Consider the following 72,089-nt stretch of genomic DNA (forward strand, 5'->3'; position numbering starts at 1 on the left):
CTATGATCACTCATAAAATCATCCAAGGCCAACTTTGAGAGAAAAATCGCTAATGACACAAAAGACAATCATAAAGCCTTCTTTAGCTATGTTAGAAACCTGGGTGGAAACTCCCAGATATGCTCAGAATTAGTCCAAAATGATAAAAAATCACTGAACCCACAGACATTGCCAACATACTGGCAGACAGGTTCAGTGCAAATTTCTCCCCTCCCTCTCCCCCAAAAGGAGAAATATCTATCCCACCAGAGTCTAGCCTCCCAAACATCTCAGATGCCCAGGTGAGAGCTGCTCTCTCTAAAGCAAAAAACACAGCATCAATGGGACCGGACGGTGTCCCCGGCTGTGTGCTACACTAACTCAATGAGGAACTAAACCCACACATAAGGTTGCTGTTTAATCTTAGCCTTACTACAGGATACATACCCAAAGAATGGCGTACGGCAACTGTGGTCCCACTCCACAAAGGTGGTGCTTCTACGGACCCTGGAAATTACCACCCCATAAGCTTGACGATCCTTGTCTGCAAAGCTATGGAGAGGATCATAATGGAACTCATAAATAAAGACATTGGGGACCTACAGACACCGGATCCTACCCAATTTGGCTTTGTCAAGGGCAGATCCTGCCTCTTGAACTTGGTCGACTTTTTCGAAACAGTCACTAAGGCCATTGATGAGGGTAAGGCAGTTCACACAGCCTACCTTGACCTAGCAAAAGCGTTCGACACAATACCCCACTCGGGCATCATAGTAAAGCTCACCAGCTTAGATGTAAACCCATATGTCACAAGATGGGTTGCAAACTGGCTCAAGGACAGAACACACAGGGTTAGAGTTGCTGGTGCCATGTCAGACTCTAAGCCAGTCACGAACGTTGTCCCACAGGGCTCAGTCCTGGGCCCCCTCTTGTTCGGCATTTATTTTTCTGAAGTGCAGGCAAACATAGGGGGATTGTGGCTGACAAAATTTGCAGATGACTGCAAACTGGGCACCATAATTGACACTCCATCAGACACAGACATCCTCCAGAGAGGTCTCATAGAAATGGATAACTGGTGCCAGAGCCATGGCCTTAAGCTAAATGCCAAAAAATTTATAGTCATACCCTTTGGGAAAAACAAGGTAACCCCTAATTACCACATAGGTGGTAATCCATTAAACACAGAAGAAGTTATCAGGGACCTGGGGACCCAAGTTGACAGTAACCTCTCTTTTGACACTCACATTGCCAAAGTGGTTAGGAAGACCTTCTACATTGCCCACCTGATCATGAAGGGATTCACATCCAGATCAGGAGAGGTCATTGTACCCCTGTACTCTTCACTTATCAGACCAATGATTGAGTACAATGCCCCATTCGGAATGTACCTTACCAGACACCTGCAGCAGTTGGAAAGACCCCAAAAGTTCCTCACCAAAAGGATAAAGGGGCTCAAACATATGTCATACGATGCCCGACTGAAGAAACTCCAGCTCTATTCAGTCGCATACCATCTGCTCAGAGGTGATCTGTGCCTGACATACAAGTCCATGTCCAACCCGGAATTAATGGACATGCTCCACCTCAAAAAATCCAAATCCACCAGAGCCACGAGAGCAAGAGACTTAAACCTCAACATGGATATAAATAGGACATGCTGGAGGGACAGATTCATCACCCAGAGACTCCCTACACTATGGAACAGAATCCCAGTCCATGTGAGGCAAAGCCCCTCACTGACTCTGTTCAAGAGAAATCTTGACGAGTGGATGGGAGATCGTAGGTTTACCCCGGGAATCATCTCTGTATCACTGCTGGACAGAGGCACAGCAAACTAATGGGTATAGTATTCTCATCCTAAGGGGTGGTGAAAGCCACACACACTCTGGCTAGGCTTATAAATGCCCTAGGGCAGATAGCCTAGTATGAACCTATGAACCTATGAACCTATGAACACACACACACACACACACACACACACACACACACACACACACACACACACACACACACACACACACACACACACGCACACTTGCCAAGTCTGGGATTAGCTCTACCTACATATTTTATCACACTACAGCAGTATGCAGTTATGGGATATGCTACAAAGATTGCTGGGCTACAACCTTGCCGGAGGTGTATTTCTAGGTGGATGACATCAGCAGCCTTACCAAAGTAGGGCATTTGAATTGTAGGGAGTGTGACTACCCTAAAAAACATTGCTCCCTACATAGACAGACAGACACACACACACACACACACACACACACACACACACACACACACACACACACACACACACACACACTCACACACACACATACACACACGCACACACGCACACACACACACACACACACACACACACACACACACACACACACACACACACACACACACACACAGTTGCCTTGTCAGGCATTGGAACTCCTACCTAACTAGCTTATCACACTACAGCAGTTATAGGTCGCACCCCAGAGATTACTGGGCTACACCTTTCCCAAAGGTGTATTTCACAGTGGATGACCTCAGCAGGTTTGTCATAGCAGGACTATGGGGAGGGCAGTGTGTGTGCATGGGCCATAACCCATTCATCTAGAGGTTGACACACCACATGCGGGCACATGCAGGGCCATATTCCACAGGTACATGTATGCAGCTGCTAGATGACTACTTCCTTGTACAGTCATGTTGCACAGCTAGCACTTGCACCACATAGTCTGTATTGCTGCCAGATACCGGTGGTTAGTATCTACAGTGAGTGACATCTATACCTCATGTGGTTGTGGCCCTTTGGCTGTGTGCTGGGTGGGACAGGCCTGGATCGCTCCTTGTCACAGTCACCCTCTTCCACACATCTATGTACGTCTACTTTTGGCTTATTATAGTGTGTTTTCCTTAGATGTATGTCTGTATTCCTATCCACTGTGTGTGCAAAGCATGAGTGGTGCATACTGAGGAGTGTCAGCACTAACATCTGCGACTGCCAGATATGTCTGGTCCACTGGTGTTTGCAGACATGGCCTTCATTTGTTTAAGGGTTTGAGCATGCCCAGTATGTTCATCTGTATTGAATGTGTGGATCGAGTCCAGGTAGTGTGTACTGCAGTGCAGACCTTTGTGTTGTACACCTACAGGTAGCATACTGTTTCTGCAGGGTATCCGTCGATCATTTGGCAATATGGGGACAAACTGTGCAGGGGATAGTGTGTACTGTAGATGATTGTGTCTGTGCTACTTCAGCTGCATGGTATTGCTGTTAGCAGAGATATTCAGATGTGTACTGTTATACACAGTGATGTTTTCTGCCCTCATGTACTGTCAGGTGAACATTCTTGCTCACAGTGATGTCTTGGGGGACAAGGGTGACTGCAGCTGTGTCCAGTATTATGGGCAGACACCTACGTATTCATGCTAAGTTATGCCATTCTGGAGGGTGAGCTGCAGACACTTGGTGCTGGGTCTGTGTATCCGGTTCAGCACCTTAGTACAGTGCTGGCAGGGGATCCCATACTTGTACGCCCATCAACATGACAGTATGGGCTTATCTGCTGTGGCAATGCCTCACAGATGTATAGATTCACATAGGTTAGCCAGGGGCAGGGGCCATGGGTCAGGACATTTACCCTATTGTGGTGTAGGGGCAGGTGTGTAGCCACCCATGTATGTGTTTGTAGCTAGGGATAGTGTGTGCACACAGCTCGGTGTCAGAAACTGCACATTCCATGCTGCCCATGCTTCCACCCCCCTTCTGTTATTCTAACCTCTTCCATACATTATGTATACATTCCCCTGATACTTTCCCTAAGGGTATCACCCCATCACAGGTGTGTGTTAGTGTTGGTCCACAGTTCATGCAGTGGGACATGGTGGACATGTTATTGTGATTTGTCCACATGGCCTTGCATATGGCTTATGTGGAGTGTGTCATGTTGTTATTTGGGTGTTCATGACATAACATGCATTGGCAGTACATGTGAGACACAGGCCTTTGGCAGATGCCTGTGGGGAATTAGGTGTTGCTGCATCCCAGATGTGGCAGGTCATTGCATTCTGTCAGTCCTACAGCCCCAGACCACCATACAGTATATTCCCCTGGGATGACAAGATAGGTGCAATAGGTGTTCATGCCAATACCTCCTAACAGTCTTGCTCAAGTGGTATGGATGCTGGCAGGGTGCTACCTACAGCTAGGGACACACCTGCATGGGACACCTGCACTGCATGCTGCAGTCTTCCACTATTGTCATATACAGGTGGGGTCTTACTGTACCCATTCCCCACAGCAGGGGTATGACCAGAGAGGTGCCTGTGGGTGGTGTTTGCATGAGCTGGGTGCATGTGTGCTATGGACACTACTTGCATCTGACACACAGCTATGCATTGGGCATTCCAGTTATGCTTGCATGTGCAGGTACATCAGCTATTTCCCAATACATCAGTCCTAACTCCTTTGTGATTTGCAAGTGTTTGGGCAAACAACACCAGTATCCCCTACTACAGGACCAGATAATGTGATGCATACCTGTATGTACTTTTCCAAGGGTGTGTCCATTTTACAGTGATACAATATATACTGTATGTCTGGGGTACTTTCCCCTGTGTACTGCTTGTATATCTAGCTCAACAGCCATGCCATGTCAGTCTTTCAGATAGTGACACATATTACCATCATACATTTTCAATGGCTTACTGCTAGCTTGTGTTATACTGATGGGTATTGTGTATGGCACTGCAGTTGTGAGGACTTGTCCCTGTCATCAGCGGTAGTGGGCAATGGCCACCAGGCTTACCTCAACATGCATACATACCAACCACTCTCACACGATATGAGACACACACCAACCTAACACACACATACCTGCATATTGTGCAGATGCTACAACCTATCCTGATAACTTGGCCACCTCTGTGCATATGTGCTCCACTGGTATTATACCTACACATACATGTTACTACATTTCTACATAGGGTTGTGGGGGGGCACACCTGACTGTTACGATGTGTGTACATCCAATTGGGGGGCACACCAGACCATTACTACATAATTAAGTAGGGTTGAGGGGAACACAGCTGACTCTTTCTGCATTCCTACACAGGTTGGGGGGGGGGCACACCTGACTATTTCTACATTTCTACACAGGATTAGGGGGAGCACACCTGACTATTTCTACATTTCTACACAGGAATCGGGGGGGGGGCACACTTGACTATTTCTACATTTCTACACAGGATTGTGGGGCACACCTGACTGTTTTTTACATTACTACGTAGGATGGGGGGTAGCACACCTGACACTTGTACACATTTGCTATGACTGTACTGGTATGTAAGGTACTCCATTTCATTCTGTATTATAACCTATCATGCTGACTAGAGGCATATCAGTGTACTACAGATCTTAGCTTTAATTGACCTACATATTAGTTTCTGATGTCCTACCCTTTAGAACTAACACCCCACTACCTGACCTGCTGTAGTCTGTCTGTGTAGGCCTAGGGGGAGGATACCCATAGGCATCATTCAGAGGCCATAGCACAGCCTTTGTTTGTGTTTGTCTACACCTGTCCTGCTGGCTGTGACTGTTGTTGGGTATGTGAACCCCCCTGACTGGCATGTGCGAGTCACTTACCTTGTGAGTGTCCCAGTGTTGAGGGTGGTGCTGCAGGGCTGCCTATGTCAGATGCACATAGTACACTCCCTACACATGGTTGAGCACAGGTAGTGTCATATTTGGCATCCCTTTTACTGTATGTGAGAGTCAGAGAGAGGTTTTATTCCCTGTGACTCTCCTGTGTCAATGTGTGTGCTATGCGTTGCCTCTTTGCCAAGGCCAAGGCATACTGGGCATGCCTCCTTCTGCCTACTGGGGCAGGCTCAGGTTGTTCCTTTTCTGAGTCACTCTGTGCCTGTGCAGGCCTTGGCAATGGTGGGGGGCTGTGTGGCCCTGCCCCGTGCTGTTCCTGCTGCAGCTGTTTCCGCATGATCATATTGTGTAGCATGGCACATACAATGACAATTTGGATACATGTAGCTGGTGAGTACTGCAAGGCTTCACTGGATGTATCCAGGTACCTGAACTGTGACTTAAGCATCCCAAATACATGCTCTATTATAATTCTGGTCTGTGCATGTGCCTCATTATGGCGTTCTTGTTTGGGTGTATGTGCATTTCTGATGGGTGTCATCAGCCACAGCTCCAGTGCGTATCCAGCATCCCCCACTAGGTGACCGTGAGGGATGTTCCCACTGGCAAATCTCTGGTATAGCTGCATCAGATGCCAGATGTGGGAATCGTGATAGCTTCCAGGGCAGCCAGCACACACATTCATTATTATGTCTTGGGTATCGCACACGACCTGGCAATTGATGGAGGGGAAGCTCTTGTGGTTGATGTAGACCCTACCCCGCTCACCAGGTGGTGCTTTGATGTGTATGTGCATGCACTCTATAGCACCCACTACCTCAGGGTATTCTGCTATTTTGTGGAACAGTTGCATATTGCTGGCCAATGCCTCACATGTGTTGGGCATATATACATGCTCACCAACATGTGCTGACATGGCATCCAGGAACAGGTGGATCACCCTGGATGCTGATGCCTGTGAGATCCCTATCATATCCCCAGTTGGCCTTTGGAAGGTACTTGTAGCTAGTATTCTGAGGCCTACCCATACCTTGGTATCCACTGCGATGGGTTCCCCTCTGTTAGTTCTGCGCCTCAGGCATGGCTGGCACAACTCAACAATTTTCTGTAGGAGGTCCATGTCCACTATCTCCAGCTCATGTAGCCCCTGGTAGGTTACCTTGGGTCTGTACACTCTTCTCCATCTCCTCACTGTGGGTTGGTCAACAGCATTCACATCCTCACCACCCTCAGCCTTTTACACATGTTGTTGTATGATAGCTATTGCAGCCCCTATAATGTTGTTGTTTTGTTTGTTAAAAGTTCCCTGCTTGTATACACCGGTGGTGTAGAGTGTGGGAAAAACTAGAAGGGAAGGTGTTTGCATAGTTTATAGTAGTGTTCTGGGCTTGGCTGGTCTGCTCCCTGTATAATTGTCTGATTCTGATACATTTCACCTGCCAGCTATGCTAGTTCTCCTAGATTTCCTTCCTACTGCTGTTTTCCCTTCCCATTGCCTTCCTGTTTAAGCCTGGGGGTGTGATGCACAGAGAGTTCATATGTGCACAGAGCTGCTATTTCCAGGTTTAACTTTTTTTCCTTTAAAACCCAGTGTGCAGCATGCACACCCACTTAGGCAATGTAAAGAGTGCTAGGCAGACTCAGACATAACCCCTTGCTTAGCTGTGCTTAGCTAGGAGCAAACCTGAGCCACAGGGCTCCAATCCACTTACAGTATGCCTGAAACACCCCCCTATGATGTCAGCTAACTCCTAGGTTTGCACCAAGCTATTCCTGCTTACACTGTTGGGACATGACTAGCATGCTGGGGGATACCGGGATTCACTATCATTCCCCTCATTTGCATAGGATTGCCTGCTAATGCATAGTTACATGTCTCACACTGAGCTTCCCCCCTTAGCAATCACTACTCACTGAACATGTTGTCTTCTGCCTGCCACTGACTTTTATGGTAGAATAGTGATTTTAGTTAGAATGCTTATTTTAGGTTTATTTTCTTATTTTCCCCCAGATCCCATTTGTGTGCCGCTGCCCTACACTTAAACAGCTGAGATATGCTAAAAAAAAAAATTAAGTTGATTTTTTTTATTTTTTAAGCTGTTTTTAATGCCAATGGCCTTATACTTGGCCATTGGCATGCTTCCTGACAGATAAGCACCCTTTATTTGGAGCTGTCACGGCTCCGTTTTGGAATTTGCAGAAATGTACTCGGTTACTAACCGAGTACATTTCTGCAGATTACACTAGTCCTGCACAGCTGGTTTCCAGCTTCCTGGATCGCAAATTCACCTAATTTACATGGATTTCACATGCAAATGGGGTAATTTGCATACAGGGGCTGAGTCCGTGCAGGACTAGTGCAGAAGTGCTCGTGCACGGCCCTACGGGTTATTTCTGGATTGCACGGCAGACATATTGCCTGCTAGAGCTCCTGCACTAATCCTGCACACTCTGCAAGGCTTGCAGAATCTGGGGGTATGTCTTTTACACTGGTTCCAAACAATGTATATGCAAGATTAGCTATCCATAGTATTTGGTGCATAGAGCTCCTGCACTAATCCTGCATGCTGTGCAAGGATTGCAGAATCTGGGGGTATGTCTTTAACACTGGTTCCAAACAATGTATATGCAAGATTAGCTATCCATAGTATTTTGTACATATATTATACCCTTTAGCAGTCTAATTTTATGCGCAAAGGTATAGACTACTTCAAATCCCTTGATTTACATTTCTGAATTTGTAAACTGCTGCTCAAAATGTGATACTGCTCTGATCCCTTTACTCTCTGTGGATAATCTGTGGTGCTTTATTGTTTTTTTTCCCCATTTATATTGTATTTTCTCTTGTCTTTGAGATTGTTTTTGGTTGCTACACTTGTTTCCTGTGAGCCTCCATAGGGTGCTAGACACACATACACACACACACACACACACACACACACACACACACACACACACACACACACACACACACACACACACACACAGACTATCATACATGTATACAACAGTTAAGGTTCCTCTGTGTTCCATTTTACAGATTTCAGAGCTCTGCACTATCCCTTGGTTGGATAGATTTAATCACTTGTTCCCCTGATGTTGCATTTCATATGCAAGGAAGCACTGTAATAGCCTATGGCAAAGATTACTATTCAGAACTTGTTTTTTATGAGTGAATGCATTTTTCCTTTTTAATTAGCCCTCAGTCACATCCTATCCTTCTCTCTTATTGCTAATAGGCGCTTCCCATAATAAGGAGTTGCCCACTTTAAAGGTGAAATTAAATTATTATTTTTATTATTATGATTATTATTCCATGAGAAAATGTGTACAAATGCTCTTTTTTTCCTGTAAAAGAAGGATTTTGAATTGGTAAGTAGATTTTCTGGCTGAGAAATATGATTTTAAACTGTTAAGCAAGTGCCTGTAGAAAGGCAATACATTGTTTTACTTCATCTGTCTAGTGTTTAGTTAACCAACCCAAATGCAATCTCTGAGCATAGTGGGTGAAATAGTGGTTATTCATATGATCCACTGTTTTCCTGATACCTCATTTTCACACCCTCATGCAGTAATAAAGCTGTCAGGACTGACAATTTTTAAAGGGACTAGTCTAAAACTAATATTTGTACTGAGTTTTGCTTCCTGTATAGAGGTGCCTGTACTGAGTTTCAAAAAGGTTTGACATGTTCACATGCAGTTTGATGGACAGATCATTAGGTTCATAGGTTGGTACTAGGCTATCAGCCCTAGGGCCTATACAAGCCTAGTCATAACAATTCCCTGGCTATTTCTTCCCACACTATTTACTTCCTTGGACCCCTGTCTAGCAGGGCGACTGATGTGATCCCCGGGGTGAATTTTCTTTCTCCCATCCAATCTTCAAGGTTCCTTTTGAAGAGGGCCAAAGAGGCGCTCTGCTTGACATGTATGGGCAGTCAATTCCAGAGTCTGGGGGGTCTCTGGGTCAGGAACCTATCCCTCCAGCATGTTTTGTTTATTGTGATGACAAGGTTTAGATCCCTGGAGCGTGTGGCTCTGAGGTATTGGGATTTCTTTAAGTGTAGCATGTCCAACAGCTCTGGGTTTGACATGGCCTTTTATGTTAAACAGAGATCGCCTCTGAGTAGACGATATACGACAGAGTATAGCTGGAGTTTTTTAAGTTGGTCAGCATAGGGCATCTGCTTTAGGCCTGTGATTCTTTTAGTGAGGTATTTCTGCGGCCTTTCCAGTTGTTGCAGATGTCTTGAGAGGTACATACCAAACGGGACATTGAATTCTATAATGGGTCTAATGAGGGGTGAGTACAGTGGGACAATGACCTCCTTTTTTCTGGATGAAAAGCCCTTAGTGATGAGGTGTGCCACATAGAAGGATTTTCTGACTGTTGTGGCAATCTGGTTATTGAAGGTGAGACCACTGTCCACCTGTGTCCCTAAGTCTCTTGTCAAACTTTCGGTGTTTAGTGTACTGCCACCTATGTGGTAATTCATGGGTACATGTTTTTTCCCAAAGGGGATAACTATACATTTCTTGGCATTGAGCTTGAGCCCATGTTTCTGGCATCAAGCATCTGATTCTGTAAGGCCTTTTTTAGAGTATCCAGATAATTTGGGGATTCAATAATGGCTCCCAGTTTGCAGTCGTCTGCAAACTTTCTTAGCCAGTGTCCCTTAGAGTTGGCCTGTACTTCAGAGAAGTAGATGCCAAACAAGAGCGGTCCCAGGACTGAACCCTGAAGTACTCCACTTGTCACTTGTCTGGAGCTGGATTTAAAGTCAGCTACTTTTACAGTGTGGGTTCTGTCAGTAAGCCAGTTGGCAACCCATCAAGTGATGTAGGGATTAATGCCCAGCTTATAGGTTCATAGATTCATAGATTAGTACTAAGCTAATTGTCCTTGTGAGCCATTTTAAGCCTAGCCAATTATCCCTTGTGAGACTCAAACCCTGTACATTGTGTTTCCAAGGCAAACACCTTAACCATTAGGCCACCTGCCTAGCAAGTCTATCTATGATTCCTGAGTAGGGGATGGTGTCAAAGGCCTTGGCGAGGTCCAAATAGGCTGTGTGGACTGCCTTACCCTCGTCCACGGCTCTGGAGACTGATTCAAAGAAGTCAATCAGGTGCAGGAGACAAGATCAGCCCTTCACAAACCCAAACTGGGTGAAATCCAGTGTTTAAAAGTTGCCAATGTCTTTGTTTATAAGTTCCATGATACTACATTCCATGGCCTAGCAGATCAGGCTCATCAGACTGATGGGGCGGTAGTTCCCAGGATCCAAGGTGGATCCCCCCTTGTGGAGTGGGATAACTGTAGCTGTGCACCACTCAGTGGGCACGAAGTCTGAGGTGAGGCTATGCTTAAACATGACACTTAGGTGAGGTGCCAGTTCATTTTGTAGTTCATGTAGCACACAGCCCGGGATGTCATCTGGTCCCAAGGATGCTGTATTCTTAGCTTTAGAGAGTTCATTTTTTACATGTGTGGCCGTTATTACCAGAATTTGGCAATCTTCTGGTATTAAGATGAGCCATTTAGGGGGTGAGAGGGGGTGAAGTTGGCACTGAATTGATCTGCCAGGATATTGGCAATATCCTTGGGATCAGTATAGCTCAGAGCAGATCTGAACATTGCCATTTAGATTCTTGACATAGTTATAGAATGCCTTGTGGTTGTCTTTGGAATCTTTGGCAATTTTATTTTTGTAACTAGCTTTGGAGGATTTTATGAGGGATCTCAGCTTCTTAATGAGGCTGGTAAGGGAGTTTTTTACATCCTGGAATTTTCTTCTTTTTTGCAACAGTTTCTTCCTTTTATTTATTTATTTTATTTATTTATTTTACATTTATTTTACATTTGTTGACCGGGCTAGTCTGGCTGGATACATGTCCATTTTCAGCAGAGGCCCGAGGAGAAAAGCTCCACTAAATACTAAGTACATTACAAAATATTACAAATGTTTATAAGTAACAAATTAGAAAATCATAACATCACACAGAATGCAAGATAGATTCAGGAGAAGCACATTTCGATGAGCAGTTAATACCATATTAGCAATTTTACATAGAATGTACCTAGGTCGATTAGTACTGTAAAAGGAGAAGAAATAAGACAGATACTAATAGGAAGAGTGAAGGAGAGATGTAGTATGAGAAAGAAAAGGTTAGCCTGGTGTACTGCAGGAACAAAGCCAATGATTTAGGTAGTACAGTTTAATTTTCTGTTTGAATTGAGGCAGGGATGTAGTCAAAGTTATGTCACAAGGTAAGAGATTCCAGCATTTACCTATAGTGTTAGTGAAAAGAGAACAACCTGCTGTGTTGTTTGCCTTTATTGATTTAGTCATAAGTTTACTAGAGGAGCGGCGAGTTCAGATTATTATACGGGATTAGGAGTTGAGAGAGTATAGGGTGTTGTCAGGTAGGTGTAATATGTTGTGAGCTATAGTGAGTTGAGGAATTTTTAGGTAGTTTTGAAATTGAGCCAGCCAAGTTGCTTTAGATTTATACAGTGGTGAGTCCTAAAGGGGTTACTAGTGGCTAAACGTGCTATGTTATTATAGCAAGTTTCAAGTTTGTTAAGATTGTTTTTCTTGAGGTTGGTATAAATGGGAGAAGCATATAGGAGAGTAGATAGGAGATGGGTTTGAGCACATTTGGTTCTTGTTGCTGGGGTTAGAAAAGGTTTAATACGATATAGGGTTCCAATTTGTTTGTTAACAACCTTGATGGTGTTGTTTATGTGCTGATCGAAGGAAAGATGATTGTCAATGGTTATTCCAAGAAGTTTAGTAGTTGGATCAGGCGAGATGAAAGTGCCATTATTAGAAGAAATGGTAAAGTTTAAAGGGGGGGGACCGAGAGGTGGGGGAGAAGAGGAGGAGTTTAGTTTTTTTTGCATTTAGTAGGAGAAACCGTTTAGAAAACCAAGTTTCTACTTTGTTAAAGGTATTTTGTGTTAAGGAGGTCAGTTCAGTAGAAGTTCCTTTTGTTGTAAAGTTTGTTTATGGCTGGGGACCACCAGATTGGCTTCCTTTTTTTGGAGGAGAACATCTTGGTTCAATTTGGGGTGGCACGATTCATGCATTAGTGAATGTGCTCGTACAGTGCCTTAGTGTAGGATTCAGCAGTCAAACTTTAAGTTCCCGTCTGCATGGGTGTCATGAAGTTTGTCACTTCTGACTTGAGTAGCATGAAGTTGGCTTTGGAGAAGTTTTTTATGGAGGTTTCCTTATTGGGGGGTGGATGTGGATGTTAAGGGTGATTAGCTTATGGTCAGACCTGACCAATGAGGGGGTGACCATAGGTGTGGAGCATCAATTTCCCATGTTGGTAATGACCAGGTCTAGGATATTGGGGCCCCTGGTGGGATTATGGATTAGTTGATCTAGGGCATTAGAATTTATGAATTCCAAGACCCGTTGGGCAAAGGTGTTGGTACATGAGTAGTTTTCCCAGTTAATGGCAGGGTAGTTGAAATCACCCAGTATTAGGGTATTTGGTTGTATCTTAATATTTTCCAGTATGTTTAGAAAGGTGTAGTGAGAATCTTGGGGCATGGTGCGGGATCTGTAGCAAGCTAAAATTTGGATTGCAGTCTTACCTAGTGTTAGTTGCACCTAGAGAATTTCAGACACATTGTGTTGGGCAACTAGCCTGGTGGTGTGAATATCCTTGGTAAATATGTACACTCCTCCAGCTTTATTATTTTGGTCCTGGTTTGGTGGCCGAAAAGTGTGGTAAGAGTTGCACCCTGGTATTGCAGGGGTGCTCTCTGGAGCCTTGAACCAGGTCTCAGTTACTGCACAGGTATCGATGTTCTCCATTTTTAGGAGTGCCTCGAGAAAGTGCATTTTGAGGTTTAGACTTATAGCATTGAGTAGCATTACCTTCAGAATTTGCATGCTTGTACCTATTACGGTGGTGGTTTTGTCCTTTGAACTTTGCCTAAAAAAGGCACCATAGGGGTGGCAAGAGCCTTAGCCAGTAACTTGAATCCCAGGGGCGACAGGTGCAGATCATCTCTGGCAAAGCATCATGGTCTGTCGATCGTGTTGACCCGGGCAGACAGATACTGGATCCCCTTTGAATGACACCAGAAGCTTAGCCAATTGTTGAAGTCAATCATTTTGTCCTTATATTGTGGTATCATTCTAGGTGATGGCAGGATGCTACTCAGTGCTAGGGTCATGCCTGGGCCACATGATCCGAGAGCTCTTCCATGTCTCTTTTCATGTAGTCCAGGGAGGTAAATCTCAAGTCATTTACTCCAACATGGACAATGACAGAGTCATATTTGTACTTGTTGTGGAGTGACTTGAGTGCTTGCATTATGTGGTGGATCCTGGCACCCAACAGACAGCTGACTGTAATTTTCTCCTTGTTCAGTCTGGTGAGTGGGACATCAATGTGCCTGACTATAGAGTCACCTATGACTAAAGTGTTAGGTATGTTGTCTTGCCTTAGGGACTGTTGCTGGGTGACACACTGGTGTTGTGAGCTATGTGACACATTGGTTGTGATTGGTGTTTGCGTTTCAGCTTCGGAGGTCCTTGCTGCTTGGTCAGGTTACAGTTAATGGCCTCTACATATGTGGATTTAATGTTGCTATGTGTGGGTGTTGGTGGTGTGGATTTAGAAGAGCTGTGTGCTGCTTGAGGTGTAGTGTGGGTGTTAACCTGCTCCTCCTGACTGTCTAAAACAATCTTGGGTGGAGAGAGTTTTGCTTCCAGTTTGGCTATGTAAGTGCATCTCTCACAGGTTGTAGTGTTGGGTGGTAGGAGGAGAGGGTTGCCTGTGTACATGAAGCAATTGCTGCATTACCCAAGTATGCCCTGATTCACCAGATGGACAGGAGAAATCATCAGAAGCTGACCCTTGGACATGCCTGGTTTGGTGCTTTTTTTGTAAAGTACAGGAGCTGTTTTCCCTTGCCTTAGCAAGGTACTTTGCAATTATAGGCCGTTTAGTGCCTGTAATTAATTTCTCCTTGTTAACAAGGAGAGTTGAGTGCTTGTATCAGTTTAAGGTGTCCTAGTGCTTTCCTGCAGGTATTAGAGCAAGTGATAGTCACAGGGATGCTTAAAGGTAAGATGAAAAAAATGGTTTATCCTAAACACTGCAGTGTGCACTAGATAAGTTAGATGTGAAAGTAGGTAACTTAAGTTTTGCCTGTCTAAAAAGTTAAGTTTTAGTGGAGAGTCACTATTTTTAAAACAGCAAGATAGATTGAAAGGGGGTGGTCACTTTTGTATTCTGGTACTATGGAATGCAGTAGGATGCACAATGCATTTAAATAGTTGAATGGGAGTGATTTCACAAGCTAGTGAAAGCAGAGAGGAAATGAGATATATGGTCAAATTAACATAAGAGGCAGGCAACTAGCAAAACAGTGGTATTTAAGAACATGACAGTAAATGAGTGGGAGGGTGGGGAAAATTTCTACCTGACTCACAAGAGACAGAGCTGTGGTCTCTTTTGAAGTTGTAATATGCAGTTAAAAGCAGAATACAAGTAAAACACAAGGTAAAGAAAACAAATCACAGTATTCAAAATGTAAAAAGGCAATAAAGTAATACAAAATACAACAAATAAAAAGCAAACTAACCTTTCCTTCACAGCAAAGTGTAGCAGAGTCTGTGTGAGCCTCTCTAGTAAAACTCTGAAATGTTTTATTTTACCCCTTAAATAGAAGGTTTAGTTCCTAGCTCCACCCCCTCAGTTCACAAATGATTAACCTTAAGTGACCTCCTCTATCTTATAAATGAGTCCTTAATTGATCAGTTCTAATTTCTGCCTGAATCACAAAAGACAGAGCTGTGGTCTCTTTTGAAGTTTTAATATGCAGTTAAAAGCAGAATACAAGTAAAACACAAGGTAAAGAAAACAAATCACAGTATTCAAAATATAAAAAGGCAATACAGTAATACAAAATACAATAAATTAAAAGCAAACTAACCTTTCCTTCACAGCAAAGTGTAGCATAGTCTGGGTGAGCCTCTCTAGTAAAGCTTTAATTTAACCTTCTGCAAACCTCTTTAGATTGTGTTCTTCCCTCAAAGGCAATGAAGCATCAAAATATTGATTTCTGTTGAAGAAATCATTTAATGTCATTTTATGCCATAATATATAAAATTAATTATAAGTTTTCTACAAAATACGCATTCTTTTTTATTCTGCCTAAAGTCACCAAAATGCTGCAGTTATGCTTTTGACTTTTTTTTAATATGTTAACTTGATAACTTAGAGCTATACATTTTCAGTTTCTGATTGCTTTTCTGACTTAACTTAACCCTGTGTATGAATACCAATATATTTGTATTTCTTCTTTACATTACAACATTCTCATGATAAGACACAAGAATACCCAACTTCATATAAAATATAAGAAAAGATCCTGAAAGCTGAAATTATAAACTTAGTCATGTTAACTTTGAAGCATGTTGCATATTGCAAATTATTAGATTCACTAAGACTACCTCAAATAACTCCTTGCATAAGTCAGAGCTGAAATCTGAGTGCTATATTGCTGAATCACATCTATTTTAATAGAAAGTAAAGTAAATGTTTCAATATGTTCGCACCTGGGAAGGGAGAATGGGATTTGAATTAAGCACATTGTAACATTTGGATGCAATAGAAAGAGCATGTTTTTTGACTCCATAGAAATAGCAAGACATTCTCTTTGACTTCAGTAATGCACATATTTTTATGAATTGCTTTATTAAGCTAAATGATTTTTAAATATTTTGATATCTGTCATATTAAGAGTGTTACACATTTTTAAGATATAGAGATGCGTATTTTTAAAATTAATAGAGTTTGTTAGAGCTATAAAATATGTATATATATCTTTTATCATGATAAACATATATGTGCATTGATTTGATTTTCTTTGTATAATAATTTAGTATTGCCTGTCATCTGTAAGTTTATATATATCTTTATAGCATCAGTCCCACTCTTTCCTAGTTATTTAGAGATTTAGTTATAATAATGTTGAATGAGTAAATAATTTATGAATATTTACTGAATAAATTTTACTACTATTACGTAAAAAGGTATATACTATACCATTTGTTGGAATATTTAATATTTGTGATTAATGGAAAAGGATTATTAAACTTTTGTGTAGCAATGGAGGAATAGTTTTAAATGGCAAATATATAACAATAGTTTCTTATTATTTTTAACTTATATATAATATTAGATTAATTATGTGTAAGTCATAGTAACCTTTAGATAGTTTTCTGATGAATGTTTAGGTATTGGTAGACAGAGATAGTATAGTACTTTTGGCTAGATCCACTAAAGCCTACACATTCCATTTATACCATGTGCAAGACATGGTAGCACACTGTTTTGATTTCCGTAAGCAGCTCTACATGCTGAGTAGAGCTGCTCACCACTGTGCAAACAATAAAACACAGTGGCATGCAAATTACAGCATAAGCAGCTGAATTGTATGATAATCAACCAATCCAAGATGGAGGAGCTATTCAACAAGCTTTAAAGGAACTGTGTAGAATCAGTGTTGGTTTTCCCTGCAAATTCCCAAACCTATTGGATTAGGATTTCTATTTGAATCACAGTTCTTTCCCTATTGTAAGGTCTATGTCTGGTACCTAAATTATATTTTTATTTTTTGGGATGGCCCTTTTGATTTAATTTCTGGGTTTGTGACTTATATTAATAAGTCCACCTCATTTTTGAGGTTTACACATACAATGCGGAACTTTCCAGAAAGGAGACTTACTCAAACAGCTTCCTGCACTTTGGTAGCTCACATCCTTTCAAACAGAAAAGGGCAGTCATAAAGGGGCAATTTGTGAGAACTGCATGGATGGTGTCCCTTTTTGAATCCTTTCTGAATGAATGTGATTTGTTGAAGGCTATGTTTCTAAGGAGGGGTTATCCCCCAACTTTAATTCAGGAAGTAATGTTAGAGGTAATTAATAAGAGGGAAAGGGGCCATTTCAAAACTATATTATCCAAAGTAGGGGACGGTGTCATCAATGACCGGTCTGAAACGGTGGACTTAATTACTGAGGTTGTGGCAACAATGTCTAATGGTAATGTGGGCAGAGTGCCTGAGGTGAGTAGTATCAATAAGTTCAGGTTGGCTTTTGTTACAACTTATAGTGCTGACTGTTGATGTATTACAGACATTCTGTTTAAGAACTGGGCTATTTTGTTATCCTGTGAAGAAGTGAGGAAATGTTCTACAACCACCCCGGTTATTTTTTATAGGAAGGGTAGATGCCTGAAAACTTTAATGGAGAATACCTTGCGTGACTCTAGAAAGGGGTCTATGAAGAAGTGTGGGGCATGTAACCAATGTGGATTTATTGAGGAGGGCTCATCAGTGGCAGGCTATTCAGTTTAAGTGAGATTTTCATATCAGTCGGAGAGGGTGGTATACTGTGCCATTTGTTTACAATGTCCCTGTTTTATATAGGAAAAACTGAGAGTAAGTACAGAAATTGGATTTATGAGCATGTGAGGGACATTAGGTTGAAAAATAAAACAAATGCCCTAGCAAGACATTGTATGGAATATGAGGGACACTCATTCATAGGTTCATAGGTTCATAGGTTCATAGGTTCATACTAGGCTATCTGCCCAAGGGCATTTATAAGCCTAGCCCATAGTTATGTGGCTTTCGCCACCCCTTTAGTTTGAATAAAAACTATGCCTATCATTTTTCTGTGCCTCTGTCAAGCAGTGACACTGAAGTAATCCCTGGGGTATATCTGCGATCTCCCATCCATTGGTCAAGATTCCTCTTGAACAAGGCCAGCGAGGTGCTCTGCCTCACATGTACCGGGATTTTGTTCCACAGCATATGGAGTCTCTGGGTGATGAATCTGTCCCTCCAGCACGTTCTATTTATAACCGTGTCAAGGTTTAAGTCTCCCGCCCTTGTGGTTCTGAGGGATCTAGATTTTTTGAGGTGAAGCATATTCATCAAATCTGGGTTTGACATGGCCTTATATGTCAGGCACAGGTCACCTCTGAGCAAGCGGTATGAGACTGAATAGAGCTGGAGTTCTTTCAGTCAGGCAGCATAACACATATTTTTGAGACCCTTTATCCTTTTGGTGAGGAACTTTTGGGGCCTTTCAAGCTGCAGCAGGTGTCTGGTCAGATACATTCTGAACGGGGCATTGTACTCAATCATAGGTCTAATGAGTGATGAGTACAGGGGGACGATGACCTCCCTTGATCTAGATGTGAATCCCTTCATGATCAGGTGGGCGATATAGAAGGTTTTCCTAACTACTTTAGCAACATGAGTGTCAAACGAAAGGCTACTGTCAACTTGGGTCCCCAGATCCCTGATGACTTTTTCTGTGCTCAGTGGATTGCCACCTATATGGTAGCTAGGGGTAACCTTGTTTTTCCCGAAGGGTATGACTATGCATTTTTGGCGTTTAACTTCAGGCCATGGCTCTGGCACCAGTTATCCGTTTCTGTGAGGCCCTTCTGGAGGATATCTGTGTCAGATGTGTTTTCGACTATGGCCCAGTTTGCAGTCATCTGCAAACTTTGTCAGCCATAACCCTCCTGTGTTTGCTTGTACTTCAGAAAAGTAGATGCCGAACAAGAGTGGACCCAGGACTGAGCCCTGTGGGACACCACTTGTGACAGGCTTTGAGTCTGACATGGCTCCAGCAACTCTGACCCTGTGGGTTCTGTCACTTAGCCAGTTTGCAACCCATCTTGTGATGTATGGGTTTACATTCAAGCTGATGAGTTTTTCGATGATACCTGAGTGGGGTATTGTGTCGAAGGCCTTTGCCAGGTCAAGGTAGGCTGTATGGACTGCCTTTCCCTCATCAATGGCCTTGGTGACTGTCTCGAAAAAGTCAACCAAGTTTAAGAGGCAGGATCTGCATTTGACAAAGCCAAACTGGGTTGGATCCAAAGTCTGCAAGTTCCCTATGTCTTTATTTATGAGTTCCATTATGATCCTCTCCATGGTTTTGCAGATAAGGCTTGTCAAGCTAATGGGGCGGTTATTTCCAGGGTCTGTGGAGGCACCGCCCTTATGAAGTGGGACCACAGTCGCCGTGCACCACTCCTTGGAGTGCATATCCTGAGGTGAGGCTAAGATTAAACAGCTGTCCTAACTGTGGGTTTAATTCCTCGTTGAGTTCATGAAGCACACAGCCGGGGACACCATCCGGTCCCATGGATGCTGTGTTTTTTGCCTTAGTGTGGGCAGTTCTCACCTGGGCATTGGAGATGTTTGGGGGGCTACAATCCTCTGGAATAGATATCTCTCCTTTTGGGGGGGGGGAGAAGTTTGCACTGAACCTGTCAGCCAGTATGTTAGCAATGTGTGTAGGTTCAGTAATTTTCACATAATTTTGAACTAATTCTGAGCATATCTGGGAGTTTCCTCCTAGGTTTCTAACATAGCTAAAGAAGGCCTTATGATTGTCTTTAGAGTCCTTGACGATTTTTCTCTCAAAATTTGCCTTGGATGATTTTATGAGAGCTCTTAGTTTTTTACTTATAATGATCAAAGGTGTCTTACCTTTCAAGGATTTTGCTCTATCTTGTAGTAGCTTCCTCCTTTTGTTGTAGAGCTTGTTTATGGCTGGGGTCCACCAGACTGAACGCTTGCCTTTGGTACAGAGAGTCTTAGTTTTGTTTGGGATTGCCTGATCCATGCAGTCCTGTAGGTGCTGGTAGAAGGCATTTGTAAGTGATTCAGCGGTTTGAGTAATGTTTATCACTGGCTCAGGGGCCTTAAAGGAGACCACACTAGTTTTAGAAGTGTGAAATCGGCTTTTGAGAAGTTTTTCACTGTGGTCTTTTTGTTTCAGGTGGGCGGGATGAGGACCTCCAGCGAGATTAGTTTATGATCTGATCTCACCAGTGAGGGGTATACTTCGGTGTTGAACATTTTGATCCCATGTTCGTGATGATGAGATCAAGTATGTTTTCTCCTCTTGTGGGGATGGTGACTAGTTGTTCCATGGCATTTGAGTTTATGAACTCCAGGAATCTTTGGGTTAGAGTGTTCGGCTTGAGTAATGTTCCCAGTCTATATTAGGGTAGTTAAAGTCACCTAGTATGATGGTGTTTGGAGATACATTTATCCCCTCCAATGTTTTCAGGAAGGCCATGTGAGGTTCCTGAGTTTGAGAGGGTGGCCTGTAACATGCTACAAATTGCAGAGCAGTCTTGCCTATGGTTAATTGCACCTGGATGGTCTCCGATGCATCGTGCGTTGCCACCAACCTTGAGGTGTGGGTGTCCTTTATGAATATGGACACCCCCCTCCTTTCTTGGTGTTGTCCGGATTTTGGGGCCGGAACGCATGATATGAGGTGAAACCTCTTAGTGCTGGGGTGCTCTCAGGAGCCTTGAACCAGGTTTCTGTCACAGCACAGACATCGATGTTCTCCATATTGAGAAGGGCCTCGAGTGTGTGCATCTTGAGATTGAGACTTCTGGCATTGAGCAGCATTACCCTTAGTTTTTTTCCTTTTTGGTGTTCTAGGGTGGTAGGTTTAGAATTTGAGCCTTGCCTAAAAAAAGCACTATGGGGGTGGCAAGAGCCTTTGCCAATATCCGGAAGCCCAGGGGTGACAGGTGCAAGCCGTCCCTTGCGAAGCAGCATGGCTTGTCCAGCATGTCATCCCAGGCAGACAGACAAATTTACTGTTATTGACATGTTGAGGAGGGATCTGGGGGGGAGGGGTCCATGGCCTCTTTTATTGGAAATACTGGAAGCACTTTAGCAGTTAAGAATTAATGCAACTAACTGGCCAGGATTAAATGATATGTTTTCCCTGGCTAGTTTTTTGAAACTAAGGGCATTAGAGAGGTGATTTTCCTTTTCTTTTTGTAGTATATATAGGCTGATACATCTTGTATCTTATTTGTTATATACAGGTTGACATAATTTCTATGTTTTTCTATGTACATGCTGGCAGGTATATAATTATATTTTTGTTCTTATATATACATTTTGTAACTATATATACATATAAATATATATATATATATATATATATATATATATATATATATATATATATTTATTATTTTTAGAGTAGGACTGTTTCTGATTATAGATTTTCGACTGTGTCTCATTGAATGTGATGATTTTTATATTTTATATTTATATTGATTTTATAGTGAGGGTGAGGAGCATCTTGCATACTCTGCTAAACTTTGGTAATTTATTTGAAGTGCTTTTTAAGTCAATTGAATAATGGTTGTAAATTGATTGTAATGGGGATGGGTATATATGTGTGCTTCCTGTTTCTGTTGTTATTACTACCTTTAAAAAAGTGTAGTGGGGTGGGTATATATATGTGTGCTTCTTGTTTCTGTTGTTATTACTACCATGAAAAAGTATCTGACGTGACAGGGATGAAAGTGCTTAGTTGTTGTATTAATTAAAGTGTTTCCGGACTTACTCAGTGTCTTTGGAGTTTTTTAAGTGACTGTGTACCTCCTGCTGGCTTCTGGATTCAGTGTCATTCTAATTTCCTACTTGGTTTATTGTCTGGTCTGTTTTGGTGTTACTGGTTTGTGATTTATGGCTGCCAAAGCCCAGAATATTGCCTCACAGGCTTCATTATTCTTTCAACAAGGGAATACTTCTGCACAGCACAATTGGACTGACAACGATGGTATTTATGAATTGTTTTCTCACCTCTCGGAGCGGCTTGATAGAATTGAGCAGCAGAATCATTTGCTTGTTTCATCAAGCAATCAACTTGCATCTCAGGAAGTGTGCCCAGCACAGGAAGCACCTTTGACCCAGGAGGGTTTGTATGAGAATGGATCTGGGAGTGGTGCCATTCAATGGCTGTTGGAGGACAAACCCCTGGGTTCAACTTTAAGGCCAGGTGACATTAATAACACTAATTCTCATTTAGATTTGGGTGAACAGGCAAGAGGACTTCGGTGTTCTAATGTTGCGGATATCAGGTTTAAGGGAACCCTTACTATACAGGCGAGCTGTCCCAATATGTCACACTTTTTGCGTGATGAACAGCTACATAATAATATGAACTCTCCCATGAACTAAATGGCGGTGAGTCAATTGGACTATAACACAACTCTTCAGAAGTTGGGCTATGTTTTGTTAAAAATAAAAAAATTGCAGCTTGATAACTGCTATTTTAAGGAGTGTATAAGGCTGGGGGTAATCCCCAAAGGGTTACGCATGTGGAGTTTCCCTACAGGCCTGGTGGCCAATTCTTTGCTACATAAGGAGTTGTTAGAGCTTTTTGATAAGCATGGGGCTGAGTATATGCAGCTTATCATCAAACATAATGATTTATTGCTAACTGACCTCATAAAAGAGGTCATGGTTCTTGACAGAATGATAATCGATGACCCTATGCACCTAAATAGTGCTTTTGAATATAATAGGGTGTTCAAGAGCATAGAGCACCAGGTTAATATTATCATGGAAAGAAAAATTTTTAAACAATTGACCATGATAGATTGAAATATAGGAATGCTACTGCCTTCCCTGAGCCTCCTATATCTCAAAACTGGGGGAGGGGGCTTAATAATACCAGATAATGTCAATTCCATTAATGTTAATAATGTCTTTGGTGAGAATGAGGTCAACCTCTCATTTTTTTTAGAGGAAGAGGATTTTCCTGCATTGATGAGATCCAAAAGATTGAAGGAATGATAGAACAGGGAGGGGTACCGTCATCCCAATATGACCACCTACAGAAGCCGGGGGGGTCACAGGCCTCAACAGAGGAGGGGACGGAAGGGGGCATTTTAGCCACAGATATCCCTGAGCAGTGTATGTATGTGGATACCTGTAGCATTTTGCAGAATTCCACCTGTGACTTTAATGTGTTCAATTTTTCATCATTATGTATTGATGTAACAGATTGTGATTTGCTGGCCAGGGGTACGACTTTTGTACCTAGAGCTAATTGTAGTATGGTCAACACAGCAATGCTCTCATAACCCAAGACTGGAACTGACCATCAAGAGGAGAAGGAAAATACTTGCAACACACCACCAGTCTCACATAGACCTACTAAACCAACACTGGCAAATAATACACATAAATACACACAAACATACTGGGAGGCTCTAAATAAAAATCTGCAAAAGCAACAGAGACCTCCAAAGCAGACACCCCAAGCAACCTCCACACCCCATCACAAACCATGAAACACATACTTCATATAATCAGTGTGCCATGCAATCATAGCCCTTAAGGCAAAATAACATACCCAACACACTAGTAATAGGCAACTCTATAGTCAGGCACACTGACGTCCCACTAACTAGGCTGGACAAGGAGAAGGTTACAGTTAGCTGCCTGTCAGATGCCTGGATCTGCCACTTAACACAAGCACTCAGATCGCTCCAGAACAAGTACAAATATGACTCTGTCATTGTCCATGTTGGTGTGAATGATCTGAGACATACCTCCCTGGACTACATGAAAAGAGACATGGAAGAGCTCTCTGATCACGTAGCCCAAGCCAGTATAACCCTGACCCTGAGTAGCGTCCTGCCCTCACCAAGAATGATGCCACAGTATAAAGAAAAAATTATCAATTTCAACAATTGGCTAAGTTTCTGGTGTCATTCAAAGGGGATCCAGTATCTGCCTGCCTGGGATGACATGCTTGACAAGTCACATTGCTTCACAAGAGATGGCTTGCACCTGTCACCCTTAAGCTTTCGAATACTGGCCAAGGCTATTGCCGCCCCCATAGTGCCTTTTTTAGGCAAGGCTCAAAAGACAAACCCACCACCGTAAATAGCACAAGTAACGAAAAACTAAGGGTAATCCTACTCAACGCCAGAAGTCTAAATCTCAACATGCTTGCTCTCGAGGCACTCCTCAGTATGGAGAACATCGATATCTGTGCAGTATCAGAAACCTGGTTTAAGGCTCCAGAGAGCACCCTAGCACTACCAGGCTATAACTCATACCATACTTTTTGGCCACAGAACCCAGACCAAAACACAAAAGGCAGGGGCGTATCCATATTCATTAAGGATACCCACACCTCCAGGTTAGTGGTGCAGCACAATGCCTCAGAGATCATCCATGTGCAACTAACAATGGGCAAAACTGCAATTCAAATTGTAGCTTGCTACAGATCACCCACCATGACTCAGGACCCCCATTCTGCATTTCTGGAGACACTGGAAAATATGAAGGTCCTACCAAATTCCCTAATATTGGGTGATTTCAATTACCCAGACATTAACTGGGAGAACTATTCAAGTACTAACTCCCTTGCCCAACGCTTCCTAGAATTTATAAACTTGAATGCCTTGGATCAACTGGTCAGCACCCCCACCAGAGGTGACAACAGATTGGACCTGGTCATCACCAACAGGGGCAACCAGTGTTCTACACCGGAGGTCAACCCCTCACTGGTTAGATCAGACCATAGATTAATTAGTCTGGATATCCACATTCCGCCCCCACCACCAATCAAGGAAACCACCATGAAAAACTTTTCAAAAGCAAACCACGTTACTTAAGACTGAGGTGGAAAGGTTCACAGCCCCCATGCTAAAGGACAACGCTGTCCAAGCTGCTGAATCCCTTACAAAGGCACTCTATGAGCACCTGCAAAAATGCATGGATCGTGCTATCCCAAGCAAAACCAAGACTCACTCCTCCAAGAAAAGGAAACCAGTCTGGTTGATCCCTGCCATAAACCAGCTATACAATAGAAGGAGGAAAGTAGTACAGGAAAGAGTAAAATCCCAAGAAGGGAAGAAATCCCTGATCAGTATCAGCAAGAAACTATGATCTCTCATAAAATCATCCAAGGCTAGTTTCAAAAGAAAAATTGCCAAGGACTCCAAAGATAACCACAAAGCATTCTTTAGCTATGTCAAGAACCTAAGTGGAAACTCTCAGATCTGCTCTGAGTTAGTGCAGAATGGCACAAAATACACTGAACCAACTGATATTGCCAACATTCTGGCAGACAGGTTTAGTGCAAACTTCACCCCCCTCTGACCCCCTAAATGGCCCATAACCATACCAGAAGAATTTAGAGCCCCGGCAATCACTGACACACAGGTTAAAACAGCCCTATCCAAAGCCAAAAACACAGCTTCAATGGGACCGGACGGAGTCCCAGGCTGTGTCTTACATGAACTCCAAAATGAACTAACCCCTCACCTAAACACGTTGTTCAAACTCAGCCTCTCTACAGACTATGTACCCATAGAGTGGCACACAGCAACAGTTATCCTGCTCCACAAAGGTGGAGCCACAATGGACCCTGGGAACTATCGCCCTATAAGCCTGACTAGCCTGGTCTGCAAGGCTATGGAGCACATCATCATGGAACTCATTAACAGAGACATTGGGAACCTCAAAACATTAGACCCTACCCAGTTTGGCTTTGTTAAGGGCAGATCATGCCTCCTAAACCTGGTGGACTTCTTTGAGACAGTTACCAAAGCTTTAGATGAGGAAAGGAGGGACACACAGCCTACCTAGACCTCGCAAAGGCTTTCAACACCATTCCCCATTCTGGTATTATAGACAAGCTCACCATCCTGAACATAAACCCCTATGTCACGTGATGGGTTGCCAATTGGCTCACAGATAGAACCCACATGGTGAGAGTTGCAGGCTCTAGGTCCGACTCTAAACCGGGTACAAGTGGCGTCCCCCAGGGCTCAGTCCTGGGACCCCTCCTGTTCAGCATATACTTGTCAGAGGTACAGGCAAGCATAGGAGGACTATGGCTGACCAAGTTCACAGATGACTGCAAACTGGGGGCCATAATTGACTCTCCGGTTGATACAGACATCCTCCAGAAGGGTCTCACTGAGACGGATACCTGAAACAATTAAGTGCAACAACACTAACAGCTAACTCCGGTATCACCAATAAGCGTAGTAGTCACCAGTCGTCACAAGGAATCAGTGTAAAAATGATTTATTATATCCACAATATGCCACGTACAGCAACACAAGGACATCCAACGAAGCAATTTACACAGCACAAGACAAATGACAGGACAAACGAAGCTCAAACAATGCCATCAAAATCCTGAACACCAAACCAACGCCAAATAGTTCAACAGTTAGTTAAGCGCTTTCAACCAGTGTATCTGGTCTTCATCAGAACTGAACAGTTCTGATGAAGACCAGATACACTGGTTGAAAGCGCTCAACTAACTGTTGAACTATTTGGCGTTGGTTTGGTGTTCAGGATTTTGATGGCATTGTTTGAGCTTCGTTTGTCCTGTCATTTGTCTTGTGCTGTGTAAATTGCTTCATTGGATGTCCTTGTGTTGCTGTACGTGGCGTATTGTGAATATAATAAATCATTTTTACACTGATTCCTTGTGACGACTGGTGACTACTACGCTTATTGGTGATACCGGAGTTAGCTGTTAGCTGTGAGACGGATACCTGGTGTCAAAATCATGCCTCAAGCTAAATGCCAAAAAGTGCATAGTCACCCCCTTTGGAAAAAACAAAGTTCCAGTGAACTACCACATACGTGGCAGTCCCCTAAATACAGAAAATGAAATAAGGGATCTGGGACCCAAGTAGATAGTAATCTCTGCTTTGATAATCATATTGCCAAGGTGGTTAGAAAATCCTTCTATGTGGCCCACCAAATCACAAAAGGGTTCGCATTTAGAACAAAAGAGGTTATTGTGCCCCTCTACTCATCACTCATCAGACCCATCATAGAGTACAATGCCTCATTTGGGATGTACCTTACAAGACACCTGCAACAGCTGGAAAGACCACAGAAGTACCTGAACAAGAGGATTACTGGCCTCAAACAGCTGCCCTATGCAGCCCGACTGAAGAAACTCCAGCTGTACTCAGTTGCATACCGCCTACTTAGAGGTGATCTCGGCCTGACATACAAGGCCATGTCCAACCCAGAATTGATGGACATGCTACACCTAAAAAAAAAAACAAATCCCCGAGAGCCACACGACCTAGGGATCTAAACCTCACCATAACGATAAATAGGACTTGCTGGAGGGATAGATTCCTATCCCAGAGACTCTCCATGCTTTGAAACAGGATTCCAATCTACATTAGGCAGAGCCCCTCACTAACACTCTTCAAGAAAAACCTTGATGAGTGGATGGGAAACAGAAAATTTACCTAGGGGATCATTGCAGTGGCTCTGCTGGACAGAGGAACAGGGAACTAATGGCTCTGCTGGACAGAGGCACAGGGAACTAATCTAAGGGGGCGATGAAAGCCAACACATTCTGGCTAGGCTTGCATACGCCCTCAGGCAGATAGCCTAGTACGTACTTATGAACCTATGAACCTATAACCTCATACATTTACTGTTGTAAAAGGGTTTGTTGCAACATATGTCCTATGAGGGATATGAAGTCAGTAACTCTCATGGCTGTCACCATCTACAGACTGCAATCCTCACACTACCTTTTGCAGTTCTCATATAGGTGCTCATAATAATAATATATTATCATAATAATGTGCTCACCCCCATAATAACCATACAACACACGAATCCCCTTTAGAACAGGAAGGGGTGAGGAGGAGCGAGAGGACAGCAGAAAAAATAAGGAAACATTCATACCAGAATCCCCTGCCACCCAGGGAAAGAGGGGGGAGATTTCAGGGGAGGACACATGTATATTGACAAATGAGTTAAGTGTTTTGTCCGATTCTGGTAGTAGTATTAATGATGCCCTTGAATCTAACACATCTTGTATATGTCAGAAGGATATTTTCACTATATATAATTTTACTGACAACACTATAAATGAAGTTTCTTTTAATTTATTTACAAAGGGTTTTCATTTTGTGCCCACCAAATTTGGGTCCAAGGTCAACACATTAATTGACATTAAACTATTTATAAGGCAGTTGAATTTGAATGTTTATTTCAAAGGAAAAAACAACATGAATGAGAGGTTACACAGAAAAAGTACATTCAACCCCCCCCCCCCGTTAACCCTGTGTTAAAAGTCTTTGAAGAAATGGTTGAAAGAGATGTGAGACAAATTTATTCTCACAATGACTACAACAATAAAAATAATAACTGGACAGAAGAGGAAGAATTATTATTAAGAAAATTCAGAGAAGAAAAAATTAGAGTGATGAAACCAGATAAAAGGGGAGGGGTAGTTTTGATGTACCAGGAATTGTATGAAAACTACATACACAATACTGTGCAGGACTCTGGTCATTATATGATAGTATCCCATAATGAAATAAACATTGCGTACTCTAAGATTAACTATTATTTAATGGATCATCTGCTTCACGGTAGCATAGATGAAAAATTGTATAATTTTTTACATGTAGAAAATCCACGGCTTCCTGTTATATTTGGGATACCCAAAGTGCATAAGGGGTTAGAACCACACAAATTCAGACCCATTGTAGCTGGAGGGGGGAGTATCATAGAACCCCTGGCTATTTTTGTGGATACAAAATTGAAACATTTTATTAACTCGGTTCCACACATCAGTAGGGATTTGTGGGAATTGTTGAGAAATATTCCAACAGAGAAAGTTGACACCGAATTATACTTTGTCACCATAGATGTGGTGGAATTATTTCCAAGTATCCCTCACAGGATCGGGCTGGAATGGTTTCGTGATATTCTAAGTATGGAATCTGGATTAAATGGTAATCTGGTTAATTTAATTATAGATTTCACAGAGACAGTACTGACGAACAATTTTGTGTATTTTAATGGTGACCATTTTCAACAAAAGAAAGGAGTTGCGATGGGGGCAGCATGTGCCCCCATTTATGCAAACTGTGTGTTATACTTTTGGGAGAAAAAATATATTTTTAATACACCATGGAAGCAATATATTTTATTCTACACCCATTTTTTGGACGACATTTGCATTTTTTGGAAAGGGTCTAAGTTAGCATTCCTTCAATTTTATGAATATATTAATTCTTGTACTGAATTTTTGAGATTTACCTATACCTTCATTGAAACAAGTATTAATTATTTAGATGTACTTTATACAAGGACTCACATAATTTTTTACATTCAAAATTATTTAGAAAATCCACCTTTTCTAACACATATTTACATTTTCAAAGTGGACACCCTTTTTTTCCAGAAAAAGGGTATAGTAAAGGGACAGTTGATAAGGGCATCAAGGATGACGAGTGAAGAGGGGATGTTTTTGGAGGAGGTCAAATTTATAAACAAACTTTTTCTGGAAAGGGACTACCCGGATTCATTAATACAGATTTTAATTGAGGAAGCGACAGTTGGGAGAAAAAACAAATATTTTCCATTATTAGGACAGAAAGTTGACACGATGGTTAATAAGAAGAAAAGAGAAAAGGAAAATTATAGCCAAGCTATGGTACACACATTTTCAGACATTTCCAATATTGTGGAAAAAATTATTAATAAATATTGGCCAATTTTGAAAATGAATAACGATATTAGTAATTATATCCCTAATCACCCCAGCGTCATTAGAAAAAGGGGAAAGAATTTAAAAGATTTATTAGAGAAGAATGAACTAAACAAGTTACGGAATTCTAACAGTAAGAAAGGTACATACAAATGTGGGTCCTGCGGACAATGTGAACACATTTTAGATAGACAGGAGATTAATATTACATCTAGGAAATACAAGTTGGTTCCATCCAGACACTACAATTGTGGTACAAAAGGTATTGTATATATTGGAACATGTACGGCTTGAAATAGTTTTTATATAGAGAAATTTACACGTACCCTAAGAAAAAGAATCTATGAACACTCATATGAAATTAAAAAAGGGAAGGAGTCTAATGCGTTCTACAAACATTCATTGACATGCAAAAATATGAATATTAAATTTGCGGTCATTGAGCAGGTAGTGATGGATCCTAGGGGGGGCAACTGGGAATCAAGGGTTGAATATAGGGAACTTTTTTGGCAACTAAAATTGGATGCCAGTAGACCCCCCCGGATTGAATGACAGCATTAGCATACAGAGTGTGTTGAGATTAAGACAGGCTAAATTATAAACATTTATAAATAATTTAAATATGTTCCTTGATGTATTTTCATTTATATTTTATGTGAGTTAGATATTTATTTGGCTGTTTTTTTGCTTGCCCTGATTTCAATTTTTACTGTGCAGAATACATATATTTTTAAACACGATACTAGTAATTTCAACAGTATAGTTAGGTTGAGTATTTAGGACTATGTATTACTTAGGGGAAATGTTTTACATGTATTATGTCCACTTATTTAGAGGTATCTATTCAGTAAAAAAGTATACCTTTATATACATACACATGCATTTTTTATTTTTCATTTGTCGGTAGGAAAACTTTTTAAACTTGTGTATTCTTGTATACAATTGCAAACATATACAATACACATTTTTACACGCAATACTTTTTTTAACAGCATTTAAACTTGTATAGCAATGTATTGCTTTAAGATGAGCAGCAAATGTAATTAGATGCAATTAGTGCATTGATTGCTTGTAATATATAAGAGGAAAGGTTATGGAGGATTTTTTAGTTCTGAAGAAGCTTTGTTATTGTAACAAGGAGAAAGCGCGCTCAACTGAAATTTGTGCTGTCTGTTTTTATGGTTATTGAAATCGACGGTGGAGTTACTTGTCTTTGAAAAAAATTATAAATGTTTATTTAAAAGTGTTTTCAAGTATTGGATACTCCTGGATTTGAACCCAGTATCATCTGGGCTCAAAAAGAAATGTGTCAATGTATTTACACCTACTGCCACAGAGTCAGTTAAGCAGCAGGTATGTTTCATATACTCAGTACTAACTCTGACTTTTCGCAATGAGGGTCACATTTTCCCCACTGTTTAATTATGTGCAAACAGGGAAAGTATTTCAAAATGTGTATCTCGCATGCGCAAACACCTTGCCAACCATTGCGCAAACCTGCTGTTTGCTGTGCTATGGAAAAGTAACTGTTATTATGTATTACTGCTGTTTACTATCCATTTCCTATCTATGATAAGAAATTATATGTGGAAACATAACAAACTGAAGGCCCTATCTAACAATATGCCACATAATTACAATACAGCCATGTGTTATCTCCCCCCAAGCACTGCAACCATGATGTCTCAGTACTTTTTCCACACATATATCATCTACACTACAAAACTTAATATCAAATATTGTGTGATATGCAATGCACATCAATCTGGTAACATGCAGATCTAGAACTATTGACCCATAAGCCTAAAAAGCCTTATCTGCAAGGCTAGGGAAGGAATGGGACATAGGTGACCTTCAACACACTTGACTTGACCCATTTTGGTTTTGTCAAGGGAAGATTATTAAACCTAGTGGACGTCTTTAATACTGACCCCAAATACCTCGATAAGAGATAACAGGACATGCCCCTTATCATGAGTTATCTAAGGCCTTCGACATTATTTCAAATTCAGGTATCATAGAGAAAATCTCCCATCTGGGAATTAACCCATACATTACTACATGGATAGCCAACTGGCTCTCTGACAGAGCACACATTGTCAAAGTTGGGGACTGCATCTCCACCACTAGACCACTTACTAGTGGCATGCCACAATGATCTGTGCTGTACCATCAACTATTTGGAAGCTATTTCTCTGAAGCCCAGGTAAAGGTATATGGCCTGTGGATCACCAAGTTTTCAGATGTCTGTCAACTGGATGCAGTCATTTAGAGCCCCCCAACTATGTTAACATATTACAGAAGGGGCTGACACAGACAAATGATTGGTAACAAACTCATGGACTGAACCTTAAAGCAAAAATATGCCTCATTGTCCCTTTTGGCAATGGAGTACCCCTGCTAATTGTGGTATACATAGCACCTCTCTAAGCTCAAACACAGTGCCACATGACTTGGGAACACATGTTAATAGCAATCTACACTTCAATCACTATGAGTCCATAGTGGTGAGGCACACATTCTACATTGTGCATCTTATAAATAAGGCCATCACATCCAAAACCAGGAAGGTCATAGCTCTGCTATACTCTACCACTAATTGAGTATAATGCTCCCTTCTTCTGTATGTCACCAGACACCTGCAACTGGAGAAAACACAGATGTTTGTGACCAGGATAATCCAGGGGCTCCAAAACATGACATATATGGAAAGACTGACAGACCTGTCAGTGTGCTCAGTTATCATGCAGACTGCTGACAGGTGACCTATACCTGGCCTACAGAACAGTCTCAGACCCTGCCCTACTGGAAAAGCTGGACATTGCAAATCAAATGGGACAATAATAACTTGCTCCAGAGATCTCAACTTAGCCTGTGACATAAACAGAACATGCTGGGAGGCAGATATATCTCCCAGAGATTGATACTCCTCTGTAATAGGGTCCCTCTGTATGTGAAGCAGTGCTCCTCAATAACCCTATTCAAGTGCAACCTTGACAACTGGAAGGGTGACTGCAAATTCACCCCTGGGGTGGCACCTATGTCCCTCATGGACAGGGCCAGTCAGTATTGCACACAAAATTCCTCTGCTAACAATGACCATCTAACTGCACAATAAGTGTACTTGTGTTTTTACACAACTAGGTTTGTAAACACCCTAGGGTAATTAGGCTAGTAACCACCTATGTACCTATGAAGCTATGAACTTATGCAAGCTTCCCAACATTTTTTCTCCAACATGCCCTACTGATGTCATCCACTATAAGTTGACATGCAGTCTTGTAAAAGTCAGACATGTGCTGTATGCGTGCATGAAGTACTGAGTTCTGTAGTGTGTACACTTAGGAAGGGGTTCTAGTGTCACTCTAGTCAACTGGGGGTGCATGTGTGTATTTGTGCTCTTGCTTGACATTACAGAGAGCCTTTTACACCAGCATGTGGGACACTGTTATTGCCATATTCTCCTCAACAGACACCGCTAATGTCATCAGCTATAAAGTGTTGTCTGAGACATCCAAGTCAGACTTGAGCTGTGGCTCTTGCTTTAAATACAGAGGTCTGTAGTCTGTGTACTTAAATAGGTAGGAATTCTATTCTCACTGCAGTCAACTCTGTGTGTGTGTGTGTGTGTGTGTGTGTGTGTGTGTGTGTGTGTGTGTGTGTGTGCGCGCGCGCGCTCTTGCTTGACATTAAAGGGAGCCTTTTACATCAGCATGGGATACTGTTATTACCATATTCTCCACAACAGACACTGCTGATGTCATCAGCTATATCTGATTTGTGGATATAAACTATTCCCACCAGGGCAGGGTCAGAGACTGACCTGGAGTACAGGCAGCAGTAACCTCATCCTATACAATACAGCTTACAGTGACATGGGGTTCAGTCTATCCACATACATCATGGCACGGTTTGTATGCCCTGTGTTTTCTTGATGAGAAACCCCTGTGGTTTTTCCAGCTGCTGCATATGTCTGGTGAGGTACATGGTAAAGAGAACATTATACTCTATTACTGTTCTGATGAGGTTCAAGTACAGTGTTGTCATACAATCCTAAGATCGTAATATGATGGCATGACTTATGATGTGCACAACACAAGCTTTCAGTACTAGTGTAGACTCTTGGTGGTCAAAGTTCAGATTGTTATCTACATGTGTTCCCAGTGCTTGCATCACTGGGTTTCAGCACAGCAGAATTGTTGTCAATGTTGTAATTAGCATGGAATCCCACTTTTCAGAAAGCAAAATAAAGACACATTTCTGCATTTATTTGTAGATCATGTGGCTTTATCACCAATCATTTGTCTGTGTTAGCTCCTCATGTACTATGTTATTATCATTGGTAGACTCAATGATTGCACCCAATATGCAATAATCAGCAAACGTGGTAAGCCAAAGGCCATATACTTTAGCCTGAACTGTTGAGAAATAGGTTTCAAACACTACATGAACAAGCACAGATCACTGGGGTATGCCAATGGTGACAATTCTACTGGTACAGGTTGATTCACCAACTTTCACAGTATGTGTTCTGCTGGTGAGCCAATTGGTTACCCATTTAGTGACTTAAGGATTAATAACCAGCTGGGAGAGTTTTTCAATGATAACTGTGTGGGAGATTGTGTCAAAACCCTAGGCCAGATCAAGATAAACAGTATGCACTGTCTTACCTTCATCCAAGCCTATCACACAGAATCAATGAGCTGTGACAATATCACAGAAAACCTATGGGGCAACTCAGCACATACACCTTCCTGATATGGTTGAATACATACTTCAACACACCCTCCACATGGGCTATATTCCTGTGGAAGGGTGTACATCAACATGCATCCAACTGAGTTAGGGGGAACAGCACCTGATGTATGCATGTACAGACACATCCTGACTCTCCTCAACTGTGAGGTAGACCAACATGTCATCATGGACCTTTTCTACATGGACACTAGCAATATCACAGCTGTGTGCAACAGACCTGTGTGAGCTGTTAATGCTACATCATGACTGTTACATCTGATAGATGTCCTCAAAGAGGTCATCGAGGGCATGCATGATGACAACACTATCATTTTGCGGAACTCGTCCAGGGTAAGGCATTTGACACAAGTCCACACTGAGGTATTCAATCATCACTGTCACATTTGGTCATAAACAGCTATATCACCAAGTGGCTAGACTAGTGTACCACATTAGTAGTATCTCACTATGTTGAAATGTGTGAAGTGACTTATATCTCAGGTCCACTGATCAGGTCGGTACATCAAGGGTGTCTGCTAGGCCCACACCTGACTATTAGTTAAGTGATGGACATCATAGATACACATGTTATGTCCAAACAGCTGCCTGAAGGACTACCGATTGTGGGCAATCATTGACTCCAGCTGTGATATTGGTGTAATACAGACAGTATCAACACTCACCAAAGATTGCTGCCACAGCCATAACAATGCCTGCAATGACAAGAAACCTGGGGGGATTTGTTACATCATATAAACAAACACACAACCCAAGTATAATGTGGACATCACACCCTATAATCAGACTGATAGGTATGTGACCTGTGTCCTGGGGTAGATGATAAGTGGAACATCCACCAACATGTGGTCAGAGTACTTACTACTTCCTTGTATGTAACACAAGTACTAAGTATGTGAAGAACATGCACATCAGAGGCTATAACACCCCCATAGTTCCCAGCCTTCATTATACAAATAACTGAGTAAAATGCACCCTTCTGCATGTACCTCCCTAAACATCTTAGACTGATGTGTAACTGAAGTGTACCACCATTGTCACCGTGAGATCTCACACAGCTTATTGGTCATAACTAATTATTCTTTTTGTGGTGTAAACATTACTGTCTGATGGTGTGAAACCTCTGTCAAGTTGTTACACCAGATCCATGTATGCTACCTGTTCCCATGATGTATACAGTATATACATAATGTCTGCAAACATTAATGGCATGGATAACATTCATGACAGTGTGGATTGTGGCATATATATATATATATATATATATATATATATATATATATATATATATATATATGCCATGCATACAAGTCAGCTAGTCTGTATTGCTCATAATGTTGCATGCAGGTATAGCAGTGTCCATCCTAACACCTCCAGCAGATGTTACAGTGCCAGGACAGTGAGCATGATTACCCTCATAGAATGTGGACGTATCATAATAGCTGTGCAAGTGTGTTTGTGCAAAATCATTTCTGATCACTCTAAATTACATATATTATGTCACAGGCATGGGATTACTGGTGGTATTATTCTGATACTGTCCATGATTGTGGTTGATTATTTTAATGTTGTTCATGAGCCTTTACCTGTGTCCCACTTGCTAGAGACCTCTGCTGAGATTACACTAAGGCAAATAAGTCTGCACAACTTCTCAGTATGCACCCTACCCCAATTTTATGTCAGATCCCTGATAGACGTCCTCTGCATTATTCATGCAAGGATGCTTAGCTCCCCATTGTTATGGAACCTTGTGTGACAGTCACATAATTCACATTTTTACTGTGCAGTCCCTACTGTATCATATTGATATGTTATTGGTCTTGCTGCTACAACCATCTTCCATTGACATGCCCTCATCTGCTGTACATTAGGTTGTTTCACCTGTCCTCTTTCACTGTGTTAATTCCTACAATTTGTATGTGTGTCCCTATTCAATACACATAACTTCCTCTGAGTGTTTATTTTACATGGCAGTCCATGTAGCATTACAGATCATTTACACAACTTCAGTACAGAATGCCAGAAATGGGATTTCACAATAGTCTACACTATAGATACACTGTCCTGTACTGTGTTTGGACCATAAACATTCATTCCTCTCAACTGTCCAGATTTTCACAGAATGTCCAGATGTGTTCCTTATAAAATTTATAGCTTTCTGCCATATCACTAGGATGATTTCAGTACTGATGTGACTCAATATTATATACATTTGAGTTTCAGACTTCAAGTCCTTCAGAACATGTATCAACATAAATCCCTGGTTATTCTAACACAATTCTATAGGACAAATATGTAAAATATGTCCCTATTTGTGGGGCATTGCCCCCCATTTTGTTGGCCTTTGTCCAGATGTCTTTCACTAAGAAACTGAGAGCTATCTCTGAAGCCTTGGTGATGGTGATCATTGTGATATTCTGCACAAAACCATAGACTGTCAGTACTCTGATTTAAACAGGAATGCTATCTGCATTTGTTTACACATTTTTTCAGTGGCAACACTGTTGCAGGCAGTGAAACCTTGCTTATTTACTTTTAAACACAGTGCACTGCATGAATATGCAGTGAATGCTGCTGTTCACCGCTCATTACCGCACACACATGTAAACTCCATGTAGACTTCATGCAAAGCTTATACAGAGTTTATTGAATCCCTCAATAGGCATACTAGGAACTTTGGTATGCATGGAAGGTTGTGTTTTGTTAGTAATATATATAGTTACAGTTATAGACTTGTTTCTGTTTTTGCAATTATGAGTTTTAGTAGTTTAGTTTGTAGACAGGAAGAATTAAAAAAATGTGGAATGTGGAATATCAAGATAGTGCCGGTGGAATACATTAGAGTCTTACAATAATATTAATGTGGTGGATAAATGTGTCACATTATCTTTAAAGTAAATATTTTCAAATGGCAATAACAGGAAATCATTAATGAGATAACTAAAATTTAATAGAGGAGATAAATGTTCTTGCAAGAGACTCACTTGGTAGATAAAGATATATAACATGTAAATAACTTAGGTTATGCAATGTTATCATCTGCTTCTTTTAACAAAATGATTAAAGGAACTGCTGCACTATGTAGTAAATCTACTGTGATGCCTAAGATTATGGAATCCATTAATGGTTGCAAAGAAATGTACACATTTATAAAAATTAAATATAATGGCAATTTTTACTGAATCCCTGGAATATGTACAAGAGCGGCTAAAGATTACTTAGACTTACTGGAAGTCATTGGAAGGATAGTTTAATTTTAGCAGGGGATTTTTAACTGCATGTCTAGTAGAGAAGATAAAAGTGAACAGAAGAAAGCTAAAGTTCTGGCATCAGCTAAAGTACTAAACAGATGGATTAGTAATAATGATTTAGTTGATTTAATAGTAAAAGCAGAAGATAAGTCACAGTTCTTCACTCATTATTATGTGCATAGGACACAAACTAGAATTGATACGATCTATGCCTCTACAGATTTACTTAATTAAGTGAATTATTTTAAAAGTATTCCTTGTCTTTTATCAGATCATAATGCACTAAATATTAATAGATTAATGGCTATAAGGAAGTTTAAAACAAACTGAGAGTTTTTTTTTTGTCTTTGAATGATAATGATCAGGTTAGTAAACTCATATTATGGAACTCCTTAAAAATAAATATTAATGACAGAATGGGAGATGGGCTTGTAATAAAATGAAAGAATGGGATAAAGAGTTGTTAGAAATACAAGATAAAGGCACAAAGCAAGGTTTGAATAACAAGCAAAGAAACTAGATAATACTGAAGTCATTAAAAATTAATGACAAAATATCAAACAGTTTTAATGCATGATGTGGAGACAGCATTTGAAAAAAATAGAATTGCACAGTTATGCGATGACTTCAAAACATCTACATAGATTAGCTAATAGAAGCAAGGTATTAAGCAAAAAGGCACAAATGAATAATATTCAAAATCCTCACACTAATAAAGCTTACATCAGACAGAGGAAATGCTTAATATTTTTTTTTTTTAAATCAGTGAGGATCTTAATAAAGATAAAATAATAATCCTGAGGATTATAAAATTGACAAGTATTTAAATAAAATCTTACTAATAAACTTAATGACCAACAAATATATCTGTTGAATAAGCCTATTGTTCTAATAAACATTAATGAAGCTTTAAATAAGGAAAATGATAAAGCTCCAGTTAGATGGTTTAAGTATGGAATTATATACTCTGATTCCATTAAATATTTTAGAATTACTGAGCAACATTTTCAGGATAATTCAGTGTGACAAAATAATACTGCCCTCATAGACATTTTCTGTACTCTCATCTACATTAAACAAGGAAAGTATAATAAGTTAGTTTCCTGATATAGGTCTATTTCATTATTTAATGCAAAGTAAAAAATATTTGCTTCCATCTTTGCTAAGATTAAGAGATTCAGTAGATTAATTAATAAAGATCAAACATGATTCATATCACTATATAAACTTATGATAATATCAAAAGGGTAATAACTATCTTAGATTTAGGAAAGGAATGAACAAGAAATTGACCATAATTAGCTTTGATATCAAGAGAGCTTTTAATTCTGCACATTATACCTATTTGTTTAAATCTTTAGAAGCATTTCATTTCAGAACAATTTGTTAGAATATTAAAAAAACATTTATAGAGACTCCAAAACATATGTTAAAATTGGATCTTACATTTCTCAAAGATTTATTTTAGACAGATGTACAAAGCAAGGGTGTCCCTTGCCCCTCTACTATTTGCATTAGTTATCAAACTCTTAGCTAATAGTATAAGAAGCAACGAAAAAGTGATGGATTCTCAATTAACAATTGCCAACTCAAAAATGCAGCTTTTGACAAATGATATTTTATTAACTATAGGAGATTTAAGTTATTCAAGCTAATAAATAGCTGAAAGAAATTGTAAAGTTTCAAGCAGTATCGTTGCTGAAATTTAATAATAACACAAACTTTAGTTTTAAATTAATTACTAGATAGTAAATTTAAAGATAAATATAAATATAATTGGGAGTGAAAAGAGGTAAATATTTAGGAATAAAAATCTGTCCAGATGTGAGTAAGATTATTAATACTTTTGAAAAAATAATTGAAGAAGTACTACTTCTTATTAAAACTAGAATTATTTTTTTTTTTACTTTTGAGAATAGGTAAGTACTTATTATTATAGTGCCCCAAATATATATATATATATATATGTATATATATATATATATATATATATATATATATATATATATATATATATATATATACACACACATACATAAGTGACAAATAAATCCAGCACTCTCAATATCTCAATATTCACCATTTTCATGATAAAAACAGGAAAACAGGATGGTATCCACAGCAAATAAAGAACAAGTGACACTGAAATATTCCCAAATAGTGGCTTTTATTCCATAACAAACTTGCCAGGCTGTAACAAATGCTGCAGGCCTGATAGTCTGACTGTAATAAACTCTGTAATAGTCTAAAATAATAGTCTGACTTTGACAAACTTTGCAACTGAGCAGGCTGTAACAAGCACTGCAGGCCTGCAAAACTGGTTGTAGCAAACTCTGTGGTAGTCCAAAATAATAGTCTGGCAGTAGAAAACTCTGAAACTCAGCAGGCTGTAACAAATTCAACAGGCCTAGCAGTCTGGCTGTGACAAACTCTGCAATAATCCAAAATGATACAAAATAATATTCTAGCAGTAACAAGTTCTGCAATCCAAAGTGGTGGTCTGACTGTAACAAACTCTGCAAACTGGTTTCACACACTGGCAGCATCAGTGCAGTTGCACTGATGCTGCCAATGGGCAAAACCATCTTCTAGAATTTGTTACAGATAAACCACCAATTTGAATTGTAGAGTTTGTGTCAAATAAATTGTTAAAATCAGACTGTAAAAATCATTAGGCTTTTCAAAATGACAGTCAATAACACAGGAAGCTCAAGTTCAAATAACGTTTCTTTACTAGTGTACACCAGGAGGCAAAAAACTATACAAAACAAGTATAGAGTTTTGACTGGCTCTATACAGGAAATACCTTTGATTTTATAGCATTTACAATCAGCTTTTGCCCACCTTACTGACGTGGTCAGTCACAGGGCATTTACATCACTATAGTCCACAATATTCCATTCATAAGAAGATGCTGAGGTAATGCTTTTTAAAAACTTTCCCATGAGAATAACACAGCCTTGCAAGGCACCTGGTCAATTACAATGTCTTTCTGTAAATGTTGCTCTTTCCAAGGTTCCAGGCCTGTACGAATACAATAGTCAGTTCATTTCTTAATACGTTCCTTTGTCTCTCTGGTAAGCAGCTGTACTCTATCTCCGATAGAGCTCACAAGGCCATCCTCCTCGGTGGAAGGAAGAAAGATATACATGCATACATATTTATTTCTCTCTAACCCAGCAGATAATAATTGCTGAAAGACATAAGCCTGTTGAGCTGGCTACTGCCAGGGTCAGAGGTTAACCACACTGCAGCTAAGCTTCAAGCAATTACATGCAAGATCATTTCTACTGCCATATTGTTAAATAGAATCAAATGCATTACATATTATACTGTTTCTAAACTAGCACTACATATATGTTTAAGTACATATTTTTCTAACATTCTCCCTCCTTTTAATGCTTTTTATTCTATTCAGAAACATAAACAATATTATCTCATTCCCTAGTCTCTTCCTCTCTGGAACTTTCAACTAGGCAAGTCATTTGTTTTATATTTCAGAAAGAATTTCATTTGGTATTAACAGATTCAACTCCAGGTCTTGATACATAGTCTCGGTTACAGATACATCAACAAAGTCCCTAACTAATCTTTTCACACAAGGTATCCCACAACAGACACACGCTCCCAATATGAGCAAAACTACACAAATGTCTATCAAAATATTCATTAGGATTGAACCCCACCCCCCAAATAGATTCTGGAAAAAGTTCGTCAGTGGGTTTGGGCCTGGTTCCGCCACTGCTGATACTTGCTGAATTACCTCTAGGTGGTCATTGATTTCGTGCTCATTATCTGGTATATACGCACAGCATTCTTCTTTGATAAGCGCGCACGTACCACCTCTCGCCGCTAGGGTGAAGTCAAGAGCCATTCGATTTTGTAGTACAACAGTTCTCATTGCATTCAGTTCATCTGTCACAAGTTCGAGAGCAGAAAAAGTCGCATTGCTCATTACTTCGAGAAGTTTTGACAATTTCCTCAGTTCCCAGATCGATTTAACTGCTCCATAGGCTGGGATTATTCCAGCCCAGGATATAACACTGTCACTCAAGTCCATATGAGTCAATTTTTCTTTATCTTTTATGGATGAATGATCTTTCCAACCAGCTTCGATTTTACCCACTGGATTAGCAGGTTTCTTGACTGAGTTCCCAGTTCTTTGAGCTATATCTCTTACATTCCGTATCTTACCCAGAGGCAATTCTGCAGTATGTCTTATTGCTGGAACCAGATAACCCAAAAAACAACTGCCGGACCAATTCTCAGGTAACCATTTATATGCTTTTTTCCCACAAACAAAATAACAATTTTCTACTTTAGTACTGATGCGGGTTAACTCTGAATGAAACATTTTCCTGTCTATAACAGACAACTGTTTATACAATTCAGGATTTTTCTGCACATCTTTCAATGTTGTTTTCATTAAGCTTAAATACGAATCATAATTCGTGCTACAACTAATACTCTGATCTTTGGCTTTTATATAACACTTGTAAGACAGTTATGTTACAATTACTCCAACCAACTTGGAGCATATCATTTTTATAGAAACAAACAATTCCCTTTTGTGTAACAGGTAAGTACAGTGCCACTTTGTCCTGTGATCTCACAGAACCTGTATCAAAAAGTAGATTTTCCCAAGTCTCATTTATCCCCAAGGGGACAGCGGACATCAAAAGTCCTCCATATGCTGTAGGTATGGCTGTACAAACCCAGCAATTTGAAATGTTCATAGTCTCTACATACACACGTTTCATGGCTAGGTATGTGTTAAAGTTTGGATGCCAATCTGTGGCCAGTCCATCACGTTTCGTTACTTTTATCTGTGTAGTTATTTGCAGGAAAAACCCCAACAAAAGAGAAGTCACCACCAACATGGTAAATAAGTGTATGATCAATAGGACAGTAAACCAATGTCTTTGGGGTTGCTTTGTACTTTTATACATTCTGCCCCTGGTCATTCTGTCTCTGTGTTATATCAGCTACAAAATGTCTATCAAACTGGAAATTCTTTACCGGCTTGCAGTGGGTCAGGTGAACCCAGGACGACCTCTCTGCAACCTTTACTGCAGTAGGCGTCGCCAACAGTACCTGGTACGGACCTTCCCACTTAGGACTTGTCCAGTTTTTTCTCTTGATGACTTTCAACCACACCCAGGATCCTGGAGCTAGCACTGCGTCCGGCTTCGTCTGTTCTTTATCTGAAAAAGAGTTTAACTGCAAAACAGTCTTATTGGTTAACAATCTTTTCATATAACAGTCTAATGAGCCATCGACCTCCAGCTCTGCAGGCATAAGAGCTTTCCACTGTGGCACGTAATATGCCCTTCCAAATACTACTTCAAAGGGGGTCAAACCCTTTACATTTGGGACTGTTCTCATGCTCAGCAATGCTAGAGGTAAACAGCAAATCCAATTCTTCTGAGTCTCACTCATCAACTTCCTTAACTTATTTTTTCAAAATCCCATTGTACCTCTCCACCAGTCCTGCTGGCTGTGGGTGGTAAGCACAGTGATTCTTTAAGGAAATCCCAAAGAATCTCCCAAGTTGCTGAATTGTCTGGTTGACAAAATGTGTTCCATTTTCACTATAGATTCTTTCCGGTATGCCAAATCTAGGAATTATTTCCTTTACTAGGGCCTTTGCCACTGTTGCTGCATCCGGATTCCTGGTTGGAAAAGCTTCTTCCCATTTTCAAAACATATCTATGATCACTAAACAGAATTTCTTTCCTTCACATTTATTCAGCTCTATAAAGTCCATACAAATAGTATGGAATGGATATGGTGGTGTAGGGAAACTCCCTTGCTTCGGTTTGAATGCTCCCTTTGCATGATGTTTACTGAAAATATGACATGCTGCACAAAATGTTTGTGTGTAGTTCGTAAATCCGTATGTTTGGAATATTCTGTTAACTAACTGTACCATCCCCCTGTTGAGACATGGCTCTGCCCATGGCTCAACAAAGCCGCATATCTAAATAAATTAGACGGTAATATTGGCTTTCTCTCTTTGGAGATGTACAATCCATCTTCAAGGATTGCTCCTCGTCTTACCCACTTCTGTTTTTCTGCTTTCGTAGTTAATGTTTGCATTGTTTTCAACATTTCTAAATCTAAAATCTCAGAGGGTTGTAATTCCTCATTCAAAAATAAGGTTTCTGAGTCTGAGGCTGCTTGCTTTGCAGCTGCATCAGCTCGTGCATTACCTTTTGAAATCTTATCCTGTTGCTTTGTATGAGCTGCACATTTACAAATAGCTACTTTAGTAGGTAACTGAATGGAATCTAATAAATTCAAGATTAGTTGCGCATGATTAATCGGTTTACCAGTGGATGTTATCATTCCCCTATTCTTCCACTGCTGCGCAAAAACATGTACTGTGGAGAAAGCATACTGACTATCAGTATATATGTTCACACATCTGTCTTTCGCTAGAGTGCAAGCTCGTGTTAAAGCTATCAATTCTGCTGCTTGAGCAGATAAGTTAGGCTGCAGGGGTTGGGCTTCTGCAATCCCAACATCAGTAACTACTGCATAACCTACTAGATTCTTTCCTGTAGGACCCTTCCTACATGATCCATCCACATAAAATGTCACCTCTGCATCAGCTAAGGGTATATCAGTAAGATCCTGTCTGGGTAAAGTTATTTGCTCCATTTCCTGTAGGCAACTATGTGGTGTGCCATCCACAGGAGTCGGAAGTAACGTTGACGGATTTAATGTTGTACAACGTTCAATCACCATGTGAGGTTGACGCAGCAGTATGGTCATACAAGAAAGATGTCTAGCAGGGGACAAGAATGCAATTTTCTCTTGCAGCAAAATTATCGCAACTGCATGCGGCACTCTCAAAGTGAGAGGGTGGAATAATACCATTGAGGCCGAAGCCTGTACTGCCATGGCAGCTGCAACAACTGCCTGTACACAATGTGGCAATGACCGTGCCACTGGGTCCAACTGCGATGAATAGTAAGCTATGGGGCGTTGCTTACTTCCATGCTGTTGCGTCAAGACTGACGTCATATATCCCTGCTTACAATCTACAGTCTGAAAAAATCTCTTATGGTAATTCGGGAGCCCTAAAACTGATGATGACGCTATCAATCATTTTAGCCTGCAGAAGGCTGCTTCTGCTACTGGAGTCCAATGTAGTATATCTTGTGCTGCCATAGGTGTTTTAAATATTAAATCAGCCAATGGAGCCGATTCCAAACATTGTTTGGTATCCAGCTTCGACAAAAGTTAGTCGTCCCCAGGAAGGACATCATTTCCTTCTTGGTAGTTGGCTTGGGTGCTTGTAAAATTGCTGCCTTCCTATCTTCATCTAATGTTCTACCCTCCTTGGATATCAAATATCCCAGGTACTTGACCTGTGTTCTCCAAAGTTGCAATTTATGCTTGTTTACTTTATGTCCCTGTTCTGCTAAAAATTTCAATAATGCTATCGTATCTTCCCTACATTGCTGCTGGGTAGGGGCCGCAAGCAGGATGTCATCCACATAAAGTAGAACTTGACTGCCCCCTGGTGGAGTAAATCCCGCCAGGTTGCTAGCCATCTCCTGTGCAAATATTGTTGGACTTTCACAGTATCCCTGTGGTAGTCGAGTATAGGTGTATCTGTTACCCTGAAATGTAAAAGCAAACCAATACTGACTATCTGGATGTATAGGTATTGAAAAGAAAGCATTGTTTATATCTACCACGGTAAAATACCTTTGTTGTGGCTTTAAATCATTCAATAAAGTATGTGGGTCTGGCACCGTAGGTGCCCTAGGTATTATTGCATCATTTACAGCCTGTAAATCCTGTACCATCCGCCATTCCCCGTTTGCTTTCCTAACAGGAAATAGAGGGGTATTACATGGTGAATCTAAAGATTCTACCAGTACTCCTTTCTTAAGTAATGCTGCTATTATAGGCTTGATTCCCTGCTCTGCATCTTTCCTCAAAGGGTATTGTTTCTTTTGTGGTCTAAATGCTGACTTCCATGTAATAGTTACTGGACCTGCTGTCCGAATAAGTCCTACATCTGATTTCCCCGTTGACCAAAGAGTGCTTGGTATATCACACAAGGCTTTTTCTTCTTCTTCTAGCAAGAACATCAATCAGCTGTCCTCACTTTGTTGTAAGTGTACAGCTGGACGTGCTTGCGTTAACCAATTTAATTTTTGCTTCTGTATTCCTTGTTCTGACAACTCTAAGTTGGTTTGCCTTTCCCATCTTGTCACTTTTTCACCTAGGTCTACCCATCTGACGTTTTTATGTTTGGTTAAACTGACATGCGGTAGCCAGTTGGACTTATATAATTCCATGAATTCCTGAGGTAATGAACAACTCACCACACTATTACCCTCAGTATCCCAGTACAAGGTTCATAACACTAGTCTATTTGCAGGATTTCTGAACAATTTTTTCTCATATTCCTTATCAGGCCCTGGTGTACTGCAATAGTACAGAGTACAATGTAACAAATGCTGCTGATCAATGTGAAGGGAGGGTACCTTACTGATGGCTACGTTCATCAGTTCCTCGGTCACTGCCCCTGGACCAGTCGTAACTAGGTCCTGGCTGTACCAATAATAGGCTTCACCCTCCGATCGCACCACAAAAGTATCCATTTGCCTTTGTGCCTCCATACCCTTCATGGTAGGAACTACTGCTATGCCAAAGAGCTGCATAAGGTCTCTTCCCAGTAAATTCACTGGACATTTTGCAGAAAGTACTATTTTACTTCTCTGGGTCATACCTGAAACAGGGTCAGTTATTGCTATATCATGGGAAAGTGGTTCCCTGTATAGCTGCCCGTTTGCTGCTTTCACTAATATGTAGTCAGGTGATTCAGAGTGTTCCGGTAACTTTGAAGGATGTATCAAAGTCCGCGATGCTCCTGAATCACACAAAAATCTCACTTCCCTCCCCTCCACCAGAAGTGTAACTTCCGGTTTTGTGTCCGCCAAATAGAGCTCCAAGCTCAACAAGGCAAAATCTAAAACTTCGCTTTCCTCATTTTCTACATCTATTTGCACTTCCTCTATTCCTTCTACTGTGTTTACATTTTCTCCCTGCCCATTAGTCTCTCCTGATGACTGTTGAACGTTATGACTATCATATAGTCAATCCTCATCACTTCTATCCTTCCCTTCCGTAGACTTTTTTTATTCAACCTGCAATCCCTTGCTAAATGTCCCTTCTTCCCGCACTTGAAGCACTCACCTTTTCTCTTTCTTTCCTCAAAAACCTCTGAGTCTCTGTCAGAGCTTTTATTGCCCTGAGCGTTTCTCCTACCCTTTTTACCTGACTGCACTACAAAGACTTCTGCTCCGTCTTCAGCTGTGAAGACCTGCGTCTTCTTTTTCTTCTTACTGTTAAAGTGTCTTTCAACATGCCTAGCATACTCCAGTAAGGCTTGTAGCCTACTCGTTCGATGATCTATCATATGCTTTGTAATAAAGCTACTGATAGGGGCAATGCAACCTTTCAAAAATGCATTTTTCAATTGTTGTTCATATGAACTATCATTTTTCTGATTTTCAGGAATAGGCATACCACTATGGTTATTGAAACATTCTAATAATCTACCATAGTACCCATCCACAGTTTCATTATCTTGTTGTATGCACTGATTAATACAGGTCCAATCTGCTCTAGGTTTCCATTTTTCAGTAATTCGGTCCGTAAGACCCTTCAACCTAGTGTCTAATTCTGCGTCACTATGTAGGAGGGGTTTAAGTTGTGCATCACGCGCACTCCAGGCGCCACAAACCATGTGCCAGTCCGGGCCTATAATTTGTCTAATCACCTTCTCTACTTCTTCCCCATTTAAGTGGTAACTCAATCGCATACCTTGTAAATCTTGTATAAACTTTTCATGATTAATTTTCGGATGGGGAATTCCCTCTGTAGCTTTCCGGATATCTTCCGGTGTCCATGGTCTATACACTAAGAGGGTTGGGTCCTGGCCTTCCTGTCCTGCCTGAGGGTTCGGTACTTCAATTAATGGACAGATTTCCTCACTCTCTTCTAGTGAATCTCTTAGTTGAGTGTCCCTAAGTGTTTTACGTGTTCGGGATCTAGTTTCAATAGGTTCTCTTACAAATGGTTGTTTTAATACCCCTGTTGCCTCAGGATAACGTGGGGGGGGGCCAGCCTGTCCTCCCGCTTCATATCCTGGGTAAAGTATCGGAGGGGGTGGAGGGGAGGGGCCGTCGCTACTACTGTATTATTATCTTCTTTATCTAAGAATAATGCTTTCGCATTTTTAACCTTCTGTTCCCTTTGGTTCACTTCCTCAATCCACCTATGTGCTTGAGGAATACCCAACTGTCGCTGTTTTTTCACCTGTCCTTCTGCGTCAGATTTTAACTGTTTCAAGAGTTTCACTAACGAAACTTTGTCTAATTTACCATCAAATTCATATTTATTAACCCATTTTGCAAAATATCTCACATTATCTGCTCTCTGCAATTGCATATATTTCGCATCATCCGTCAAAGGCGGATCTCGCGATCTCTTAGTGCACTGATTTCCCATGTCTTAAAAAGACTGTTACGTAACCCTTCTCTCGTACCACATGGTATCTTCTTCCCTGTATCCACAGTAGTGTCTAGAATGACTGTTTACTTTGCTTTGTTTTTCCCCTGATCTATGACCAAACATACAGTACTTCAATACGTTCTCGACCTGCTATCACAAATCTTAACAACAGTACAGTGTAACCTTGTCCCTGATCTAAAACAAAGACAAAGAGGGAAACTCTCCTTACCTGAGCCTCCCGTTTATGACTGCACGTTTTCTTCTTGGGATCCAGTTTTCCGCTTTTCAGCCACAGATCAGAAAGTGGACAGCCTCTTTACACACAACAATTCAGTCGGAGGTCTTTTCACTCAAGAAGAACCATTTTTGGCAGCTTCTCCTGCGCAGATTTATTACCACCCATGCACTCTGACCTGTAGCTTACCAAGGGAATTCCGGCTAAGAAGGACCAAAATGTCAAATAAATTGTTAAAATCAGACTGTAAAAATCATTAGGCTTTTCAAAATGACAGTCAATAACACAGGAAGCTCAAGTTCAAATAATATTTCTTTACTAGTGTACACCAGGAGGCAAAAAACTATACAAAACAAGTATAGAGTTTTGACTGGCTCTATACAGGAAATACCTTTGATTTTATAGCATTTACAATCAGCTTTTGCCCACCTTACTGACGTGGTCAGTCACAGGGCATTTACATCACTATAGTCCACAATATTCCATTCATAAGAAGATGCTGAGGTAATGCTTTTAAAAACTTTCCCATGAGAATAACACAGCCTTGCAAGGCACCTGGTAAATTACAATGTCTTTCTGTAAATGTTGCTCTTTCCAAGGTTCCTGGCCTGTACGAATACAATAGTCAGTTCATTTCTTAATACGTTCCTTTGTCTCTCTGGTAAGCAGCTGTACTCTATCTCCGATAGAGCTCACAAGGCCATTCTCCTCGGTGGAAGGAAGAAAGATATACATGCATACATATTTATTTCTCTCTAACCCAGCAGATAATAATTGCTGAAATACATAAGCCTGCTGAGCTGGCTACTGCCAGGGTCAGAGGTTAACCACACTGCAGCTAAGCTTCAAGCAATTACATGCAAGATCATTTCTACTGCCATATTGTTAAATAGAATCAAATGCATTACATATTATACTGTTTCTAAACTAGCACTACATATATGTTTAAGTACATATTTTTCTAACAGTTTGTTACTGCTAGATTATTATTATTATTCATAATAATATTTGTACTGATATCACCATTGGGTAGAACCAGTTGCCAGAGTTTGTTACAGCCAGACCACCACTTTGGATTGTAGAGTTTGTTACTACTAGATTATTATTTTGTATCACTTTGGATTATTGCAGAGTTTGCTACAGCTAGAATATAATTTGCACTACCACAGAGTTTGCTACAAACAGTTTATCAGGCCTGCAGTGTTTGTTACAGCTAGACTGCTAGGCCTGCTGAATTTGTTACACCCAGCTGAGTTGCAGATTTCTTCACAGTCAGACCATTATTTTGGACTATTACAAAGTTTGTTACAGCCAGACTATCAGGCCTGCAGCATTTGTTAAAGCTTGACAAGTTTGTTATGGAATAAAAACCACTATTTGGGATTATTTCAGCTTCACTTGTTCTTTATTTGCTGTGGATATCATCCTGTGGAGCCTGTTTTTATCATGGATATGGTGAATATTGTGAGTGCTGATTTTATTTGTTTGTGTCTTTTATATTTATTTCCATATACCTGTTTGGTCGGTCACCTATTGGTGGTATTGATATATATATATATATATATATATATATATATATATATATATATATATATATATATATATATATATAGATCCAAAATAAAGCACCATGACACCACAGCTAACATAAAAGAAACTTTAATGACAATGGTAAGTGCTTTTAGGTTTACAAAACCCTTCTTCAGATCAATAAAGACATAAACAAACATGTATTTAAAGTGTAAACTATCTAATAGAATTCCTTCTACAAAGCACTAAAATATTCAGCCAATCAAAATAACAATACTAATTATATGTAAAAATCTACCAATCCTATTATAAAACAATCTAGTTTTGTAACCCAGTTTTGTAACCCAGTAACTGTACAGAACATGTAACCAATAAAACAAGTGCAGTAGTAGCTGGTTGACCAAACATGCTACTACTGCTATTTGATGACAAAATATATTGGCAAAAATGGGGAGTTACATGGTCTGTGCAAGTTGTGAAATGACTGTTTTTGTTTTTTAAAGATTGTAATAATACTGGGGTTAAGGATTAATAAACTGTTATTGACATAATATTGCTGGCTGTTAATTACTATGTGAATGGAGATATACATGACAAACTTGTCATTACATCTGCAAAACACTACATAATAATGAATTTTTCACTGATAAATTAGAAAAGCAATACTGCCATTGGCCAACATACTACTACTGCATTGTTTTATTGGTTAAATATTCAGTACAGTTATTGGGTTACAAAACTAGATTGTTTTATAATAGGATTTGTAGATTTTTACATTTAATTAGTATTGTTATTTTGATTGGCTAAATATTTTGGTGCATTGTAGGAGGAATTCTATTGGATATTTTACACTTCAAATACATGTTCATTTATTTGTTTGTGGATCTGAAGAAGGGTTTTGTAAACCTGAAAGCACTTATCATCATTGTCATTAAAATGTCTTTTATTTTAGCTGTGCCAGTCATGGTACTTTATTTTGGATATTTATTTTATTAGATATTGGAGCACCTGACCTTGGTGACCTTTGTTTTAGTTTTTTTGTAGTTTTATACACACACACACACACACACACACACACACATATATATATATATATATATATATATATATATATATATATATATATATATATATATTGCATTCAATAGCTTTAATACATGATAAAAACTTTAAAAGAAAATGTAGCAGATGTTAACCTCATTTTTATGGTAGCCTAAAGAGCCAAGAATTGCTTATAGAAATCATATAACATTATGGGAATATGGTGGTATTTGCTTCCCAGATGTACAATCTTATTCTACTGATGCAAATTTTAACTCTGTTATACTCTGGTTAGACCCAACATACACTAGTCAATGGAAAACCATTCAGGAGCAGCTTATACTAAATTCTTATAAGTTTATCAAATATAATAAATTATAAATATGTAAAAATCTTTTCATCTGACTAATAAAATTTACATTAAAAGAAATTTCATTTCAATCTTTAGACTCTGCATATGTAAAATCAATTCCTAAAACAGTTAAGAAATTTATTTTTAAAACTCCATTAATATCAAAATGTAAATTTTAGTCTGCTCCCATTGCACACACCTCTAGATTTAAGGAAACTCAGAGCAATGTTAAAATGAATTTACTAAAAAGGAATGGATTAGTATTATTGTCAGATTGCTTTGAAAAAGGAAAAGCTAGGTCACTAGAATATTTAATGGAAGATTATAAGTTGAATTAATCTGTTAACCAGTTAATATTATGAATCAGTAAGAAACTAAATGGATTTGTGGATAAGATGATTGAAGAGGAACAGAACACTTTTCCCTCATTATATGATTATATGAATGCAATCATCAAAGGCAAATTGACCTACAAAAGAAGCTTGTCCAAGTTCTGTAAGTTATTAATAAATGACAATAATAATCTTGATGTAAACTTCTGGAAATTTTTAGATATTAGTGACTCAGCAGATGGTAAGAATAAAACTTTGCTACTTAAATCAGTGTCAAACTTCTTCAAGCTTCTACTGGAAAGTTTCTATGTGTATGTGTGTCTGTGTGTGTGTGTACGTGTGTGTGTGTGTGTGTGTGTGTGTGTGTGTGTGTGTGTGTGTGTATATATATATATATATATATATATAGAGAGAGAGAGAGAGAGATTTGTTACAGTCTGTAAAATTTGTTTTTAATTAATTATGATGAATACGAGTAGATACCACCACGATCATCCAATAAACTAAACTGTAGAATTCTACGACATTTATTAAAATACAAATAAAAATACAAATAAAAAACAAAAAAGATGAGCTCTTTCGCGTACTAACAGGTACGCTTCATCAGATCTTAAAAAACTTCCATTTGAAGCTTCCTTTTATACAAAAGGTATCAAACAAAGTAATTAATCAATCAATCAATTGTTTAAAGTCACAATTACCTAAATGCACTTAGTAATTACCCTACACTCTAATCACAGTTAGAAATCTACAGAAATGCTACGCATCAACAAATGCTCAAGCACACTAACAATTCATAAACATTTCTATCACCGCAATGAATCTGTAAGCATATTCATTTTACAAATAAAATGTAAAAAACATTCTGTAAGATAGGCATTTGTAAACCATAATAATACATAGCTTAAAATACATAGCTTAAAATACAAAGCCCAGGAGACTTATACGTCTCTAATATAGAACATATAAACAGAGCCTACACGTCACATAAATGGGCAGGATTCATGAAGGCTTGCACGGAGTCTAAGAGTAGTGTAAGACTCCATTCTGTCCTCGCGATCCAGGAACAGCCCGAAATTCCATGTAAGAGACCAGCTAAAATGTCTCTTACACGGAGTGGGCGTGGATATGTCACCTCACTTGCAGCTGAAAGGCATGCAAATGAGGTAGATTAGCGATCCAGGAAGCCCAAAGCAGCCTGTGTAAGAGCCGTTTTAGCTGCAGAAATGTACTCAGTTGACAAATGAGTACGTTTCTGCAAAAAACACAAAGGAGCCATGTCAGCTCCAAATAAAGGACGCATATGTGTCAGGCAGCATGCCAATGGCCAAATATGTGGCCATTGGCAAGGTTCCCCGATGCAAATATGAGAAATAAATAATTTTTTTTTTCGGCGATCGCCGATGTTTAAACGCAGCGCAGCCCCGCACAAACGGGCTGCGCTGTATAAAACATAAAAGTGAAGGTTCTAAACCCACAAATGTGGGTTTTATGCAATACATGGATTTACAATGCAGGGACCAGCAGACCAAAAATAACATGGCCACCGTTTAGTGGTTGCTAAGGGGGGAAGCTGAGTTTAAGACATGTAACTAAGCATTAGTAGGCAATCTGATGTAAATGAGTGTTAGGATACTGAATTCCACTGTCACATAGCAAATGAGCACATTCTGAGTAGTGTAAGAGATACATAAGGGGGAGGAATAGAGTAGGAGATAGGTGACATTACAGGGGGGAATGGCAGAAAGAAATGCAGTTCATTGGAGGTCAGTGTTACATGACAGATGTCAGACACATATCATGGAAAGAGGAGTGCCACAAGATAAGCATGGGAAAGTCAAGAAATGGAAGGTATACACTGTTGCGTACACCAACGTTTCTTGCTGGGCGTGCATGCGCACGTGTGCGCACCATGAGGCATGAGTAGGGCAGTGTGTGAGCGTGTAAGGCAGACTGAGCATGTGGGAGCCTGTTGGCAGACTTGTAAGACTGTTTGCACTGGTGTGCGCGCGTTTTAACCCGAATAAGAAGATTCTAAACTGTGTGAGCCTGTGTGCGCACGTGTAAGCCACTGTGAGCGTGTTTCTGCTGGTATGCGCGTTGCTCCCCCCTGAGGAAACAGAAAGGGAAAAGGAAGCAACAGAATCAGTAGGAAGCTAGCAGGGAATACTGCTGGAGCTAGCAGGTGAAAACAATTAGAAGCAGGCAATTACACAGGCAGAATAGTAGCTCAGCCAAGCACTTAAATCTCTGCAAACAGCAGTGCAGGATGTTTCTCTCAAGAGACACTGCAAGACAGGAGTAAGCTATTAGAAGTGAAAACTGAAAAAGCTGAACTCAGAGCAGAAATGCTAGGGGCTGCCATAGCTGTCATAAGGAGACATAGGCTACTTGCTGAGGGTGGTGACAATGCAAATGGTGCCAGACAGCCCACAGTGAGGAGACGGAGAAGAGTGTACAGGCCCAGGGTCACCTACCACGGGTTACATGAGCTGGAGATAGTGGAGCACTATAGAGAGGACAGAGACCTCCTGCAGCAAATTGTCGAGCTGTGCAGGCCACGCCTCACACACAGAACCAACAGAGGGGAACCCATCCCATTGGAAACCAAGGTATGTGTTGGCCTAAGAATACTAGCAACAGGTACCTTCCAGAGACCAACTGGTGATATGATGGGGATATCACAGGCATCAGCCTCCAGGGTACTGCACCAGTTCCTGGATGCCATGTCAGCACATGTTGGTGATCATGTATATTTCCCCAATGCCTGTGAGGTATTGGCCAGCAATATGCGTCTCTTCCAGCAAATAGCGGAATACCCTGAGGTAGTGGGTGCAATAGACTGCACGCACATACGCATCAAAGCACCAGACGGTGAGAGGGGTAGGGCCTACATTAACCGCAAGGGCTTCCCCTCCATCAACTGCCAGGTCATGTGTGATGCTCATATCTGGCATTTGACACAGCTGTACCAGACATTTGCCAATGGGGACATCCCACATGGACACCTAGTGGGGGATGCAGGTTATGCACTGGAGCTGTGGCTGATGACACCCAGCAGAAATGCACACACACACACCTGAACAGGAATGCCATAACGAGGCACATGCACAAACACGTAATGTAATAGAGCGTGTGTTTGGGCTGCTCAAGTCATGGTTTCGGTGCCTGGACACATCTGGTGGAGCCTTGCAGTACTCACCAACTACATGTACCCAAATTGTCATCGTATGTGCTATGCTACATAATATGATCTCGTGAAAACAGCTGCAGCAGGATCAGCATAGGGCCGGGCCAAACAGCCCCCCACCATTGCCAAGGCCATCACAGGCAGAGCGTGACTCGGAGGAAGAACAACCTGAGCCTGCCCCAGTAGGCAGAAGGAGGCATGCCCAGTATGCCCTGGCCTTGGCAAAGAGGCAACACATAGCACATACACTGGCTCAGTAGGAACCCTGGGAATGATACCCCTCTCTGACTCACTCATATAATAACAGGGATGCCTAAAATGACATAACCTGCTCTCAAACATGTACAGGGAGTGTAGTATGTGCATCCGACAGAGGCAGCCCTGCAGCACCACCTGAGGCATGAATGCCATGTGTTAAGCAATGTAACACCATGTAGTATATGCACACTTGATGACCCTGACTAACATCCTACCCTCACCAAGCATGATGCCCCAATATGACGATGAGATGATCAATTGCAATAATTGGCTGAAGTATTGCAGTTAGTCAAAGGGGATCCAATGTGTGCCAGCCTGGGATGACATGCTGAGCATGACATGATGCTCCACCTGCTAGGGGTGGCGTGCACCTATCAGTCCAGGCCTTATGGAAACTGGCAAAGGCTGTTGTTACCCACAGTGTGCCCTGAATAGGTAAGGCTCAAAACACAAACCCACCTCCATAGGTATCACAAGGAATAAGAACCTAGATGTAATGCTACCCAATGCCAGAAGTCTAAACAGCAAGATGCATGCAGTCTAAACTCCCCCAGTATGGAGAATGTTGATATCTGTCCTGTAACAGAAAACTGGGTCAAGGTTCACAACAGCACCCTAACACTACCAGGTTACACCTCATATTGTGCTGTACAGCCTCAAAACATGGAACAAGCTACAAAAGGAGGGTGACAAGCAATATTTGTCAAGGATAACCACACCCCCATGTTGGTACCACAACAAGAAGCAGCATGGACTAGCCATGGTCAAGTAACAGTGGCTAAAACTGCCTCCCAGTTTATAGCCTGCTACAGACTACCGTCCTAACACCAGGAACTGCACTTGGCCTATGTTGGAATACATGAATATATCAAGCCCTCCAAACCACATTATATGGGTGACTGAAAATACCCAAACATAGACTGGGAGCATTATACTAGCTCCAACACTGTAGGAAAAAAGTTCCTAGAATCCATAAACCAAAATGCCCAGGAACAACGTACCACTCCCACAAGAGGGGTAAGTGTACTGAATGTGATAATCAGCAACATGGGTACTGGATGGCAAGATGAGAAGTGTATCCCTCACTGGTAAGACCAGATCATAGAGTAATCACACTGGATATACACATCCTGACCACAATCCCTGGCCAGAAAACCACAGTGAAAAACATGTGTAAAGCAAAAGTTGCACTCCTCTGAACTGAAATGGAATCCATTAAAGGCCCTGTGCAGGTGCAAAATATGGGCCACACCTCAGAACCTGGTATACAGGCATTCCATGAACACTGCCAGGAATGCTTGGATTATGCAATCCCAAATAAAACCAAGACACAATGCCATACACGTAGGCATCTGGCATGGTGGACTCCTGCCATTACCAAACCATGCAAGAGAATGAGGAAGCTACTACATGATAGAGCAAACATAAAAAGGGAAGTAATCACTGATCAGTAGTATGGCAATAAAATATGCCCACACATACAATCCACTAATGCCAGCTACAAGTTGAATCTGTGAATCTTGAGGCAATGTTATGCCTGCCCCAAGTACACAAACAACCCTCAACTCCCCCCAAGAAATACAAATATATGTGAGAGATGCAACCATTTATCCAAACCGGAGGTTGAGCTCCCTCAACTCAGTACTGTCAAAACTAGTCAGGAGGAGAAGGTAACCACACACATCACAAACCCAGTCCCACATAGACCTATCACAACTGCAAACCAAAGACATAAACACAGAAAAACATTCCCGGAGGCCGTAATTACAAACACACCACATCAACAGAGGCCTCCAAAGCAGACACCCAAGCAACCACAACCTCCAAACATAGCACATGCAACACATAGTACACAAAGCTGGTGTGCCAAACAGTCACAGGCCAGAAGGAGAAACAACATGCCTGATACAGTTGTAATAGGTGACTCCATAGTCAGACACACTGCTGTCCCGCTCACCAGACTGAACAAGGGAAAGGGTACAGTAAGCTGCCTGTAGGCTGCTACAATACACCACATAACACAAGTATGCAGGTCACCCCAAAGCAAGTAGAAATATGATGCAGTCATTGTCCATGCTGGCGTGAATGACCTGAGATGTACCTCCCCGGACTACATGAAAAGAGACATAGATGAGCTCTCCGATTATGTAGTCCAGGCCGGTATGACACTGACCGTTTGCAGCATGCTACCCTCACCAAGAATGATGCCACAGTACAAACACAGAATGATCAGCTTTAACAAGTGGCACAATTACTGGTGTCATTCCAAGGGGATCCAATGTCTGTCTGCTTGGGATGTCATGCTTGACAAGCCACGCTGCTGTTCAAGGGATGGCTTGCACCTGTTACCCCTGGGCATCTGAATATTGGATAAGGCTTTTGCCACCTCCATAGAGCCTTTCGTAGGCAAGGCTGAAAAGACTAACCCACCACCCTAGAAAACATAAGTGGAAAGAAACATAAGGGTAATGCTGACCAATGCCAGATGTGTAAACCTCAATATGCATGCTCCCGAGGCCCTCCCCAGTATGGAGAACATTGATGTCCGTGCAGTGACAGAAACCTGCAGCAAGGCTCCTGACAGCACACCAGCACTACCAGGTTATACCTCATATCATGTGTTATGGCCCCAAAACCTGGACCAAAACATAAAAGAAGGGGGAGTATCCATATTCAGCACAGACGCCCACACGTCCAGGTAACTGACAATGCATGAAGCATCGGAGACCACCCATGTGCAACTAACCGTAGGCAAAACTGCTGTACAGTGTGTAGCATGCTACAGACCACACTCTCACACACAGGAACCCCACCCAGCCGTCCTGAAGACACTGGACAGTATGAATGTCTCACCAAATACTAAACAAGGTACTCACAAATTACCACATAGGTGGTAATCCATTATGTATGGAAGGAGTAATCAGGGACCTAGGGACACAAGTGGACAGTAACCTGTTATGTGACACTCACATTGCCAATGTGGCTAGGAAGACTGTCTATATTGGACACCGTATCATGAAAGGATTCACATCTACGTCAACAGAGGTCATTGTGCCCCTATACTGTTCTCTTATCAGACCCATAATCTAGTACAATGCCTCATTTGGGATGTACTTTACCCGACACCTGCAGCAGTTAGAAAGACCGCAAAGGTACCTCACCAAGAGGATAAAGGGTCTCAAATATATGTCATATGCTGCCTGGCTGTAGACACCCCAGCTGAATGCAGTCACATACTGCCTACACAGAGGTGTTGTATGCCTGTTGTACAAGGCCATGTCCAACACAGGAGTAACGGACATGCTCCACCCCAGAAAACCCAAAGCCATCGGAGCTGTGAGAGTGAGAGATGTCAACCTCAACACATAAGGAAATAGGATGTGCTGGAGGGACAGATACATAACCCAGAGGCTCCCTACAACCTGGAACAGAATCCCACTCCATGTTAGGCAGAGCCCCTCACTGACACTCTTCAACAGGAATCTTGCCAAGTGGATGGATGATCATAGATGTACACTGGGGGTCTTCACTGTGTCACGTCCAGACAGAGGCACAGTAAAGTAAATCATAAATGGCCATAATATTCACATAGCAAGGGTTGGCGAAAGCCACACACACTCTGGCTAGGCTTATAAATGCCCTAGGGTGGATAGCCTAGTATGAACCTATGAACCTATGAAGATACAAATTGTACAGGACAGTAAGGATAATCACAAGGCTTTCTTAACTGATGGTAGGAACCTTGTTGGGAATTCACAGATATGCTCTGAATCACTCAAATATTACAAACAACATACCAAACACACACACATATTGCCAACATCCAACCTGACAGGTGCAGTGCAACCCCCAAAATGCAAAATATCTATCCCAGCAGACTGCTGGCCCCCTGACATTGCAGATGCTGAGGTAACAGCCAGCATCTACAAAGCAAAACACACAGCAGCAATGGTATGAGATGGTGTCCTGGGCTGAGTCCAACATGGACTCCAAGAAGAATGGAATGCCAAATCACACTACTGCTCAATGTCAGCCTTACCACAGGATATGTACCCAAAGAGCAGTGTACAACAACAGTGGTCCTTCTTAACAAAGGTGTGGCCTGAATGGATACTGCAAACTACCACCCCAGAATCCTGACAAGCTTGGTCTGCACAGCTATGGAAAGGATCAGCATGTACCGCAGACATAAAGATATTGGGGACCTACTGACACCGGACCCTACCCAGTGTGGCTTTCTTAAGTGCAGGTCCTGCCCCTTAAACATGTTTGACTCATTTGAAACAGTCATTAAGGTCATTGATGAGGGCAATGTGGTCCACACAGCGTAGCTAGACCTTGCAAAGGCTTCCATACAATACCCCACGTGTTCATTATAGATAAGCTCACCAGCTTAAATATAAACCCCTATGTCAGTAGAGGGTTGCAAACCAGACCAAGGACAGAACTGACATGGTCAGACATGCTGCAGCCATGTCAGACTACAAACCAGATATAACTGGCATCCCACAAGACTTGGTACTGGGACCTCCCTCGTTTGGTATATATGTCCCATAGGTACAGGCCAACATGGAAGGACTGTGTCTGAACAAGTTTGCAGAGGACTACAAACTGGCCACCATATCTGACCCTCCAACTGACACAAGCATCCCACAAAAGGGCCACATAGAAACAGACAACTGGTGCCATAGCCATGTTAGCAAGCTAATTGCAGAAAATTGTATAGTCAACCCCTGTGGATATACAGTAAGTGCCCACCAATTACCACATAGGTGTTAACCCATTAAGTACTTAACATGTAATGAGAGACCTGGGGACACAAGTTGATAGATATCCTGCATTGGACAAGCATGTGGCTGTAGTGGTTACAGAAACATACCATATACCCACCTAATCATGAAGGTTGTCAGATCTAGATAAGAGGAGGTCATTGTGGCTCTGCAGTCATCCTTCATCAGCATTACAATTGACTACAATAGCCCCTGTGGGATGTACCTCAGCAGACACCTCCATCAACTGTAAAGTCCCCAAAAGTACCACACCAGGAGTATCAAAGAGCTTGAGCAGATGCCATGTGTTGCCTGATTAAACAAACTGCAGCTCCACACACTGCCATACTGCCCAGCCAGAGGCAAGCTGTGCCTGATGTATAAAGCCATGTCCAAGCTGGAATCAATGAACATGCTGCAACTTGTACAATCTGAATGGCAGTGAGCTATGCACATGAGAGACCTGAACTCCGGCACTGACATACATAGGACAAGCTGTACTGAATGATCCATAACACAGAAGCCACCCCCACTCTTGAGTAAACTCCCAGTACAGGTTAGCCAGAGAGTCACTCATCGACTCTCCTCAAGAGGAATCTTGATGAGTGGATGGGAGATGGTAGGTTTACCCTGGGTATCACTGTTATGTCATGGGTAGATGGAGGCACAGTATACTAACCATGACATATGTCATGGCAAACTCCACTTACAATGTGTGTTGAAGGACAAACACACTCTCTGACTAGCATTAGAAATGGCCTAGGGCACATCGCTAGTGTTTGCCAATGTACACCTATGTTGTGGAATACACTACCAATGTTGGACAAGCCTGGTTTAAGTAGTTCATATCTGAACATAATGCAACATGGTCAGATGTGCACAACTGACCCCTAACCAGTCTGTTGTGCTCACTATGAAAATGTAAAGCAGTGATAGGACTAAAGCCCAGGATACTGTCCACCACAGTGAAAGTACTGAACCAGTACACTATACGGTACTACAGTGTTAGGTCAGTATGAAAGGATGTTGACAACTGTATGCAAAGTATCCCATGCAAACCCTGCAGGCACAGTATAATCCCTGTTGTGTTCAGACACAAAGCAGTTGGACAGTAAGTACACAACATGACACACAACACACAACCATAAACGTGAGATATTGTTGAAGTTCACACTCATCCACAAATGTGGTGGGCTGCAGAGTTCAACATATGGAAAGCTCACACTGGGCATGCTCGCACACTTTGATAAATGAGACATATGTCAGACAACATGCCATGGAAAGCCTGAACTGGGCATGCTCACACACTTAGGCCAAATCTCAGTTTAGCAGTTGGCCACACATATCTGGTATTTGTATGTGTTATTCCAGGAACCAACCACATTACAGCAATATGCCCAGTGCACACAGTTAAATAACTACAGAGACATAAGTGATATAGTGGATCCCTCTCATATTCAAATATCTTCCACAGATACACAAGTTTTTCATAGAAACAGGGAATGCTATGGCAATAAAGACCTGCAAACAGTCTATCAGCAACAAATATTGTGCATCTGACAATTAAACATATGGGTGTAGAGGTCAACACTAGGCTGTTTGCCCTAGGGAATGACAGCTTAGCCAGAGTGTGCTTGGCGTCTGCCTCCCCAGTACAGTAGGCTACTGTGCCACTGTAAAGTAGGTCACATAATGCACCGTGTGAGACTAGTGTGCTGTGCCTCCATCAAGCAGGGACACAGTGGAGATCCCAGGGGTTGAATTTGCTAAGCCACATCCATGTTGTTGGTGTGTGCTGGAAGAGGGTTGGTGAGGACCTCTAACAGTAAGTGGGCATCAATAACAGACTGAGGGGAGCCTTATCTGCATTGTCTGTACAATTTCACTGTCAACACTTTGTCATGATGATTATGAGGGATTGAAGTGTCATGCCAGTACTGTTCAGAGATGTCCTCCCTCTGTGGGCTACTGCTTTGCAATGTATTAGCTCATTCTGTCTGTTGGACAGCTCATATATGGCTGGTGTACACCTGACAGGTGTCCTGTTGTGGAGGAGTCATGGGTATATTTGGGATAGCATGATCAATGCAAACCTTCCACATCCTCATAGAATGCAATTGTCAAGGATTATGCAGAGTGGCCTGTATACTCCCCCAGCATGAATCCTTTGAAGTCTTCCACCCCAGTCTTCACAAGTGTAAAGTCTGCTTTTGATAAATACACTTTGTTTGCAGTGACAACCTTGCCTGGGGGTGGGGATGGGATATGGATGTCCAGGGAAAGGTGGGTATGGTCAGATATCAACAATGGTGGTCTACCTCTGGTGTGTAACAGTGAGTACCCATGTTGCAGATGGTCAGGTGCAATATGTATTCCCCCTTGTTGCTGTGGTGAGTGGTTCTGCCATAGCACATGGACTCACAAATTGTAGTGGCTGCAGGGTAATGTTGTAGAGGCCTGAGCAGTTCCCACACACAATATACCTGTACCTGACGTTAACAACTGGAATGGTGTATGTGAACACCTGCATATCTTGGCACTTTTCCCAGGGAAGCAAAGTGTGTGTCCTGGATGTGGTAGGGGTGGTGTGAACTGGTTGTGTTGTGTGTTACAGGTCCTGTGGTCACGAAGCATGGTATAGAACATAACCTGCCAGTGCTGATGTGCATATCTGACCCTGAAGTAGGTGGCTGCAAATGCATATATATGCTATCCCCCACCTGACAGGTAGTACTAGATGTACATACCTCTGTAGAAATAATGATGTCAGCACCCTATAAATACTGCAGGTGCAGAACAGATGCCCAGTAATTCGGGTAGTGCGCTCTGCTAATGCGTCTCCCTTAAGTATCATAATATAGTTAGGTAGGGGTTTGAATCCTGCAAATGCTCAGTGTGTGTGTGTGGGGGTGAGCGGGGTTGGTGTGTGTGCAATTCTGTGTGAGGGAAATGTCCCTTTTGGCAACTGGGAAAACACACTACAGGATGCACATTCCCCTTTCTAAACACTGATGATGTCAGCACCCTATAAGTACAGCAGGAGAATGAAAGCCTCCCAGTAATGCGAATAGCGTGCTCCGCTAATGCATTCGTCACGATTGTCATCACATAGTTAGGTAGGGGTTTGAATCCTGCAAATGCTCAGTGTGTGTGGAGGGGGGTTAGTGTGTGTGCAATTCTGTATGAAAAAAAATGTCCCTTTTGGCATCTAGGAGAACACACTACAGGATGCACATTCCCCTTTCTAAACACTGATGATCTCAGCACCCTATAATACAGCAGGAGAAGGGAAACCTCCCAATAATGCGAATAGTGCACTCTGCTAATGCATTTGTCTCAAGTGTCATAACATAGTTAAGTAGGGATTTGAATTCTGCAAATGCTCAGTGTGTGTGTTTGGGTGAGCGGGGTTGGTGTCTGTGCAATTCTGTGTGAGGGAAATGTCCCTTTTGGCAACTGGGAAAACACACTACAGGATGCACATTCCCCTTTCTAAACACTGATGATGTCAGCACCCTATAAGTATAGCAGGAGAATAAAAGCCTCCCAGTAATGCGAATACCACGCTCTGCTAATGTGTCCGTCACAAGTGTGATAACATAGTTAGGTAGGGGTTTGAATCCTGCAAATGCTCAGTGTGTGTGGAAAGGGGTTAGTGTGTGCGCAATTCTGTATGAAAAAAATGTCCCTTTTGGCAACTAGGAGAACAAACTACAGGATGCACATTCTCCTTTATAAACACTGATGATGTCAGCACCCTATAAGTAAAGCAGGAGAAAGGAAACCTCCGAAAAATGCGAATAGCGCAGTCTGCAAATGCATCCGTCTCGAGTGTCATAACATCATTAGGTAGGAGTTTGAATCCTGCAAATGCTCAGTGTGTGTGTGGAGGGGGGTTAGTGTGTGTGCAATTCTGTATGAAAACAATGTCCCTTTTGGCAACTAGGAGAACACACTACAGGATGCACATTCCCCTTTCTAAACACTGATGATGTCAGCACCCTATAAGTACAGCAGGAGAAGGGGAACCTCCCAGTAATATGAATAGCACGCTCTGCTAATGCGTCCGTCTCCAGTGTTATAACATAATTAGGTAGGGGTTTGAATCCTGCAAATGCTCCGTGTGTGTGGAGGGGGGTTAGTGTGTGTGCAATTCTGTATGAAAGAAATGTCCCTTTTGGCAACTAGGAGAACACACTACAGGATGCACATTCCTTTTTCTAAACACTGATGATGTCAGCACCCTATAAGTACAGCAGGAGAAAAAGAACCTCCCAGTAATGCGAATAGCGTGCTCTGCTAATGCGTCTGTCTTGAGTGTCATAACATAGTTAGGTAGGGGTTTGAATCCTGCAAATGGAAAGTGTTTGGGTGAGGGGGGGTTAGTGTGTGTGCAATTCTGTGTGAGGGAAATGTCCCTTTTGGCAACTAGGAGAACACACTACAGGATGCACATTCCCCTTTCTAAACACTGATGATGTCAGCACCCTATAAGTACAGCAGGAGAAGGGAAACCTCCCAGTCATGCGAATAGCACGCTCTGCTAATGCGTCCGTCTTGGGTTTCATAACATAGTTAGGTAGGGGTTTGAATCCTGCAAATGGTAAGTGTGTGTGGAGGTGGGTGGAAGTAGGGTGTGTGCAATTACATGTGTGAAAGAACTGACCCTTTTGGCAACCAGTACAACACACCAGCTGCTGCATATTCCAATCTCTACACAGAGATGATGTCAGCACCCTACAAGTACAGCAGAAGAGGGCAAATCACCCAGTAATGCAAATAGCACGCTCTGCTACTGCGTCTCTCACTACTGTCATAGCACAGTTAGTTATGGCTTTGAATTCCACACATGCCACGTGTGTTTTTGTCACACAGAATGCCCATGTGTGTAGGTTGTTGTTCACAATAATGCATGACATCAATTAAACCAGTAATGGCAATGGACACAGATGATGTATGTGTGCCAAATACACATATGTACCTGTGACCTTCAATAGTCCCCATGTCTGATGCCTGCCACATGTGAATACATGGTATTTGCACTGGATAACATTATGACTGTGGTCTTCTGTGTGGGTGCTGCATGTGGTATGTGTATATACAGTGTGAGTTGTATATGGTATCATCCTAGCAGCGAGGGATACACATCTGGTCTGGGGCATATAGTCTACATTTTGTTGATGAACAGGTGCTGCATGTTTTCACCTGTTGTGGGAGTGGTAACAAGTTGTTCCTAGCAATGCTGTGACTACATGCTAGGAGCCTTTCAGCTAGGGTGTTGTAGCTACAGTAATTCATCAGCATTCAGTAATACATCAGCATTCCTGGTGAGGGTATGATGCCAACCAAGGTCAGGGTCATACCAGCCTGTGCCACATGCTCAGAGAGCCCTTCCATGTTCCCTATCATGTAATCCAGGGAGGTACATCACAGGTCATCCATAGTGGCATGGACAATGACTGAGTCATATGTGGCCATGCCTCTGACTGACCTGTATGCTTGTGTTATGTGGTGGACCATAGTGCCCCATGGGCATATCACTGTGACCTTCACCTTGTCCAGCCTGGTGAGCGGGACCTCACTGTACCGGACAATAAAGGTACCTAACACAACTGTAGCAGGTGTGTTGTCTAGCCGTACAGGCTGTGACTGTTTGGCACACAGGATTTGTGTGCTATGTGTTGCACGTGCTGTGTTCTGGCTTAACATATGCCTGTGTGCCAGCTGCAGAGGTGTCTGCTGCTCAGGCAGGATGCTATTCTGAGGCTCCACGAATGGCCCAGTGTGTTCACGTGTTTGGATTGCTGCCAGTGTAGGTCTACATCAGACTGGTATTGTAGTCACTGTAGTATTTCATGCCACCTGACAGGTTATGCCAGTACTGGGTTCAGAGTGCTTTTTCCCCAGTTTGGCTATGTGGTTGCATCTCATACATGTGTTGTACATCCATGTGTAGGGGAGAGGGTTGACTGTGTACATATGGCAGCTGTGACATTGCCACATGACCCACATATTCCACAACTGTACCATAGAGGTGACTGACAAATGACCTTTGCACATGCTACCATAGTATTGTGATTGCCATGGTGATTAACAGCACATAGGGCCAATGGGGAACAAGGTACAGAAGGTGAGTATGTGAGGGTGTAGTGCCTGTGATTACTTAACACTGGCATATATGACTGCTCACGTGGACAAATGCCAGGTAAGTCATATGCAATGTGTCACAGGCAATGTACATGTGAACAGGACAAACAGTGACGTTCTGTCAATTGAGACATGGACATACATATAGTAAGCTATGCAGATGTCACTAGGAGTCCACAGAAGCTCTGTAATTCTGCATTGCAGGTGGGATCAGTGTTCCAGGGTAACTGCAAGCAAACATGCATGCAAACAAAGCTACAGTAAGCAGGGCTGCATGTAGTCCATTGTACAACAAACAAGCTATACCACTTCCAGTAGGTAACAGTGCAAATATGCAGGCACTATACACATGACATGGAAATACACAGGTCAGATAGCTAGGGTCCAGTCTCAGTGCACACAAGTGTACAGACCATGTACCGTCAGGATGTACAATAACTGGATGGAAACCCAGGTGCTCATACCTGCAGTAATACACATGTCAAATAACAGACACTGAGTCTTCACTCAGTAGTTCCATACTTAGTAGGATGTATGCTACCTGTCCTGCCACCACAGTATCCCTGACATTTATGGGGACTCTCCCTCCTGTGAAAGTTAGTTTTGTGTGTTGGGGCTGTCTAGCATGGTATGAGATGTGAGCTTGCAGTGCTATGGTGCTCCTGCATGTCCTGTACCAGTTGTGTAGTACTGCACACATATCAACATCCTCAAACATCCGCATTGCAGAGTCCAGTGTGGGCAACATGCCACTTGCAATTTACATGTCCATTATTGCGTATCAATACTTTCATTACCTTATCCCCTGCGCTACCTATGTATGTAGCCTTCTGTTGACATCCTTACCACCAGTATGCCAACATGTGCAGATGATACACTATGGTACTTACCATGGGTGTAGACAACAGTACAAGACAATCATACCCTTACTGCATCAGGCATGCTGGGATATACCCACAATTATATCAGCACACAGTACTGTTAACAACATGATCCTATTACTACACATCTATGTAGTCACCCTGTGCATCAGCAACATGTTAACCTGTACCTGCACTGATGTTACAGATTGCAGGAGGTGGCACACTTTCATCATATGCACAGGGTGTGAACTTGGTATGCCTGAGTCTGCCACTGATACCACCAATTGACATGTATGTGTGTTGGTGAGGGACAGCAGTACAAGGTGGGGCAATGTTGATGCAGTGTGTGCGTGTATGCGGTAGCCCTAGGTGTTGTCAATTTGCATGTGTGTATGGATGCACACAGTTCCACCTCATGGCTGCCATATACTGGTGTTTGTGGACAGCCACAGACTGTACCTGCCAGGTCATACAGATCAGTGTCTCTGGCCATGGACACGGTACCTGTGACTTGCAGGGGTGCTACGGACCGAATCTGGTACCAATCCAGACTGGGTACTGTCATCAGAAGCAGGTGTTCATTGGCTGGACACAGATCCCTGTCAGGCCTGTCCAGAGCCACGTGCACGTGGTCTCCTGGGGCGGTCTGATGACAGCACAGACCCAGTATTGCTGGGGCTGCTGCTGGCACTATGGGGGTGGCCGTGGCCCTGTTGTCATCCGCGACGACTGCCAGCTGCTGCTGATGCTGGCATATGCCCAAGTCGATGCCTCAACCATCCACCATTGCCCTGGCTCATGGACATGTAGTTGTGGAACCGATCTAATATGTCCCCACAACGTCTGTCTATGACATTGGTGAAATTACAGATGGCAGCCACAATGTCACGCATACTGTCAGTCATGGCTGTGCGACATGCTGTCAGCTCCCTCAGACCCTGTCTGGTGTACCGTTCCATACGTGACTGTGCCTACATGACAGCCCGAAACATCGCTGAGGTTGTAAGACCTCTGTGGGCACGTCTGACAGGGGCAGTACGCCCACGGATGCTCCCACGAGAACCCCCGGACATCTGTCTGTGTGGTACCATCTCAGGGCCATGCCCATGGCTGCTGTGTGGGGAAGCATGTGCCACAGATACCACATTACCCTGGTCAATGCCCACTGTATCCTGTCCATCACCTAGGGACATTGGTGACAAGGGGTGTATTGGCAGGGTAACTGTGCACATTGATGGGGTTGACAGCTGTGTACTGTCAACTGGCTGACCAATGACAGACCCTGGCATACCTTCCTGTTCCATTACATAGATGTCATCATTCATTATCAGTACCAGTGGCACCTGATTCAGGTTCCCTGCTGCATGACACCAGAGCAGCACCAGAACCTGTGGGAGGGAAACAGGAAACAAAGTTTACAATGTCTACACAATGTTACCAGTGATGCACACATGCACACATGTACACATGCACACATGCACACGTGCACACAGTTGCACACATGCACACTTGCACACAGTTGCACACAGTTGCGCACTTGCACACAGTTGCACACTTGCACACTACTCAGTATGCGAGATATCAACACACAGACACAGACACATCTGCATGCATACACAGAGCACTACTAAGTGAGCCTAATATTACTATTACTATCAAGACTATTAAAGGTATTGTTAATACACACTCACCAGCATGGATAGGCCGCATTGCTGTTACACCGGAGGGACCTGCAGAAGTGAGGAAATTAATGTCAGTGGGCACAACTGTGCCATTGTTACTGAGTATGATACAGGTCAGTAGTACAACAGTTGCCTTTCACAGGTCAGCTGCTGATATTGAGAATATCACACTTGCACATTAAATACTATGATGACAGCTACAAACCAAGGGCACACCTCACACATGCATTAACTACCAGTGTACACAACAGTCAACTATACATATGGCATATTACCTGCACGCTCATAGTCTTGCTGCTGTGTGGCTCCAGCCTCCATCATAATGCAGGTCTGCTGCTGTTGTTGTTGTTGGTGGGCTGGAGCCACAACACTTATGAGTAGTCCCTCCAGTCTGGTGAGTGGGGGATGTGTAGCCACCCCACCACCTGTGGCAACCTGTTGCCTGTGGATATCCGACGCACGCTGATGGACATTTCTGATTAAATCACTGCAGTGATGTCGTACCTGCTCATATGTCCTATTATGCATGCCTATGTCATTTACCCGACGGACCAGGTCTTGCCACAGTGCAGCCCTCTCCTGCTGATTCTGGCTGGTGCGGGAAAAGAGTATTGCATAATCCCGCACCAGGCTCTGGTTTATTTCCTCATCCTCAGCTGCAGAGTACCTTGGATTGCGCTGGTGAGCCATGGTCCTGAAAAAGGAAATAACATGATATCAGCAAAATATGTCAGCAGAATTTGGCACACATACTACACATGCTACTCGACTGTTGTGATACAACATATCTCACATATATAGCATCTGTTTGTCTATTGGTGGATACACATGTAAATGGCCAGGTATCAGTGCTCAGCCAACAACTGTGCAGCAGTACCTGGCACACTCCATACGACATACTACCAAACCCCTGCAGTCAGAACACTGATTCAGGTCCAAAGCACCTCTTCACTCTGGGGGTTTGTATCGAGGTACTGTATGGGGTACATCGTCAACTACTGTGTGCTGACCACAAACTAATTGCCCTGGATATACATATCCCACCTCCACCACCAGCACAAACGACTACAGTGAATAACATTTCAAATGCAAACTTTACACTTCATAACACTGACATGGTATCCTTTAAGCCCACTGGGCCAGTGGAAGACACAACCCACAATGCTGACCCCTTCACAAATGATTTCTACGGACATCTCCGAGAATGCATGGATCATGCAATCCCATATAAGACCAAGACACTCTCCACAAAGGAAAGCATCCTGTCTGGTGGACCCCAGCCATAGACAGATTGTATAACAAAGATGGAAGCTACTGCAAGACAGAGCATAATTCCATAAAGGGAAGGCATGTCTGATCAGCACTAGTAAGGAGCTATTTTCTCTCATACAAACACCCATGGGCAACTTTGAGAGGGAAATCAACGGGGACACTACAGATAACCACAAGGTCTTCTTCAGTTATGTTAGCAACCTGGTCAGAAACCCTCCAATATGCTCATAGTTAGTACACAACAACAAATAATTCACTGAACCCACAGATATTGGCAACATTGTGGCAGACAGGTTCAGTGCAAGTTTCCCCCTCTCCCTCTCCCCCAAACTAAGACATACTTATCCCAGCTGACTGTAACCTCCCTGTCATCACAGATGTCCAGGTGAGAGCCGCCCTCAGAAAAGCATAAAACACAGCATCAATGGGACCTGATGGTATCCCCGGTTGCATGCTACATGAACTCCAAGAGGAGCTAAACACACAAATAGAAGTGCTATGTAACACTAGCCTGACTACAGGATATGTACCTGTACACTGGCATAGAGCAGCAGTGGTTCCACTCCACGAAGGAGGCACCTCTACATACCAATACAATACAACACAATACAATACATTACAATACAATACAATATGCTATTGCCCCTGGGACTACAGCAGCAGCATACTGTTCTGCTACCCTGACCATTGTGACACATGTGATGTGATGGTACCTGCTCCTGTCAAACAGTTACACAGGGTGACTCATATGGCATATTACCTATCTGACTAACAGTCAGCAGGGGTATGTGTGACATGTACTCATGGGGAGTCTTGCTTCTTAATGCTGTGTGGTTTATTGCAGGGTATGTCTTATCTGTGGGTAGGAACCTGTACCTCCACCATGTGCTCTCTACTGCAGTGTCACGAACGACACACAGCAGTCATTTAGGTTGTGGATGGTGTGAGGTGTTACTATGGTTGTTGGACATCTGTCATAGGTGTGACTTAAGTATGAAAATCCAGGAGTGGTAACCTCTATGTGGGTAGTATGTGTATACTCTGTGGTGTTGTCAGTCACTGTGCATTGGTAATGTGTTTGAGTGCATTGTCACAGTGTTGTACATGTCACTGTGTCCTTCTCCATATCTGTAGCTGTCATGTGAGGTACATACCGTGGCAGCCATTGTGTGGTGTGGAGGGGTACACTGACCTACATGTCCGTAGCTGACACACCATGTCTGCTGACACATACCATGTGCAGGTATTCCAGGAATAGTGTGCCACTGTGACTATCACTGGGGGGACTATTGTACACTTTTATGACCCTGTTCACCCCTGACACATGCAGTGGTAGGCAGCCAATCACATATCTGGTGGTTACTGGTGTAGGTGATTTGAAATGGGGTATGGTACTCCAGTTTTGACACTGGTGCTCACTTCAAGCCTTTGTCACCAGGCACCTGTTGCAATACATCTGTACACATGTGCCTCACTCAGAATATATATACATCTCTCTCTCTCTCTCTATATATATATATATATATATATATATATATATATATATATATATATATATATATATATATATATTTATATATATATATATATATATATATATATATATATATATATATGTATATATATATATATATATATATATATATATATATATATATATATATATATATATATATATATATATATATATATATATATAATATATATATATATATGTCTGTATACATATACACATATATATATATATCGATGTACATATATTGCTATAGATATAGAGAGAGGGGTGAGAGTGACAGAGGGGGTGGGACAGGGGGAGTGTGAGATCGTCATATACAGTCATATCTGT

The sequence above is a fragment of the Protopterus annectens genome, chromosome 1.part1 (assembly GCF_019279795.1).
Source record: "Protopterus annectens isolate FY-2018-M chromosome 1.part1, PAN1.0, whole genome shotgun sequence".
Taxonomy (NCBI): domain Eukaryota; kingdom Metazoa; phylum Chordata; order Ceratodontiformes; family Protopteridae; genus Protopterus; species Protopterus annectens.